Here is a 61,794-nt window from a genome sequence, read left to right on the forward strand (position 1 = left end):
GATCATTCACCTGATTCCCATTTGTTAGGATGAGGCATGACCACAATAGCATAATATTCATTTAATGTTCTTATTAAAGTTTTGGAATGTTGAATATGAAGAAAATAGATTGCATTATTTGCATAATTTACATTTTCGCTTGCCAAAAGACTTCCTGAAGGCGTGGGAGGCATCTTTGCGTAGCTTTAAAATAAGAAGTTCATTGAAACGATTTTGATATTCTTATTTTGCTGAAATGAAATGCATTGAGCTCATAGAAATATTAATAAATTCACTAAAATTAATTCGTTTAGAAGTAGTCAAATGGATTTTTGATTTAAAAAAGATTGGAGCATAGTACACTGAAAAAAAAGTTGGCATAAAATTAAAGATTTTTCCTTATTTGTAGGAAACGAGGAAAAGAAACAAAACTTTGAAATAAAGATGTTATCTTTTAATATAATTTTCTTTTTACTAGCGGACATGACCATCCGTTGACCATCTGTCCAATTTAATTTTTTTGGAAATTCTTTTTATATATATATATAAAGACGCTCCTATTTATAAGGCGTCTTCAATTATGTTACGCTGTCCCCAAAGTCAATTTCCTAACATTCAACGATATTTTGGCCTTCATTCTAGATTTTTGTATTTAATAACAAGACGCAAAATTAATGATTTATTAACCTACCACTTTAAATAAAACAACCTTAATATGAAGGAAAATATTTTTCACCAAAGGGAATGTATTCTTAAAAAGTTGGAAAATTTACCATCTTTAAATTTAGTTTGCTAATCTTTGGATTGAAAAGTCTGCTTAAGACATACAATATCTCCATTGGTTTAGGGGATATACGAATTTTAATTTTTATACCCTCCACCATAGGATGGGGGTATACAATTTCGTCATTCCGTTTGTAACACTTCGAAATATGCGTCTAAGACCCCATAAAGTATATATATATATGATTGTTATGACATATAAAATCGATCCAGCTATGTCTGTCCGTCTGTCGAAAGCACGCTAAGTTTCAAAGGAGTAAAGCTACCCGCTTGAAATTTTGCACAAATACTTCCTGTTGGTGTAGGTCGGTTGGGATGGTTTTATATAGCTGCCATATAAACCGATCTTGGGTCTTGACTTCTTGAGCATTTACAGGACGCAATTCTTCTCCGATTTGGCTGAGATTTTGCACGTGATGTTTTGTTGACTTCCATCAACGGTGCCAAATATGGTTTAAATCGGTCTATAACCTGATACAGCTGCCATATAAACCGATCTTAGATCTTGACTTTTTGTTGAAAGTGGGTCCAGATTGGCTTCGTACAAGTATTTTGCAATTTACGAAGGCATTTGTAGTTCGATTTTCATTTTAATGCATGATTTGGATTTGTGAAATTTACATCGACTTTTTACTTGCGAAGACGACCGATTGTAGATGCTTTTTAAGTGAACTTTTAACAAGATATATCAAACTAAGCAGATGCTATATGTACTTCAAAATAGGCAATTTTGTTATTAAAAAATTGGAAAAACCTTCAGCTCTAACCATTTCAGTTTTCAAAGAGATACCTCCATCCGTTATGTTTTTTAAAAGTTTTTTTTAGATTTTCTCCCACTGTGCAACGCCAGGGTTAGTCAAGTGTGAAGCAGAGTGGAGACAATGCCACGAAAATGGAGTGGGAAAAGTGTACTGTGTGTTGAGCCTAAGTGACCGAGCCTGTAAAAAAACATCGTCGCCTAGTCATTTTGCCCGGTATCCACCAGACATAAGAGCCGGTGACAGTGACCATGCGTTTGACCACCATTTACGACTCCAATGCTTACGCCGTGAGTGAAACACGTCTCGGTGCCATCCGCCAAGGAGCACAACCCGGGGATTTAGTTTCGTGCTCACGCCCTGAGTGAATCACGGTGATCAGTCTCAATGATCAACATAGCCACCACCTCGCCCTTGTCCCCCTGACATAGGGGACGTTGATCCCAGACACGCTTCCGTGCCATCTGCCTAAAGGCGCCATCCCTTGATAAAGTGTCGTACTCAAGCAGTGAGTGAATCACGTCTCTTCAATTAAAAAAGGCAGCGCTTCGCCCTTGTCCAACTGACATATAATCCGCTGAGTTTGAAAATCCGTGGCAGCGCCATCTACCTACGACAGCACCCCGGTGATTTACCGCCTTTCTCACCCCTTGAATGAATTTCGTCTCTGTGATTAACATAGCCAGCCCTTCGCCCTTGTCTCTCAGACATAGGAGCCACTGCGCCCGAGAATCCGCGACCGCGCCACCTGCCTACGACCGCATCCCAGTAATTTAGTGCCTTGCGCACGTCGAGAGTTAATCGACATTTTCATTAAAGTAACTTAAAATGCTTGTATCTCCCATATATTTTGTTGTTTCATATTTTATTCCAATCTAGACTATATCGATCAAGGATGTCGAAGGTACGAAACAAATAATTTTTCAAAATTTTGTCAACCACGGATTAGAAATACATCTTTTATGGACTTAAAATCATACATCGAGAAATCTGACAACTGTTAGTTTAATATAAATTTGGTCCTATTCGGAGTACGAGAGTAGTTAGATCTAATAAAAATCACTGTTACGAATAATTTATATGGTCTGTCTTAAAGAAGGATACAAATTTCAGCGAAGACGAACAATAAATGCGCCTTTTGTGAGCCCAAGACCTTAAATCGAGAGATCGGTGTATAGAGCAAATTGAAGAAGGATAAAGAGCGGCCTAACACATCTCACTGTTTAAAATTTCAGCAAAATCGGCTAATAAATTTGACTTTTATTGGCCCAAGACCTTAAATCAGCTGATCGGTCTCTAGGGGGCTATATCAAGATATAGCCCATCTTCGAACTTAACCTGCTTATAGACAAACAAAGAACCTATGCAAAGTTTCATCTCAATATTTTCATTTTTAAAGAGTGAAGCGTGATTTCAACAGACAGACGGACGGACATGGCTAGATCGTCTTAGATTTTTAAGGCGATCTAGAATTTATATACTTTATAGGGTTGGAAATGGATATTTCCATGTATTGCAAACGAAATGATAAAGTGAATATACACCCATCCTTCGGTGGTGGGTATAAAAAAGTGTCATCTTTTGAATTCAAGACAGGGTCCTCATAGGAGGCCAACGTAGCGCAGAGGTTAGCATATCCACCTATGACGCTGAACGCCTGGGTTCGAATCCTGGCGAGACCATGAGAAAAAATTTTCAGCGGTGGTTTTCTCCTCCTAATGCTGGCAACATTTGTGAGGTACAATGCCATATAAAACTTCTCTCCAAAGAGGTGTCGCACTGCGGCACGCCGTTCGGACTCGGCTTTAAAAAGGAGGCCCCTTATCATTGAGCTTAAAACTTGAATCGGACTGCACTCATTGATGTGTGAGAAGTTTACCCCTGTTCCTTAATGGAATGTTCTTAGGCAAAATTTGCATTTGCATTTGTTCTTCCACTTACCAAAAAAATTTTCATTAAAGTAACATAAAATGCTTGAATCTCCTATTATAACCACCGCCATAGGTATATACTAATTTAGTCATTCCGTTTGTAACACCTCAAAATATTCATCTAAGACCCCATAAAGTAAATACATTGTTGATTTTCTCGACGCCCGGAGTCGATCTAGTCATGTCCGTCAGTCTGTCGAATCACGATAGCGGTAGCACAAATACTCAATACTGATGTAGGTTGACCATATCGGTTAAGATTTAGATGTAGCTCCCATATAAACCAATCTCCCGATTTGACTTCTTGAGCCTCCTAAAGCCGCATTTTTTCCGATTTGGCTGAAATGTTGCAAATAGTGTTCTGGTATGACTTTCAACAGCTGTGCCGAGTACGGTCCAAATCGGTCTTTACAAGTCGCAATTTTCGTCCGATTTGGCTGAAATTTTGGGTGTGGTGTTGTGTTATCACTTTTAATAACTGTGCTTAGTAAGGCCCAAATCGGGCTATAACCTGATGTAGCTCCCATATAAAGCGTTCTCCCGATTTAACTTCTTAAGCCCTTGCAAGCCGCAATTATTGTCCGATTTGACTGACATTTTGTATGGGCTGTTCTGTTATGACTTCCAACAACTCCACCTATACGATCAAAACCAGTCAATAACCTAATATAGCTCCCATATAAACCGATCTCCCGATTTGACTTCTTGAGTCCATGCAAGTCGCAATTTTTGTCAAATTTTGCAAATAGTGTTCTGTTGTGACTCCCAACAACTATACCAAGTCGGTCTAAACTTGTCAAGAACATGCTCCCATATAAATTGATCTCCCGATTTGCCTTCTTGAGTCTTTACAGGCCGCGATTTTTACCCGCTTTGGCTGAAATTTTCCATAGTTTCCAGTGTTCTGTTATGACTTTTAACAACTTTGTCGGTCTTTAACCAGATATTTCTCCCACATTTTAGCAGAATCCATGGTGGTGGGTTCCCAAGATTCGGCCCGGCTGAACTTAACACTATTTTACTTGTTTTAATTTTTTCTCGGTTCTACACTTTTAACCGTTTGTTTTAAAATCACGTGCTAACATTAAACGTAATGCATTCTAAATTGAGTGCTTATTGCGATAACAAGCAATTAATTAAAATTCACCAATTCATGCTTTAAATTTGTTTGCCCGTAAATTGCAAATATTATACACTATAATTTATGTGTTGCTGCAAATTGGTCACGTAATAATATCGAAAAAACTGCATAAATCGTTTTCATGGTTTTAAAGTGGTCAGAACATTGAATGGTGTAATGAACTTATGTTTTAAGCCATAACTAAACGTGATATGAGTTGCTTTTGTAAGATTCGTCACTGCAAACAATTGGCCAATTGTGGACTAAAGTTTAAAAATTCGTTTTTTCGGCAAATCTGAAACTTATGAAAAGCCTTAATAAAAATTTCATTAAAATAACTTAAAATGCTTGTATATCCTTAAAATCACTTCAAAAGTAAAGCAAGAGCAGTTAAAAATTGCATGTGTAGTGTATTCAAATTGGAGGTAAATAATGATGAGTTTTCCGACATAGTAAAAACCATCTTCAAATGATATAACGTCTGTGACCGATTATGTGCAGCGTTTTTTTTCTTAATTTACTAATTTTAATTGGTTATGACAGAAGTTTTGTCCTACTAGGCGCTAGTAGAATAGCGTCCCAAAAGCCTCAATCTTCTGCGCCCCTTTTATAACATCTGACACCAAGTCTCAAGGTGTCTTTCACCACTTAATCTTTTGAACGGGCTCTTGGCCGTCCCGGTTTGCGTGTACCATGGTGATCACCTTCAAAAGACTTCTTCGCTGGAGCTTCTCCATTCATTCTAAAACATAACTTAGCCAATGCAACCGTTGTATTTTGAAACATTTAACTATGCTAACGTCGCCATACAGCTCATACAGTTCGAGAGTCATACGACGTCGATACTCTTCATCAATGCAAACTGGTCCATACAATTTACGAAGAATCTTTCTCTCAAACTCCAACCAATGCATCGTCTGCTTTACAAGTAACCATGCTTCAGAACCATATGACAACACGGGTAGTATCAGTGTCGGTCGAGTGGTGGCCTTGTTTCTAAATTGTTTACTCAATCCAAAGTAGAATCTGATTGCCAGTATTATTTATTTCCAAACTGGTGTCATTTGTTTCGGTTACGGCAGTGTCTAGGTAGATAAAATTGCTGACTATCTCAAAGTTGTACTTCCCAACTTTTTCCATATCCTTTATCTGCTCGGTTGTGCGAGGCGTATTGGGAGTTGATACCATCCATTTTGTTTTATCACCATTTACTGCCATTTTCACTGATTGCCTTTCAATTCTTTCAAAGGCTGCAGTTACTACTTTACTTCCGGTAACCATGATATCGATGTCGTCTGCATAAGCGAGTAGCATGTATTGTCTTGAGAGTGGTGTGTTCTATTCACATCCACATCTCGTATAATTGTCTCCAGCAGGATATTAAAGAGATCTGAAACCTCGTTTGGTATTGAATTGTTTGGAGAGATTCTTTCATATTCTTACTGAGGAAAGTGTTTCAGCAAGTGTCATCTTGCAGAGACTTATTATTGTAATATTGAAGGGATGCCAAACTCAGACAAGGCTTGAAATACCCTTAAACGAATAGGGCTATCGAAAGCGGCGTTGTAGTCAACAAAGAGATGGTAGGTGTGATTTGTCTTTCTCGGGTCTTTTGCAGAATGTGGTGCAGTGTGAATATCTGGTCTATAGTGGATTTACCAGGTTCAAAGCCGCATTGGCAGGACCCAATTTTCCCATTGACTTTAGGTTTTAATCTTTAACACAGTACCCTCAAGAGTATATTGTATATAAAAACAACATTTTCATTAAAGTAACTTAAAATGCTTGTATCTCCCATATATATTTTGTATTTTCATATGATCTTAAACTTGTCCTTTTTATTTGGAAGATCGGTGTATCAAAAGATCAATCAGACTATATCGATCAAGGTTGTTGAAGGGTACGAAGCATCTAATTTACCCACGAGAGTATCTTGTATGCCATGGGGAGAAGATTTATTTCTCGTTAGTTGGCACATTATAAGTATGCTGAGGTTCCAATCATCGGGTTTGCGTTCTTCTAGCCAGCTCGCACAGACAAACTGATGCATACGCCTAATCAGCGTGTCGCCTCCGGTCTAAAATAGTTCAGCGGGCAACCCGTCGGCTCCTGCTGCTTTGTTGTTCTTCAGTCGGGTCACAGCTACTTGGACCTCATTCTGACCAGGAGGTAAACATTCTATACCATCATTAGGGATTGGTTCTGCGGTATCCTCATCGCTCCCAACACCGGACACTAGCAGCTGGATAAAATGTTATTTCCATATCCTTAGCACACTATCTGTATCAGTTATCAGATGTCCTTCTTTGTCTCTGCAGGAGGATGTGCCTGTGCCATCGGATTGATTTTTGATTCTTTGTAGAATTTCCCGACTTCATTCTGACTCCTGTATATCTCAATTCGCTCACACTCACATCTTTCCATTTCCTTTGTATTTCTATGAAGTATACGACCTCCTCTATTCTCTTCTCCCGATACCTCTCCTTCATCTGGCGTATTGCTACTGATTACAGGGTTGCTCTGTATGCCACATTCATGGCTTCGGTAGCATCTGGATACTCTTAGTCGTACCATGGGTATCTTGGGGGAGGCTCCCGGTACCCAAATACGTTTGCCACTGCGCCATTATATCATCGGAATAAGGAATGCTTTCATCAAGCAGTTGAGTCAGTCAAGTAGAGTAAGCCATTGTGTTTGCAGCATTTCAATGTCCAGCTTGCGTGAAGAATTAGATCGTACTTTTCTCTTCATGCTTAAACGAGTGCAAACCTTTGCTGCAACAACGTAATTATACGAAACTATATTTGCTCCACTGATCGATCATACATCAAACACGCTGGATGAATGCCTTCCATCTATCACAACGTGATCAATTTGGTTTCACGTGTTTTGACCGGGTGAAAGCCATTTGGCTTTGTGAATTTTTTTGAAATGTGATGCTGCTGGCTACCATATTTTTTGCCGCGGCGAAATCTATTAGCCTCAACCCACTATTCAATTTTGTAAAATAAAATATTGGTCTTTTTGGCAGCTATATCCAAATATATACAGATTTGACCATATTAAGGTCGGATATCAGAACAACTCACTGTTTAAAATTTCAGCGAAATCGGGTAAAAAATAAGCTTTTATGGGCTTCAGTCCCTTTATCGGCAGATCGGTTTATATGACAGCTATATCTAAATATGGTCTGATTTGGCCCGTTCAAGAACTTAACCAGCATGCATCGAAAAGACGTATCTGTTCCAAATATCAGCTCAATATCTCAATTATAGAAGGCTGTAGAGTCATTACAACAGACAGATGGACCGACACACGGACATCGTTAATTCGTCTTAGAACTTTACGACGATCCGAAATATATATACTTTGTAGGGTCGATATTTCGATGTGTTGTATAAAAATATGATTATGATTGTGAAAATATAAATTAAAAAGTTTTTAAAGTGGTCAACTATGAAAAATATTTTTTGCTATCCTCCTTCACTGTGTTTAAAGTCAAGACTCAAAATGCTGAAGAAAGTCGTAGTCAATAATTACAGTGTTCTGCGAATTTCCTATTAGAACCGTCTTTTGGATCGTGACATAGTGAAAGGCCGATTATTGTAGAATAAATTTACAAGGCTCTATAGAATTTTTTTCATGTTCTTGTCAGAATTCAAAAAGAGTTATATAGCGTGATAGTTTGACATGTGGCACTATGACAAGATACAACCAGTAGATGCAGATGTTGTATGTCTACAATTCCTTAAAAGTATAAAGTGTATTTAAATTTCTTTCAAATCAGGACTGCGGGGTCTATTCAACCTCGAGACAAAGTCAGGGAATTAAGCCAACCTCTAGACAAAGTCAGGGGATTGGGTGGTATCGAGGTATTCGTTTTCAATACCTCGATTCCGAAGCTCTGTTTCATATGTTAAGTAATTTATTTACCGAGGTTGACTCAAGAAGATGTGTAAATTTTTCATAAACTATTCATGCAAATGCTTGATTAATAGGCTTGTTACTTTTTTAATTGAGCCCCACAAAATCCAAGAAGCATTAGGTTCTAATTTGGTACTGTATAGTATAAGGAATAGAAATTTATTTATTCTTTGTCCATACACTAACAAAAGATGCATTTCGCAAAAATTTTTTATATTAGTTTTCTTCTCCTCGTCAGCTATTCTTATGGTCTTATGGTTTGCCATAAAAAGAATTTTTCAATGGTTTCCTTAACTGAACAAGCCCCAAGCATAATTCATTGTGGTTGGTCACAGTGTGGCATACCAATTAGTTAGATAAGAAACTTCTTGAAACCCATTTGAATTTACTGCCAGTTATTTTTCCATATTCGGATGGCTTAAGTGTGATATACAGGCAGTGGATGCTTCAACTTCCCCTTTTGTGGAGATTTTTTAACGCCCGTTTTTAGAAGATCTCAAGGTCTGATCTGTTTCGAATAATCCATTCTTTATTCATTTCTGCCCAAAAGTCTAGAGAATATTGAATGAGAGCAACCACAGTCTGCATTATGGTTCCGGATTTTGAATCGTCGTCATCTTATTGAGCGCCAATGCATTTTTAGTCACGTAGCAGTTTCATTTTTTTTATTTCTAATTATAATGCCTTCTAGTTTTTCTCAGCTATATTTGCCAAGAAGTTGAATTTATGTTTTCATGTTGAATTTCAGCCAGATTTTGGGGTAATAAATTTTGAAATTAGCATTTAATTCACATATAAGAACATAAAAATGAACATCACATTTCGCATAAAATGAAGTGTTGGCAGATTATTTGTTAATCTAATTTAATTATGTTGATGTATTCACACAGGCACTTCAAACGTGTTAACTATTATTTCATCTTTAAGCCATTGAAAAAAAGAATTATAATAAAAAAAAACGAATAGAAATTAAAATTCTAGGAATATATTAAGCCTGGCTTAAGATCACAACGTGAGTATGAAACTGACCAAGACAATTTTGATATTCTAGTAATATGGAAAGTTTTTTTTAGAATTGCAAAAAATGTGAACTTCGGTGTTCATTCAAACAATTTAAAAATTGATCCTCCAAATGCTATTAAGTGAATGATGATTTTTCTATTTATTAAACAATTTTATTTAAACAATTTAATTGTTTATTTGTTAAAAAATTAGAGATATTAATCCGCACAGCGAACTTTATCATAGATACTTCTGTAACAATTAGAAATATTTCATCATTAAGATTTCTTCCGAGTTATACATTGCTAGCATAAATTGCTTGTTTTCAACATATTTGAAAAGCGGTATTCAAAAGGTTTTGAAAGACATTATACATGAATACTTCAACAAAATGTACACATTTGAAACACTATAGTTTCCAAATCATAACATATTTAGTTGAATCTTAACAGCAAATTTTCTTAAATAAATTAAAATGCTTGTAATTCCTTAACCTTATGAAAACAAAGAAACTGAGCACATTCGTGACCATCTATAAATCTAGACTATGACAGAAACAATATAGAAGCATTTTTGTTCTAATAGAACGAATCTCCTTCTTTTTTAGAAAAAGTTTTTTACATCAACTTTGTCTTTCCCTATTTCCTCATCATGCTAATTTGGCCACAAACACTCCATTACGGAACAAGGTGCAAACATCTCACATATCAATGAGTGTTGTCCCATTAAAGCTTATGCTCAATGGTAAGGGAACTCTTTTTATACCCACCACCCTAGGATAGGGGGTATATTCATTTAGTCATTCCGAAATATCAATTTCCGACCCTTCAAAGCATATATATTTCGGATCCTTGTAAGATTCTAAGACGATATAACGATGTACGTGTGTCCGTCCGGGCACAGATATGTCTTTTTTGATGCACGCTGGTTAAGTTCTTGAACGGGCCAAATCGGACCATATTTGGTTATAGCTGCTATCTAGACCGATCTGACGATAAAGGGTCTAATGCTCATAAATTCTTTATATTTTATCCGATTTTGCTGAAATTTGACCCAAATATGGTTCAGATCGGACTATATTTAGATATATCTGCTATATAGACCGATCTTCCGATAAGGGGTGTGAAGCCCATAAAAGCCCGATTTCGCTGATATGTGTGTTATTTTAATCCTCCCGACACCTGACCTAAATATGGTTTAGATCGGACTATATTAAGATATAGCTTTCATAAAGACCCATCTGCTGATAAGGGGTCTAAAGCCCATAAAAGCTTTATGATGTATCCAATTACGCTAAAATTTGAAACCGTGAATTGTTTTAGGCCTCCCAACATTCGACCCAAATATGGTTCAGATCCGACAATATTTAGATATAGCTGTCATATAGCCCGGTCTCCCGTTTAAGGGTCTGAAGCACATCAAATATTTATTTTTTAACTGATTTCGCTTAAATTTAAAACAAAGTTTAGTTTTAGGCCTCCAAACATCCGACCCAAATATGGTTCAGGTCTGACAATATTTAGATATAGCTGACATATAGACCGATCTCCCGATAAAGGGTGTGAGGCCCATGAAAGCATTATTTATTACCCGATTTCGCTGAAATGTGAGTTATATGAAGCCTCCCAACACCTGACCTAAATATGGTTTAGATCGGACTATATTTCGGTATAGCTGACATATAGACCGATCTCCCGAAAGGTCTGAAGCCCATAAAGCTTCATGTTGTATCCAATTACGCTGAAATTTGAAACAGTGAGTAGTTTTAGGCCTCCCAACATTCGACCCAAATATGGTTCAGATCTCCCGATTAAGGGTCTGAAGCCCATCAAAGCTTTATTTTTTAACCGATTTCGCTGAAATTTGAAACGATGTGTAGTTTTAGGGCACCTAACATCAGACCCAAATATGGTTCAGATCGGCATATATCGGCACATAGGGTCTAATGGTCATAAATGCTTTATTTTTTATCCGATTTTGCTGAAATTTGACCCAAATATGGTTCAGATCGGACTATATTTATTTATAGCTGTCATATAGACGAATCTGCCGGTATAGGGTCCGAAGCCCATAAAAGCTTTATTTATTACCAAATTTCGCTGACATTTGAAACAGTGAGTTGTTTTAAGCCTACCGCCGCCTACATCCGCCGCAAATATGGGTCAGATCAGACTATATAGATATAGCTGTCATATAGACCGATCTTTCAATTTAGGGTCTTAATCCCATAAAGGCAGATTAATTGTATGAAAATGTTACTTGCATATAAGTTCTCGGGTCCTGAATAAAATAAGATCGAGACAGGCCACTATAAAGATATAACTGCGTATATAGTAGTGGAGTTATAATAAAATAGGATGATTATTATATCCTAGTTAAATTTGGTCCACATCGGTCCAGATTTGATTAAGGGTGCCATATAGAAAAAACTCTCGATTATCCCATCTCCTCTATTATCCGTTTTCGTTGAAATTTGACGCATTGGCATGTACATGTTTCAAATCGGTTTATATTTGGCTATAGCTGCCAAAAAGACCAATATTATGTTCTACAAATTAGACCACTCAAAGTCCGTGCCGAATTTGGGTGCATGCAAATGCAAATTTTGCCCATGAACATTTTACAGGGGCAAACTTCTCACATATCAATGAGTGCAGTCCGATTCAAGTTTAAGCTCAATGATAAGGGGCCTCCTTTTTATATCCGAGTCCGGACGGCGTGCCGCGACACCTCTTTGGAGAGAAGTTTTACATGGCATAGTACCTCACAAATGTTGCCAGCATTAGGAGGGGAAAACCACGGTTGACATTTCTTTTCTGATGGTCTCGCCAGGATTCGAACCCAGGCGTTCAGCGTCATAGGCGGACATGCTAACTTCTGCGCTACGGTGGCCTCCAATTAGGTGGAATTTGGGTGCATAAGTTATCCAATATTCATCGGATTGTGACGGAATGGGCTTTACATATATACCCAAACTTAATTGTTGATGCTTTCAAACCCGGCGCTCAGTGACATAGGCAAACATGGTAACCTCTGCGGGTCTTTTCACCACAGGTGGTGTTTTTGTGAAAATTTCTACATCTAAGTAAAAATTTATGTGGCCAAATACAGATTTGGCTGGTTTTAAACTGTAAATTCACTAAAATAACTTAAAACGCTTGTATTTCCTTAAGGCGGAGTTACATACTATGCGCGCGCATTAAAAACGCATTTAAAATGCAACTATGCAAGTAGTTTTTGACTTTGATTCCTAAAAACACTACTTCACGTATGGCAACACAGAATGACGCTCGAGTTCAAGACAGGATCCCAGAAGAAACGGCTCCCTCCCAGATCCCAGAAGAAACGGCTCCCCAGAAAGGAGAGCATACGTCTCTGCAGACCCGGACAGGAACAGAGCAAGTGCTCATCCTCATCGAGGCAACTCCTACAGAAGTCATTGTGCGGTATCTCCATGCGCGCCGCCATGAGGCCTATGGCACAATGAGGCCTTATGACCCCTGTCAAAGTACTCATCGACTTCTTATCGAACGCCAGCAGCTCGCTTGTCCTCCTCCGGTCGATAGCGCCTTCACAGTCCGGCAACCATCTAACGTGTCCCACCTCGCCACCGACGCCGCCCTGGCCGTCCCCTCTACTATGTTTATTAGCTTGGCAAATGGCACGTAAACAAGACCGATGCCTGGTCCGGCCGGCGCAGACGTAACCGCCCTGGCGCACTCGTCCGCCCTCTCATTTCCTGTAATCCCCTAATGCCAGGAACCCATATCTCGACCTCACCATCCTCGACTCCAAGGCCTCGAGCGCCGCCATACTGTCCACATAAATTCTGAGTTTCGAAGGCTATCACAACAATAATAGCACTAATCGGATGAAAGGAAGCTATATCTTAATCTGTACCAATTTTATTGAAATTTGGCTGACATATTGAGACATAAATTAGAGCATCTCCTACCAAAGTTGGTAATGGTCGGACCAATATTGTAGATACTGCAACCATAGAAGTGCATATCGGATGAAAGATATATAGGGGAGCTGTATCTAAATCTGAACCAGTTTTTTCCAATTTTAATATTTTTCATTCCTAGACCATAAAAACATTTTAGGAAATTTTCATCGAGATTGGACGCTTTCTTCAATTGATCTTCATTTTCGATGCCAAATACACTGTATCGGCAGAACATGCCAAGCGCAGCGTTAACTGACTAAAGGCTTATTGGTAACAATGCAAAGCGTCTAAAACTACCATGCAACGACCACTGTCGCAGCGGCAGGGACGAGGAAGACACGAACAGGCCAAGACACAGATGTCAAAACGCCAAGCAGGAGTACGAAATTGTACCTACGTTGTTTGAGCCTATTCATTACCTTGGTAAAACCCATTCCAATTTATTCTGGTCGACGATATTTGGTTGGTTCATATGCAACTCCACATCAAGCATTACATACATCATACAAACGGCCTCTTGAGCACCCACAGGTCATTATTCTTCTATAAAGAATTTATATGAGCTTCTGTTCACACCTCTATTTGCTGTGTTTTATTAAAGTCCTAACCAATGCAGTTAGACGTTCTGCAAAGTTGTGCTAGTAAGTTATCGATATCATGCGATAACAGATAATAACAAAAGATTAATCGTGATTTGCACTAACAAAACACAGCTTTTAAACTCTTTCAATTTTACACGCAAAAAAGACCGTTCATAGAACTTCACAAGAGCGATCCATGGTGAATGTTATAACAACATTCGACCCAGCCAAACATAATACTTTGGACTTTGGAATAAAAGAACGTTTACACGCTTTCTTGCAGAAAGGAAAAATTAACTCAAGGAAACGTTGAATAGCAAAGTTTACCGTATGGCGGCAAGCAGTCTAACAACTCAAACTATATCAAGTATATCCACTTTAAACTCATTCTAATTCAGTTTGAATTCGTTTGAGTGAAGGTGTTGCTACTAATCAATGGCAATTAATTATCTGGGGTAAATCTCTTGTGGTATTATAATAATTAATCGCATCAATTTGTGTAAGAATACAGAAATGAACGGACCAAGCACCATATATTGAAGCTGTTGAAAAGCTTCTTTTAATAGGCCCACACGGAAATGGATATTAAAGAACATTGTCAATGAAAACATAACGCTTGCTTAAATGATTAATGCCCATAGATAGATAGCAACAATATAACTATAAATGAATGAATGAATGGCGGTTGGAAGGGGTCAACGCTAATAAATGGCCAAAATAAAACAAAAAAAGAAATAAATGAATACTATTATGTAGTATAAATTTTAAAAATAGTTAAGTCATAATACCGGTAAAAAAAACTAATACAATGTATAATATTTATAGCTTTAGATTATTTATTGCCAAAGTTATTTCATGATTAAGATGCAGTTTAAGTTAAACAACATAAGTATTGGCTGAGTGGTTTGGTGATGAAGATTGTAACCGTACCACATCATGAGCAATGACTGTTGATTCATATTTTTATCATAGGATTCATATAAAGTGTTCCAATTCTATCTAAATCTAATTAGCCCTTCTTATACCAGCCTAGAGATCAGTCTTTTGGTCACTTTATCCCAATATGGTCCTATTTAGTTTGTATTTCTCACAGATATAGTGGTTACTAATACAATAGCAAATCAGATTACCTGATGAAGAGGTATGACTGAAATCTTCCAATTCGGTTAGGCAACCAAATTAAAGACTTATACGTAGAGTAATAGTCGTAATACACAAGAGCAAAACATACATACTTTTATGGCAAAGTCCATGTGTACAAATCATAGATCCACTACAGTTCATCAACATGCGTTCTCAACACTCTTTTTAATATTACTTGAGTCGTCTGACATTTCGAGCTCTAAAAATCTTCATTGCGCCACGCTTCCAATAGAAAACTTATGCATGCATTTTTGTTTGTTTCTCAACAAAGGCGATTCATTTGAAACCATGCTCCGAATTGTTCGGCAGCACTTGAAGTTACAGATTGCTACAGTTTTGGACCGTATTAAAGCAATTCTCAACTCTCGACCTACATATATCAAGACTTAAAAGACTTTCCCGAGCAGGCATAGAGCTGGCAAAATATCGATGGCCCTATCGATGTTTAGTTTTTTGACTGAATATCGATTGATATTTTTCCGATGGATACTATTGCTAAAGTTAAAATTCTTGTAAAACTAAACAAAAATAAGCAATCCGGCACTGAATGTATCCTTTAAGATACATTGCGCTTATAGAGGGCGCAATTTTCATCTGACTTGGCTAGCATTTTGTATAATGATTTCTCTCATGACTTCCAACTGCTTTGATATTGCTTCTATATAAATGGATCTCCTGATTTTTACATCTCATTTTCGTTTGAAATGATATGTGATGGGAAATTAACGACAGTATCGATACTATCGATATTTATTATTAAAACTATCGAAAATATCGAATGTTGCGATTATCGATAGTTTGCCAGCTCTTAGCTTAAAGTCCTTCATGACCAAAGAATATACATATAATTGAAGAGATTCGACTACGAATTTAAAAATGGGCGATACCATGACCAAGGTAATTGAAGTCATTCTACCTCCCAGCGTCTGGCGTTTGGGTCTCATCCATGTCTCGACAGCAATATTCGAGTTGCGGATATCATCTGGTAATTTAATGCGTGTAATAGTAAACTGTGCCACTTATCTCTCCTGTACCGCAATTCTGTAATTTGTAACAAATATCGTTTAGGTAAATTTGTCGATAAAAAATTGTTTGCACTAACGATTATGTTATTTTCTAAATCCCAGTTAACCGAAATCGTTATCTATTTCTTCTCTTTGCCAACTTTACTTAAAAAAAAAAGAAAAGCACAAAGAATAGGATAAAATAATATATAATTCTTCCCATAGCCTGAAAAGGAAACATTAAAATTGTTATGAGAGGTTTTAATGTCAAGGTGGACTATATCAACAATAATCTAAATCAATGATGGGAATGCAAGGACTTGGCGAAACCAGGAATGAAAGAAACCGACTCTTTATTGTAGGCACAAAATTCTTCCATAAAAAATCCACAAATATACTTGGAAATCACCAGATGGAAACACCCGTAATCAAATCGACCACGTACTTATCAGCAAACTATTTGTGGGTTCGCTAATATCCATCAGTGAAAACTAGACGAGAATCCAACATCAAAAGTGACCACATGCTCTTAGTGGCCACTCTATAACAATATAAGGCCAACGGCAATAAAAAAGGATGAGGACGGATCGAAATTAACAACACACGAACCGCAATTAGAGCGATGCCGCGGTTTCTTCAGCCTTAAAGGACCAGCATCCGACTGTGCGGCGAAAGCCAAGCAAAGATATATCTACGATCCCACCAACCTGCGAAGAAATTGAGGCCGTTCTGGTCTCACTCAAAAACGGTAAATCAGCCGGCCCTGACAATATACTAGTCGAACTGTTGCGGTATGGGGAACACCCCATAGCTCAAGCGATCACACCAATAATCAGAGAGGCCTGGGATACAAACACTGTACCCTAAGGATCGTTGTCTCAATCCCAAAGAAGGATGACCTTATCCTGTGTAAAAACTGGAGGGGGATTACATTGCTAAACGCAATAAATAAAGTGATGGCAAGTCTTCTTCTGCAGTGTATTTCGCCTGCACTTGACAGCATTTTGAGGAAGGACAAGACAGGTTTTCCTCCAAGACGTTCTGTTGCTGACCAGATTAACTCCCTTCGCGTAATCATTGGACAGTCTGCAGAACTTAATACACACCTATATCTTTTATCCACCGACTTCGATCGTGAGTGTGACACAATTTCGAGAATTTCAATATGGAGCACGCTGTTAAATAAGGGCATGCCTAAAAAGATCGTAACACTGATTAGGGAGATGTATAGGAATCCTGAAGTATCAGTCCGCTTCAATGGAAAAGAGAGCCGAACTATCGGGATCGATAAAGGAATGAAGCATCTTCAGTTTGGTCTATAATTTAACCATGAATCGTCTTACAAACAAACAACTCTTGCAAATTATTGAATTATTATCAAAATTTGCGCTCTGTTAAGAAAGTTCATTGCGCCAAAACTCATTTTTGGCTAAATAGCTACGTAAATAAGCAGAATTGTCGAACACCAGCAAGAAGCATTGCAAGTGCTACCAATGCATCCAGAAAAAATCACAGTTTGGTTCGGATTATTGGCTGGTGGCATCATTAGACCATAGTTCTTCTAAGATAATGCGAATCGTAACGTAACTGTGAATGGTGAGCGCTATCGTGAGATGATATCCAACTTTTTTGCCCAAAATGCAAGAGCTTGACTGTCATGACATGTGGTTTTAACAAGACGGTGCCACATGCCGCACAGTACGCGTAACAATGGACTTATTGAGAGGCGAGTTCGATGAACATTTTATTTCACGTTCGGGATCGATCAATTGGCCGCCTAGATCGTGCGATTTAACGCCTTTAGACTGTTTTTTGTGGGACAATATTAAAGTTCTTGTTTATACAGACAAGACCTCTTCAATTGACGCATTGAAAGAAAACATTGCAGCATTTATTCGTGAACTACCGGCCGGAATGTTGGAAAAATTGTGCCAAAATTGTTCAGCGGTTGGACCATTTGCATGAAATAATCTTCAAACATTAAACTATATGGATAGTAAATACTATCGATTCAAATAAAAATTGCATGCATTTTTCTAAGTTTTATGTGTTTTTTTAACTTTCCTATAGCTCTTAAATAATCACCCTTTATGTATATAGTTTGAAATTCATTTTATTTTAACTTAAAAAAATCACAAATTTTAAAAAATGTAACCAAAGCGTTATCAATACCCTTTTTTCCGTATATTGTTGAAATGAAGGAGTGATCAAAATCGGCTTTGTAATGTTAAGTCATTTAACATCCAACATCCAACATCAACCATTATCCCTAATTCATATTTGCTACAGCTATTTAAGTTCTCCCAAAACGCAGTTAAAATGAATTATGCGATTTAAAATTACAATCAAAAATTTTTGAACGCTACAACATTAACATAAAGAATATATCAAAAATAGTGAAAATTATCAGAGTTCAAACGAAGCAGACTTCATTGCAGTATGATCAGAATGATTGAATATATACCGACGCCAATTAGAGCTGGTAAAATATACATGACACTTTCGATATTTTATTTTGTGTCTGAATATCAATTGATATTTTTCCAATCGATACGATCGCCAAAGTTCAATTTTTTGCGACAATGAATGTATCCTTTAAGATACATTGCGCCTATAGAGGGCGTAATTTTCATCCGGTTAGGCTACAATTTTTTAGAATGATTTCTCTAATGACTTCCAACGAACTTTATTGAATTTGGTTTTATTCGGTCTATGCTAATCGATCTGCTGATTTATATTTCCCATTTTCGTTTGAAATATAGGTGATGGGTAATTAACGACACAGATGTTTTACTTTAGTAGATGTACTGAGCGATTCTTTAAAAAGCGCTAAGTGCAAAGATAAGAAATAAACGAAAAAATTTAGAGAAAAAAAAATTGAATTGAACATTTAAAGTGATTTTGCAAGTTTTCAATCGATTGTGGACATTATTTTTACAAAACACTTTTAAACCCTATTTACACTTCTCATTTAATCCGGATTTAAGGCTCTCGTCAGCTGTTTTGATAAAGGGTAAACAGATGATCGAGCCATTAAAACCGGATTTTGAAGAGCAGTTTAAACAAGGTTTTAACTTTGTTGTTAGCTTCTTTTTGTTAATTTACTTGTGTTTTTACAGTTTTTTTGCTCCCACATTTCTTTCTTTTTCTTCTCTCTTGAGGAGAAAGAAACAAAATAAAACGTCAGATTTTAATTCGTTGCATTTAGAAGTCATTTTTTATGGAGATGAAAAGTTTATCTATAAGAATCTATTGTCTGTGATAAACGATAGCATCAATACTATCGATATTTATTATTTGAAACATAGAAAATATCGAATGATGCGATTGTCGATAATTTGCCAGCTCTAACACTAAAGAAAGGCAAATAGAGGATATTATAAGCGAGAACTCTATCCGTTATTAAGAGGAAATTCTTTTAAACACAAAGGTGCATCGGAAAATTTGGGTTAAAGTGTTTACTCAAAAGATAACTAAATAGAAAATATGGCAAAAGTAGGATTAAATTTTGTGGCAAGAAAGCCTAAAGACTAAAAAGATTATTGTAATTTGTGAAAAACATAATAACAATCATGCTCAATGAATGTTTGTCTTGCAAATATGGCCCATACATAAATTCAAATACTCTCCCCTTGGCAAATCCGGGTTGTTGAGAAAACCCCCTAACATTTTTTATTGGGTCCACCTCATCAATCTTATTATGTTCGCTCTCAATATTAGAATTTCTAATTGGGTTTTTTCCATCCAAATCATTTGGAACATGTTATTGTTTCGGAGAAAAAGCAATAAACGGATTTACACAACAAATAGAAGGGTAGTAAAAAAAAAACACCGCTGTTAACTGCCCAAAGCCAGAAATGGGAATTTGGAGTCTAGACTATAATCAAAATCCATCTTTTGCTTTGTCACCTCAAAGCGAGATCGAAAATAGTATTCTCAAACAGCGTCGAACGCTGTGAATGTACATCCAAACATTCACTTATCGGAAACCACAATAAAAGTTGTAAAGAATTTTTAATTTTTTCCAAATAGAAAACTTCTTGACGCAGCCAACACAGCCCAATTGGGCGGCCAGTGACCGAAACGCCACCACGTACCAGCTGGTAGCGAAAAGAAAAGACTCCAATTGTCATGCAGATCACGTTTTTTTTTGCGAAAAGAAAAAAAAAACACTAAATTCGGTAGCTTTGGGGCAATAAGACAAAAATCTAAATTGGTTCAGTCAGTCGTCGCTAATGCGTAGAAAAACCGCAAAGACTTCCAGTCTTCGATTCGTCATTATTTCCAAAAAGTCTTAAAAATATCGAATGGAAAAAAACCAAATCCACCACACACAAAGAGAAGCTAGGGCGCTTGTTTGAAGTGAAACACGACCTCTGGCAAAACAACTTTGTCTTGTTTTGTTTTGTTTTCCCTTTTTGCAAAATTCCAACCAAAACTATCCAAAATAAAAGCAACAAAAATGCAAATGAAACGAAAAATTAGAGCATCTCTCAAATGTGCGAACGCGATGGAATCCAAATGAAAGTGTACGCCTGAGAACTTTCGCGAAAAAATCTCAACAATTTGGCCGGCAATGCAACTCCGGAAATACTCGTGAGTGTGTGCAGCTCGGCTGCTATCGTGGGACTCAATCAATTGGTGTACGAGTACATATCTCTATTGTGTGGTATCTCCTTCACATTGTTTGTTTGCCAACAAATTAGAATTCACTGCTGTAAAGAGTTGCCAGACCTTTTGTAATGTTTGGGATGACGATAAAAAAAAACGACAACAAAATTAAGTAATAATCTTAAATAATAATAATATTTATAATAATAATAAAATTCAAATTATATTATATAAGAAGTAGCAAAATCTATATTTTTTAGCTGACTAACGTTAAATTGGTCATTAGAGGGCTATTTGACAAAATCATTATATATGAATAAGTAAATAGGTATAAAAGAGGTAAAAAAATGCTTTGAGTTCAGCAAAGCCAAATCTTATATACTATAAGCGTCAACATTAAGTATGCAAAAGCTTTTTATACCCACCACCGAAGAATGGGGGTATATTCATTTTGTCAGTCCGTTTGTAACACATCGAAATATCCATTTCCGACCCTATAAAGTATATATATTCTTGATCAGGGTAAAAATCTAAGACGATCTAGACATGTCTGTCGATCTGTCTGTATAAATCACGCAACAGTCTTTAAAAATAGGGATATTGAGCTGAAACTTTGCACAGATTCTTTTTTCTCCATAGGCATGTTAAGTTCGAAGAAGGGCTATATCGGATTATATCTTGATAAAGCACAAATATAGACCGATCCGCCGATTTAGGGTCTTAGTCCCATAAAAGCCACATTTATTATCCGATTTTGCTGAAATTTGGGACAGTGAGTTGTGTTAGGTCCCTCGACATCTTTCTGCAATTTGGCCTCGATCGGTCTTGATTTGGATATAGCTGCCATGTAGATCGATCCCCCGATTTTAGGTCTTGGGCCCATAAAAGACGCACTTACTGTCCGATTTTGTTTAAATTTGGGACATTGAGTTGTGGTAGGCTATACGACATCCTTCTTCAAATTTGAACCAGATCGGTCCCGATTTGGATATAGCTGCCATACAGACATATCTTTCGATTTAAGGGTTTGGGCCCATAAAAGACGCATTTATTGTCCGATTGCGTAAGGAGGCCCTTCGACATCCTTACTCAATTTGGCCCAGATCAGCTGTCATGTAGACCGATTTCTCGATTTAAGGTTTTGGGCCTATGAAAGACGCATATATATTCCGATATCGCCGATATTTCGGACAGTCAGTTGTGTTAGGCCATTCGACATCCCTCTTCAATTTGACCCAGATATGTTTAGATTTGGATATAGCTACCATATAGACAGATTTTTCGATTTAAACTTGACATTTCGCTGAAACTTGACACAGTGGCTTATGTTAGGCTTTTCGACATCCGTGTCGTATATGATTCAGATATAGCTACCAAAGAGAGCAATATTTTGTTCAACAAAATTGAACAATGACATGTACTTATAAAACCACTCAACGTCCGTGCCGAATTTGATCTAATTCGAACCCGATTCGATATAGCTGCTATGGGGCTTAAATTATGCATTTTTCACCGGATTATGACAAAAGGTGACACGGCAATACATTCATTCTGGGTACTATAGATGCGCAGAATAGACAGAGGAAGATCCCGCTTTAACTGATACCCGAGATAAGGACTTGCTTTCCCGGAAAAAGGATTGGGAAACGGATGCTGTGTTTAAAGAAGATGAGACCTCGTTCCTCACTATTGGCTCCAAAATGGTGTAAGCGACGGGATTGGTGGCCTACTGCGAGTCATTCGATATCGACAAGTCGCAGAGATAGCCGAACAAACGTACGATCTTTAAGGCAAAGGTCTGCGTCATTATGGCAGCCGCAATTGTGATTTTGGTTAGGGATTTAACGTCTTCAAAACACAGGACTTCGTAATGTGGAAGTTTGGAAGACACAAAATAGTGGCTAAGATCGTTGCTTCTCCGGTGTTGCACATACATATGGACGTGCTCTTTTCGTTCTTCTTTATTAGGTCTTATCCGGGGACTTGCACTGTTTCTTTATCTTTACACCTACACTTATTTCCGCTATAGGGTATCAATTTGTGAAGACCTCACACCACTGGTAGTTTCCTCCAGCCACTTAGTATTTTTTTCATTCTGAAGTACTGTAGAGGCCTGAATTGGCTGTCTGGATTATACTTTAACCGGTGAGAGTTTCTTCTTCCTTTTGTCTTTTGTTAGTTCCTTTTTTCTATCCTTTTTGCTATCTTGTTTCGTTCTCTAGTGTATGTTTATCTGTTATTCTCCAACTTCTTCTTTTTTCTTCTAGAGCACCACGCTGGTAGTTTGAGCTTCGATCTGTGTGGTGTTGATTGTTATCACTCGAAGCTTATCTGGGAGCTACCGGGCGCGTCCACTTATTGGTCCTTATCAGTAGCTGCAATTGTAGTCGCGGAAATTCTGCGGTATCGAGCGGAGAATCTCAGTGAGAGGCTGGGCGGCACCGGATGTTCGCAGTCCTATGAACCGAAACGATCTTACTCGCCTATAGGAACAGTTCGAGGATCGCAACCTGTACTTGAAAATATAGCTACAGCAACAGCAAAGGACCTAAGGTCTCCGAGTTAAGCGACTAATTACCGAGGACACTTGTCGCGTGCCCTCCAACCTAACCTAACCTATCCTCAGTTAGCAAACTTCTATCTATTGTGGAGCTTATTTAAAACAAACAGTATTTGCGTGCACACATAAAAATAATTTTAAAAAACAACAATTTTAGTCGAAAAAAACAACTACGAAAGTTGTTAATTTTCCTGCAACAATTTATTTTGAATTATAACGACCCAAAGTACAAACATATAACAACAACAATATATATGGCCATAAGGCCATATCGACTGAAATATATTGGGTTGCCCAAAAAGTAATTGCGGATTTTTTAAAAGAAAGTAAATGCATTTTTAATAAAACTTAGAATGACAGAAGAAAGAATGCAATTACAGAGTCACAAGCTGTGAAAAAATTTGTCAACGCCGACTATATGAAAAATCCGCAATTACTTTTTGGGCAACCCAATACATATGTGAGCTATATCTAAATTTGAACCGATTTTAATGAAATTATATACATGTACTGGGATGTTAATTAGAACGTATCGTGCTAAATTTTGCAAAGATCGGACCAAAATTTTGGCTACTACACCCTTAAAGTGCCATATCGGATGAAAGATATATGGGAGCTATATCTAAATCTGACCCAATTTTTCGCACACGTATGAGAACGTCAAATGAAACACCTCATGCTAAATTTTGTAAAGATTGGACCATAATTGTGGTTTCTACTGCTCTAAAAGGCCATATCGGATGAAAGATATATATGAGAGCTATATCTAAATCTAGCCTGATTTTGGCGAAAATTTGCACACATATGAGGGAGTAAAAAAAAACACCTCACGCTAAATTTTGTCAAGATTTGACCAAAATTGTGGCTTCTACAGCCATAAAAGGCCATATCGCTTGAAATATATATATGGGAGTTATTTCTACATCTGAACCGATTTTGCTCAAAATCAAAAGCGTTCGTCCCTGGGCCAAAATAAGGCATGTGGAAAGTTTTGTGACAATCGGTCAATAACTGCGACCTGTTCCTTGATCACAAGAACACACGGAGAGACAGACGAACATATCTTAATCGAATCAGGTAGAGATTCTAAGCCGATAGGTATACTTATCAATGGGTCTAGCTCTTCTCCTTGTTAGCGTTACAAACAAATACACAAAGTTATAATACCCTGCACCACAGTGGTGTTGTAGGGTATAAAAAGTTGTAAACAATTCTATTTCTAAAAAATAAAAATCCCCATAAATCCTACACTTATTTGTAGTTGCACAAAACTTGCTTCCCATCTGGCAACGTTCATTAAAGAGCGCGTAAGCCCGGTTAAAAAAAAATTAACGGAAAGAAAGAGAAGCAACGAAGTCGTCTTTATGTCTGTTGGCACAACACAAACAGACAAACAAACACTTGTTGCTATAGATACGATCGACCTGACTGATGATGGTCGGGTTGGTAAGGCGATCGCCAGTCGAGGGGTAATAACAACGACAACGAAACGACAAGTAGCTGCCGCATTGAGTTAAGCTGCTCCGAGTTGGGCTGCTGCTGGGTTGTTGGGTTGAGTGATTAGCTGTGAGGGCGGGTGGTGGCGTTTGAGGTGACGATGTTGGGAGAAGTTGAAACATTTTTCAAAACAAAATCCACAGCCAAATACCGTGGACGTCTGTCTCAGTGTTTACTTTTTTTTTTTTGTTGTTTCAAATGTGTTGGAATGAAATTTTGCTTTGATTTTATAAAAGACAAGGTTTGAGCCATAAACGAAAACAGTTGTATCTCAAACTTTGAAGAGTAACAAGTGAAAATAAAAAATAAAAATAATAATAAAGAAATAGAAAAGCAACAACAACAACAAGACTAGAGAAAAACTAACAGTAATAAGAAAATTTGAGAAATAGTAAAAAAATTAAAAGCTATAAAAAAAAATTGAAAGAACAATTAAACGACTCAGGGAAAGAAAGAATTTCTTAACTTTTAATGTAAATACTTTTTGAGTACGAAAATAAATTTTGATTTCTTTTAATTACTTAAAGGCCCTTTGGCATTTCAATGTTGACTTTACTTCTGAGAATTTCATGGTTGGCCTGACTTTGAAAATTGCCGATCGCTTAAAAAAATCCATAACCGTGAAAATTGCAAGTTTAAACGCATTGCTGAAATCCATAACGTGACTTTGATTGCAATAAGAATATTTTCAAATCGCAGCGTGATTCGTTTACAATTTTTAGTTGATTTTTTTTTTTGGCTGGCTGGCTGCATGCGTAAGAGACCTGGCAATCGCTGGCTGGCTTACTGACATTGCATAACTTGAGGGCAGGGGGATTTTGCGCATGCCCACCTGGCCTCATCTCGCCAGGGCGCGAAGGCCGCGAAGTTAAAATCACCACTAACCACACGACTGAGTTATTATTATTACTGTTGTCGGTTTTCCTGCTCTAAAGTCAAAGTCAACGTCAGTATTATGGCCACTGCATGAGCCGATCGACTACAAAGCTACTGGAGAAGCCAAAAATTATGACAAGTTTAAAATTTATGTTATAACAATTTTCAAGTTTAATGACCGGCTGCTGTTGAGAGAGGAAAACAAACAAACACAAAAAACATCAACAACAACATATGGAAAAACCTAGCTGTATTTAAAAATTAAATACAATTAAAATAAAACACAAAAAAAAAACATTAAAATAATAACCGAAAACATTCCACATTGTCAACCTACAATCAAAAAGTGAGTGTTTATCCTAATTATAAAATTCCAGGGAATTTAAAAAGCATCATCAATCCCAAAGAGACTAAATACAGCAGTGTACATAATCCCCTCCGCACACCCAATTCAACAAACCCCCGCATCACAAGTGCCTCAGACTTTAAGCTTTAGATTTTGTGTGATTTTTTGTGTGTTTTAATTTTTCATCTTCAATTCAATTAAAACGTGTATTTTATAATCCCTGCATTGAATATTTTCAAACACCAAATAATATAAAAAAGATTGTGAATAAGCCCAAAAAAAAGTAAAATAAAATATAATTTGGTGTCAAATTTTATGATACTTTAATACAAGTGAAAACCTCAAAAAAAAATCCAAAATATTCCACAATGAAACCGAATCCGGCTTCAGATCACGTTTACTTTAACGATGGCTTTAAGTGTTCTTCGATCAGCATCAACACCAATCTCAATGAAATGAATGGCGATGCAAATGGTGCTGGCAGCGGCAATGGATCACAGGGATCCAATGAATTTATATGTAAGTACAATTATTTAAAGTATAAAATAATACTCCATTGTAGCTCAGAGGTTTGCATGTCCGTCGGCAACAACATGAGAAAAAATTTTTAAAAAACAGAGCCAAACTTTGAATACCCACCACCTCGGGTATTTATGTAAACCATATTTTGTCATAATGCGATGAAAAATGCACTATTTATGCACCCAAGGCAAAAATTGCAAATTTTGCCCATGAACATTCCACTAAGAAACAGGGGCAAACTTCTCACATATCAATGAGTGCAGTCCGATTCTAGTTTTAAGCCCAATGACAAGGGACCTCCTTTTTATAGCCGAGTCCGAACGGCGTGCCGCAGTGCGACACCTCTTTGGAGAAAAGTTTTACATGGCATAGTAGCTAAAAAATGTTGCCAGCATTAGGAGCGGAAAACCACCGCTGAAAATTTTTCGGATGGTCTCGCCAGGATTCGAACCCAAGCGTTCAGCATCTTAGGCTAACCTCTGCGCTACGGTGGCCGCCTAGCCACCCAAGGCAGCTATATCCAAATATGGTCCGATTTGGAGCAAATTCGGCATGGGCATTGAGTGGTCTAATAAATACAAGTAACCGTTCACTTTTTGGCAGCTTTATCCAAATATAGACCGATCGGAACCATATAGGACACGTATGTCGAAAAGCCTAACATAAGTCACTGTGTCGAATTTCAGCAAAATCGAAAAAATAAATGCGCGTTTTATAGGGACAAGCCTTAAATCGAGATATTGGTCTATATGACAGCTATATCCAAACCTGGACCGATCGGGGCCATCTTCAAGAAGGATATCGAAAGGTCTAACACAATTCACTCTCCTAAATTTCCAATCGAACAAAAACTGCGCTTTTATGAGAGAGATCGGACTATATGGCAGCTATATCCAAATCTGAACCGATCTGGTCCAAATTTAAGAAGAAAACCGAGTGGCTCAACACATCTCACTGTCTTAAATTTCAGCGAAATCGGATCATAATTGTGGCTTTTATGGGCCTAATAGCTTAAATTGAGAGATCGGTCTATATGGCAGCTATATGCAAATCTGGACCGATCTGGGCGAAATTGAAAAAGGATGCCGAGTGGCCCAACACAACTCACTGTCTTAAATTTCAGCGAAATCGGATAATAAATGTGGCTTTTATGGGCCTAAGACTTTAAATCGAGGGATCGGTCTATATGGGGGCTATATCATGATATATCCCATCTTCGAACTTAACCTGCCTTTTAACCAAAAAAAGATTCCGTGCAAAGTTTCAGCTCAATATCTCTATGTTTAAATCCTGTAGCGTGATTTTAACAGACGGACAGACAGACAGATGGACAGATAAACGGACAGACAGAGGGACAGACAGACGGACGGACAAACAGACAGAAGGACAGACATGGCTAGATCGTTTTAGATTTTTACGACGATCCCGTATATATACTTTATAGGGACATAAATGGATATTTCGATGTGTTGCAAATGACATCTTCTTGCCCATCTTCGAACTTAACCTGCCTTTTGACAAAAAAAAAGATTTCGTGCAAAGTTTCAGCTCAAATATCCCTATTTTTAAATCCTGTAGCGTGATTTCAACAGACGGATTGACAGATGGACAGACAAACGGACAGACAGACGGACAGACAGACGGACAGACAGACGGACAGACAGACGGACAGCAGACGGACAGACAGACGGACAGACAGACGGACGGACAGACATGGCTAGATCGTCTTAGATTTTTACGACGATCCCGTATATATACTTTATAGGGACATAAATGGATATTTCGATGTGTTGCAAATGACATCTTCTTGCCCATCTTCGAACTTAACCTGCCTTTTGACAAAAAAAAAGATTTCGTGCAAAGTTTCAGCTCAAATATCTCTATTTTTAAATCCTGTAGCGTGATTTCAACAGACGGATTGACAGATGGACAGACAAACGGACAGACAGACGGACAGACAGACGGACAGACAGACGGACAGACAGACGGACAGCAGACGGACAGACAGACGGACAGACAGACGGACGGACAGACATGGCTAGATCGTCTTAGATTTTTACGACGATCCCGTATATATACTTTATAGGGACATAAATGGATATTTCGATGTGTTGCAAATGACATCTTCTTGCCCATCTTCGAATTTAACCTGCCTTTTGACAAAAAAAAAAAAAGATTTCGTGCAAAGTTTCAGCTCAAATATCTCTATTTTTAAATCCTGTAGCGTGATTTCAACAGACGGATTGACAGATGGACAGACAAACGGACAGACAGACAGACAGACGGACAGACAGACGGACAGACGGACAGACAGACGGACAGACAGTCAGACGGACGGACAGAGCTAGATCGTCTTAGATTTGTATGACTATCCCGAATATATATACTTTATAGGGTCATTAATGGATATTTCGATGTGTTGCAAATGACAAGACAAAATGAATATACCCCCGTCCTTCGGTGGCGGGCACAAAAATGTCAGCAGTGGTTTCCGCTCCTAGTGCTGGCAACACTTGTGAGAAATTTGCCGTTCGTAATTCAACCGGCTGATTGATTTGACTTAATTTAGTTATAGAGTGAATGATTTCAATGTTCTATGACCTCTTGAAACTTTTCTGTGCCTTTATTAGCAGTATTAATCCAAATAATTGTAAGACTTTAAGATGGTTTAAAGAAACCGATCGCGTGGGTTCATACCCCTGCATGAAGATCAGAGAGATTTTCAGCGGTGTTTATTCCCTTTCTAATGTTGCCTACATTTATGAGGTGTCCTGCCATATTTAAACTTTTCTTCTGATGTCGCTATGCCTCACGCCGTTCGGACTCTGTATAAAAAAGGAGGCCCCTTATCATTAAGCTTAAACTTTAATCGTACTGTACTCATTAATATGGGAGAAGTTTCCGCTGTGCCTTAGTGGAATGTTTATGGGAAATTTAAGCCATTCTAGGCATGTCCGTCTGCCCGTCCATCTGTCTGTCCGTCTGTTGAAAGCACGTAACTTTCGAAGAAATAAAGCTAGGCGCCTACAATTAAAATACTTCTTATTAATGTAGGTCAGTTGAGACGGGCCAAATTGGTTCACGTTTAGATATAGCTCCCATACAAACCAACCACCCGTTTATACTACTTCAGTCTTTAGTGAGCGCAATTCTTATCCGATTCGGCAAAAGATTTGCACGATAACTATTCCTATGACTTCCTATAGATAAATAGATGTGCTAAGTATGGTTTGAAACTGTCCAAACCCTGATATAGCTCCCATATAAACCGATTTCCTGAATATACGTCTTTATCCTCTAGAGGGCTACGAAAATCCTATTTGGGTAACCAGATAAGAGTTCAATTTAGATAAAATTTTACACGGTGACTTCTTAAGACCTCCAGCGAATTTACCAAGTATAGTTCCAATCGGTCTAAAACCTTATATCACTGAGAAACCGATCTTCCGAATGAACTTCTTGGGCGTCTATATGGCGAAGTTTTGCACGAAGACTTTTCCTTTGACTTCCAGCAAATGTACCAAGTATAGTTCCAATCGGTCTAAAACCGAATATACTTCTTGAGCGTCTATATGGCGCCATTCTCATCCGATTTGACTGAATTTTTGCACGATGACTTTCCCATGATTTCCAACAAATGTGCCAAGTTTAGTTCGACGTGGCCTAAAACATGATATAGCTCACTAAGTTACCAATCTCCCGAATATAATTCTTGAGCATCCATATCGCGCAATTCTTATCCGATTTGGCTGAAATTTTGCACGATGACGCTTCCTATAACTTCCAGCAAATATACCAAGTACATTTTTAATCGGTTTATAACCTGATATAGCGAATATACTTCTTGATCGTCTTTATGGCGCCATTCTTATCCCATTCGGCGGAAATTTTGCAAATTGACTTTTACTATGACTTCCAACAAATTCACTCAGTTTGGTTCTTATCAGTTCAAAACTTCATATAGCTCCCATATAAACCGATCTTCCGAATATACATCTTGAGGCTCTAGACAACGCAATTCTTATCCAAGCTTATAAAAATCCCATGGAGATTTCTTGTTATTTTTTAGTTTCTGCCTCTAAAGAAAAACTGTCCAAATAACTTGGCAAATGCTATCTATGGTGGAGGGCATATAAGATTCGGCCTAGCCGAACCTAAAACGCTTTTACTTGTTTTTCTTTTAAATCTTTCCCTGAATACTCCAGAGAGCTGGGCTAGACTTTTTTCCATACCATAGGTTTTAGTGTTTTTGAACACTAGGAAATATTTTATTGCATTTGTAAAGAATGCTGTGTGCTTTATCCTAATAATATGTGTGGTGAATATATATTTAAAAAATATAAAGAAAAAACTATGTCGGACTTTTCCAAAATTACGTATCAGCAGTGTACTTTAAAATAGAATTACACTACGATGACAAGCTATGAGATTAAATATTGTGCGTCAGAAATGGTATTTGATCTATGTTCCAAAATGGGGACCTCTGACGCTGCACCAACCATTTAAAATAATTTATTTATTAAATTCATGGAACAAGGGTGCGTATGATTATTAATTTATAATTATACCCACATTCGCAATACGTCATACGCAGCCTGGGCCACTCAAGTTCAAGTGTTCAAAAAACATACTAGGCAAATAATTATTAGCGCATCAAAACGCCATCATGGCTGACACGGGCTACTTTTTTATACCCACCACCGAAGGATGGGGGTATATTCATTTTGTCATTCCGTTTGCAACACATCGAAATATCCATTTCCGATCCTATAAAGCATATATATTCTTGATCGTCGTAAAAATCTAAGACGACATAGCCGTCTGTTGAAATCACGCTACAGTCTTTGAAAATAGAGAGATTGAGCTGAAACTTTGCACATATTCTTTTTTCTTTCCACAGGCAGGTTAAGTTCTAAGATAAGTGATACTGGACTATACCTTGATATAGCCCCCTATAGACCGATCTCTCGATTTAAGGTCTTAGGACCATAAAACTACATTTATTATCCAATTTTGCTATAATTAGAGACAGTGAGTTGTATTAGTTTAATCGGTAACCTTCTTAAATTTGGCCCAGATCGGTGTAGATTTGGATATAGCTGCCATAGAGTCCGATCTCTCAACTTAAGGTCTTGGGCTCATAAAAGGCGCATTTATTGTGCGATTTCGCTAAAATTTAGGACAGTCAGTTGTGTTTGGCCTCACGATATCCTTCTTAAAGACGGCCCAGATCGGTCCAGATTTGGATATAGCTGCCATATAGACCGATCTCCCGATTTATCAAAACAATAACCGGGAAGGTTTTCACTAAAAAGGGCTAGGATTTGAATTGGAGTGAAGGAATGTGTGGCCTAAAGCACACTCAGCTTCACATATGTCTGGCCGACAGCGACATTTACATGATCAGACCAACATAGTGTCCTGTTATACGCAACACCTAAGTTCCTTGAGCTAGAAACAATATCAATATTCTGAGTATTTATTACTATATCTGGGTTTTGTATGGAGAAGTGCTTATTTTTATAAATTATAAGCCATTTTTACTTTTGGGGATTTAAAAAAAGCCCATTTGCAGTAGCCCACCTATACACTAGGAATCGGATCTTTATTGAGTTTCGTTATGCATTTATTAAACTTATGCCCGGAACCACATATATATTTGGACATCGTCTGCATTCATCATAACTTCGCGGTGAATTAATTCAAGTGGAAGACCATTTGCGTATAACGAAACCAGTAACGGTCCGATTATCGAATCTTGTGGAACTCCTTGGGGCAAGGGCCTAGATCTCGTGTCGCCTACGGTTTTTTTTTTTTTCTTTTTTTTTCGAAAATACGAGTGTTGTCTCGATTCGATTCAAAATCTGTTATACCTCCCATATGAACCGATCTCCCGATTATGCTTCTTGAGCCCCTAGTTGTCCGAATCGGCCAAAATTTGCATAATGACTTATCCTATGATTGGAGGTCATACGTGCCAAGTGTAGACTGAATTGGTCTAATCTCTGATATAGCTCCAATATAAACTGATCTCTCTTTTGCACTTCTTGGGGCTGCAGTGGGCGCAGATCTTCTTTGATACGGCTGAAATTTTGCACAAATACTTTTTCTATGAGCTTCAACATACGTGGCAAATATGATCTGAATCGGTCCATAAACTGATAAAGCTCCCATATAAATCGATCTCCCGATTTTACTTCTTGAGCCTCTATAAGATACAATTCTTATACGATTAGGGTGAAATTTTGCAAATGACATCTACTATGGTCTCCAATATCCAAGCCAAGTGCGGCCCCAAACCGATCCGTAACCTGATATGGCTCCAATAACATAGCAATTCTTATCCATTATCTTTTGTTTGCCTATAGAGAGATATCGGACAAAGAACTTGACAAATGCGATCCATGGTGGTTTCGGCTCGACTGAATTTAGAACTTGTTTTCTCTTCATTTCTTTTTCTCTGATCAATTTTATTAAATGATTTTTTTTTACTTAATGTCAACAAGTTATGGCACGCTTTTTGCTTTCTTTCAGTATTCCAAATATAGTGAATAGGCATATTGCATACTTTGTTATGATTGTATCTAAGCAAAGCAGTTATTTATATATAGACAGTGTTTGTTTAAGAAAACTTTGCTCCCAATGGAATGCCTCTTTAAACAATGCAAAATTAATATCATCGAAGAAAAACAAACAATGAATGTACCCATTATATATCACCTGTATTTGTTATTAAATTTTTTAAATATTTTTAACTTATCAACCAAATTCCTTTATGTTTTTTTCAACACAAAATGTTGACATATTTATGCATGGTGATACATTTGAATATTGCACAGTGGAAAATTTTTTACAAAAACAAAAAAAAAAACAAATACTGTTTGAAAGCTTGATTTTTTTAAACTATGTGTCCTTCTTGGGAACAGCTGTGGCAAAATATTTATAACAAGATAATGTAGGTTATATACAAAAGGGTTGCCCACGATAACCTTGTGTTTCAAATGGTTTACAAAAAAGCCATAAATCAATTAAACATTTGACACATTGGTAGCGTATTTAAAGAAGTTTAAATGGATGACCTAACATGCAAAAATGCAAACTTCTCACATATCAATGAGTGCTGTCCAATTCAAGTTTAAGGCCTATACATGCACATTACTTTAAAATGAATTGAATGATTAATAAATGTTGGCACTCGTTACATTTTGTATTTTACGTTGTTGGTATCTATTCTTTCCATCTCTGCCCCTTCGTCAGATGAAAACTGTAGACCCATTGATACAGGCCCGCCGTTGACAAACTGACCACATTAGTTTATAAAAGTAAATAAGCAAATAGATGTTATCTAATCCTCTACAAGTGTTCATAAATTAACAGCAGTTTTGTGAAGGAAAGTTGCGTAGGCATTCACATTATGTCAACGTGTAGTGTACAGTTTTTTATACCCTCCACCATAGGATGGGGGAATACTAATTTCGTCATTCTGTTTACAACACCTCGAAATATGCGTCTAAGACCCCATAAAGTAAATATATTCTTGTTCTAGCCATGCCCGTCCGTCCGCCTGTCCTTCCGTCTGTCTGTCCGTCCATCTGTCCGTCTGTCCGTCCGTCTGTCTATCGAAAGCACGCTAACTTTCGAAGGAGCAAGACTAGCTGCTTGAAATGTAGCACAAATACTTTTTATTAGTGTAGGTCGGTTGGGATTTTAAATGGGCCAAATCGGTCCACGTTTTGATATAGCTGCCATATAAACCGATCTTGGATCTTGACTTCTTGAGTCTTGAGTGTTTCGGTACAATTTCCAACAACTGTGCGAAGCATGGTGGAAATTAGTCCATAAGCTAATATAGCTGCCATATAAACCGATCTGGGGCTTGACTTCTTGATCCTCTAGAGGGAGCAATTCCTATCCAATTTGTCTGAAAATTGGCATGAGGTGTTTTGTTATGACTTTCAACAACTGTGCTGAGTATGGCGCAAATCTAAACATAACCTGGTATGGCTGCCATATAAACCGTTCTGGGGTCTTGACTTCTTGAGCTTCTAGAGGGCGCAATTGTCGTCCGATTTGACTGAAATTATGCACGCGGTGTTTTAATATTACTTCCAACAACTGTGTTAAGCATGGTCTAAATCGGTTCATAACCTGATATATGTAAATGCTATATAAACCGATCTTGGATCATGAATTTTTGAGCCGCTGGAGGGCGCAATTCTCATCCGATTTGGCTGAACTTTTGCATGAGGTGTTTTGTTATGATTCCCAATAACTGCGCTTAGTATGACGCAAATTGGTAAATAACCTGGTATAGCTGTCATCATGATCTGGGATATTGATTTCTTGAACCTCTAAAGGACGCAATTCTCACCCGATGTGGCACAAATTTTGTACATCGTCTTCCCTCATAAGCTTCAACATACGTGGGTAATATGGTCTGAATCGATCCATAGCTTGATTCAGCTTCCATATAAACCGATCACCCGTTTTAGCTTCTTGAGCCCCTACAAGTCGCAATTCTTATCCGAATGAACAGAAATATTACACAATGACTTCTACAATGTTCAGCATTCAATTCGTTTATGGTCCGAATTAGACTATAACTTATTTTTAATTACATAATGTTTTTGTGGGCTTTCGAGAATGAAACCTGTGTTCCATGCATGCCACGATTCTGCGTTTACAAACGCCTTACCAAATAAAGATTTAAGAGCCATTTATGATTAAAACTGGTATACATACACATTTTGTAGGAATTCACACACAATATCAACACTGCATGTTGACAATATTTACAACAACGCCTGTATATGATATTGACACCATTGGTGCATGAACTTGCATTGCTTTTTTCTATGAGTGTTTAGCATCTTAAGGAATACTTATATCTGGCTGAAATGTTGCCAAACACTTCGATGTAGACGCCTTGGATTGTAAATGAGTCATAATGGACCACCTTTTGATGCAAATTTGCCCATGAATATTCCATTTTAGGAACAGGGGCAAACTTCCCATATATCAGTGAGTGCTATCCGATTCGAGTTACGCTCAATGATAAGAGGCCTCCTTTATGCGACAGCTCTTTGGGGAGAAGTTTTTACATGGCATAGTACCTCAAAAATGTCGCCAGCATTAGGAGGGGATAACCACAGCTGACAATTTTGTTTCTGATGTTCTCGCCAGGATTCGAACCCAGGCGTTCAGCGTCATAGACGGACATCCTAACCTCTGCGCTACGAAAGCCTCCAATGGACCTTTTAATGCCACTTCCATATGTAAGGTAATTCAGCCCTTATTGAAGACAAATTTTCTATGATTTAGCTGATGTAATGTTCAATTTATTGCTGCTCCACTGTATGGCATTTGCTAATTGAAATATAGTTTAAAAAATCCCCATTTAAAATGCAGAAAGGCAGGCGTTCCATTAAATCTACTTTTAGAGTATCTTCAAAAATTTCGCCCAAAAAAAATAAAACATAATGAAATTTTATATCGACTGAGATGATCCAAAGTGGCATCATTCATAAATTATACGATTGTTTCAGTAAATTGTCCAAAGTGTTGAAATTTATTTAAAAACTATGCAATATTTGTTTTGCTAACAAGACGTTGATTTGGTTTAAGGTATTTAAACCAACGAAATAAAAAAGAAACTTGTCTTTTAAATCATTCCAAAGTAGGTGTATAAGCAGCAAAAATCTATGGCAGTTTCGAATCGTCGAATGCATTAGTTTGCTTGGAAGAAGCTCCCGTTTAGAGGGAAAAAAAAGCAAAATGCCTTATAGTAAGCAGGTTTTATATCTAACCCATGAAGAGCGTTCCCATTTACACTAAAGCCTAATACTGACTTCATTCGCACGAAAATTGTCTATTAATTGATTGCGAAATAAGCCGCACTCTATTAGATGAAATAACACAAACAAAAATCATACAACGACACACAACAATAGCAACTATATTGAAACAGTTGTTAGTGATCCAGTTCGCGATCAGTTGATTACATTTGCAATTAATTGCAGCGCAATTTATATTGACGCAGCGACAAGTCGCTACTACAATATTTTGTATTTTGTACGGAGTGGAGTGTGTTTGCACTTTTTTCGTCACCCTTTTTTATAATGCTTATTGACAGTTGTTTGGGCAAAAAGTCGAAGTCAGTACCAGGGATGGAAAAGTCAGTATTAGTACTTTTTTCAGTACTTTTCTGATTCGTGGAGTATTGTAGTACCAAGATAATATATTCATTCACTGGTAGTGGCAGTTGCCCAACACAAAAATATTGAGTGCACTATCTCTCAAAATCAGTGATTAGTGCAACTCTGATTTTGAGCATGTTACTAGTTCGCGCTATTTTTCGTTGTTTCTGTGTGTTATAATTCTTAACTACAATATAATACACACGCACACCATCAAAACTCGTTGACGCGAGAAAAAATTGTACTCTGCTGTTCACGGTACATTAACTGGTAATTATGTCATGCGTAGTAAAGATCCCATATATTATTAGCGGAATTTCCATTTAAATTCATCCTCAATAGGATACCGATGGATCCATAAGAAGGTCGAAAACAGTTAAGTACGGTTTATGTTAAGTTACGGTTTAAGTTCGGTTTAAAATTCCTGTCAAAATTTCGAAGGGAAACATTGTGATGTCTTAAAAAATTTGTACGTGAAATAATTTGGTTTTTAACAAAGCAAGCTTGATTTCTCCACTCGAATAACATCTGACAATTTCGTATTGAAATTATAAAATTTAGTAGTAATTTAATAAAATCGTTTTACAAACTTATTTGCTGACCGCAATGTATATTTGCAAATTTTGCCCATGAACATTCCACTAAGGAACAGGGGCTAACTTCTCACATATCAATGAGTGCAGTCCGATTCAAGTTTAAGCTCAATGATAAGGGGCCTCCTTTTTATAGCCGAGTCCGAACGGCGTGCCGCAGTGCGACACCTCTTTGGAGAGAAGTTTTACATGGCATAGTACCTCACAAATGTTGCCAGTATTAGGAGGGGAAAACCACCGCTTAAAATTTTCTCTGATGGTCTCGCCAGGATTCGAACCCAGGCATTCAGCGTCGTAGACTCTGCGCTTGCATTTTTTATGCGAGGCTCAAAAAAAGGATATCATAAAAGTTTACGATTTTGATATTCTCTAGTCAATTTTAGCGAAGGCTCAATCGTAGGAACTACACAAAAAAATTTTAACCTTAACACCAGTTAATATGAATGAAATGTAAGGTTAATTTGCTTATTTAGAGTTCAAAAACTGTTTAGTAACTTGTAAATTCACTTTTCTTACTTTTGGCAACATTTTACTTCTCATAAGTAAAATATGAACGCATAGAATTCATTGAAATAAGATAAATCCTTGAAAATTTATTTGGAAATTGGAAGTCCGAAGTGCGAAGCTGTCTCGAGGTGCGAAGCTGTCCCGAGGAAAATTGATTTAAAATGTTTCATTACTTCATCCGCGATTTTATGGAAAAAATTTAAAATAAATTTTAAGCTAAAAATTAATCTGAAGACATAATAATTTTTAGTTAAGAATTTACTAATATTAATTTCAAAAACAAACTTAAATGCTGAAGATTTGGAAATCGTAAAAAATTTATTTAAAAAATAAATAAAAAACATACTTTCTTTTAGTTCATACCATAATAATTAAAGAAATATATCGCCAACAACATAGTATCGTTAATATCCCATCACCAATATTCCAAACGAAAACGTGTAGTAAAAATCAGAAGAACGATCAATCGGATGAAAATTGCGCCCTCTATAGGCCGAAAGTATCTTATAGTATAGGCCCAAAGTATACATTCGCTGTCGGATCGCTTTATTTTGTTAAATTTATCAAAAAATTGAACTTTGCCAATAGTATCGGCAGGAAAAATATCAACTAATATTCAGACAAAAAATAAAATATCGATAGTGTCAGCTCTAATATCGCAGCTCTATATCGCATGCTGCAATTATATCACAAAAATAAATATTTATCTTTCACTGAATGGTTTATATTTATTTCTGTGTTTCCTATAAGGGACAATAAAACATTTGCATTATAATGAAGAGTAGTTTACACAAATGTTAAAGATGCTTACTTGATGCTGTATTTGTGGTCAAGTAATTATTTTTTATTTTAGATAGGAATGGTGAAATACACTAAGTATTTCATCGGCAGGAAAAATATCAACCAATATTCAGACAAAAAATAAAATATCGATAGTGTCAGCTCTAATATCGCAGCTCTATATCGCATGCTGCAATTATATCACAAAAATAAATATTTATCTTTCACTGAATGGTTTATATTTATTTCTGTGTTTCCTATAAGGGACAATAAAACATTTGCATTATAATGAAGAGTAGTTTACACAAATGTTAAAGATGCTTACTTGATGCTGTATTTGTGGTCAAGTAATTATTTTTTATTTTAGATAGGAATGGTGAAATACACTAAGTAAATTTTCTTTGATTATACAACAGTTTTCTATTTGTAGGGAAAGCACACACTTGTATGAACCGCAAACGCCTTGTTTATTTTTATACCCTCCATTATAGCCAATGATGGCGAACTCAATTTTAAGATTCTCAATTTCCAAATTTTTAAGGAACATTTTCCTGGGTAAAGGTGTTTTTACTTGATATTAAAATTTTGTTCTTTCTTAAATGATAATTTTATAAATCTTTATTTTCCCAGTAAGGGAAAGAGTGAAAACGAAAAACATTTGGAGAGTTTTTGCAAATGGGAGGTTGGAAATTTATGATGGAGATTTTAACCCCAACAGAAATTTCTTACTCACCTGAGCATTTTGTTTTGGCAAATTGTTACTGAAAAAGTACGCAGACACACCTAACGTTACGCAACAATCAGTAAACAAAAACAGCTGACTATGTGTTACCATCTGAATAAATTTATCGGGTCAAGATTTATCGACAGGATACGCAATAAGAATATATTCAGAAAAATAAATTCCATTGGTTTATTACGAGCTGACATGGGGCGGATTAATATCCGCTCCCTCTTTTCAACCTAAGCTAATCTAATACGAGCTCTGTTGTCTCAGCTTCCATGTGAGTCAGGGCTTAAATCTTTTTTCTCTTTTAATTCTAAGTCAGCCATTTCATAGGTATGTAAGCACATTGAGATATCGATTTCCGACCCTATAACCATCAATGATTTCTTGAGATGGCAAAGTTGATCTAGCCAGGTCCGTACGTCTTTCAATCAAAATCTGTCTACAAATAGATAAAGCCGATACCCTGATTTGACTGTCTGAGACCCTTCATGCCTTAATATCTAGAATGTAAATTACACATACACCTAAGCCTATTACTGGCTTAGGTCTAAATTTGTATTTTTATTCCCTTGAACAAATTCCTGTAACCTATAAACACAACTAAAGACCTTGCGTAAGAACCCTAGCTTTTGTTTCGCGATACGATTGTCTTCGAGTTTTTTTTGTTTTTTTTTTTGAGTGAATACATTTCTTTCAGAATTGTTGTTTGATTCGGTCTATATTTTCAGGTATTTTTCTTAAGTCTACTGTTCGCAGTAACACATTTGTCACGGACACATTGACATAATCCCTGTGTGCAAATGAATGTGTCGAACATATGTCACGGAAACACCAATTAAAATATTTTTATAAATTTACAAAAACTGTTGTTCTCAGTTAAATATTAACAATGGCAACGCAGACAAGTACAATCATTATGACAATTGTCAAGTCACTCACAATCGTATGGGAGTCTGAAACCTTAGATGGAGCAAATGTGTTTCTATCACCAACACCAGCTCCAGCCGCCTTTATTTATTGATTGTCATTACTGTTATTATTGTTGGTGGCGTCATATATCGATATCGATTTTTTATGTATTATTTCGATCTTTAAATTCTCTCTTAAATAATCTAAAAATTCCATTCTACATAAAATGAAGCAGGCAGGTATCCACTTAAAAGCGAAATTTATTAAACTCTACGCCATGAGCTGTACTTAATTGACTGCTGCGAACCATGGTATGCATCTATTAATCACTTGCGAATTCATTCCGGCACTTGCTTCCCAATTTTAAGTGGTCACTTTACCATTTTTTCGGTAGTCAAAAACAGATATATTTTTGTGTTTTGTCATTTTAAGCATTTGTTATTACTCAAAACTAAGCGTTTTTTTTCTACGAAAAAGTAACGCCGACGCCGCCGCAAAAATTCCGCAACAAAACAATTTGCAATTTCATGCTCAGCTTAAGCTCAGGCTCATCACACCAAATTATGAAGGTGGTGGTGGAGGTGGTCGAGTGCCTGTCTACCTAAATGAGCAACGCCGATCAAGTAATTATCCGACGTGCGTTGTATAAAATCCGTTATTTGAGAATATATACATACAAGCATTTGTTTCTCTCGCATTGAGTGTGTTTGGAGTTTTTGTTGTATATATTATTTGTTGTTGTTGTTGTTTTTGTGGAATTTGCAATTAGAGTAATAAAAAAAATTCGATTTGATTTTGTTTGTGTTTGTTTGCTATGAAATTGAAATCCATCTTAAAAGTTGTTACGAATCATTCAATGAATCGTAGATTCGTGGCAAAGCTGCTTTCATAAGGGGGGAAAATAATAATAGGGTGAAAAATTCACAAACGAGACTTTCTTGTGTAAAGGGGTTGACCATTTTATTGGCACGTGGATGATATTTGCCTGTATTCAGCAACACTATTGCCATAACTCAATTAAGAGCGTGTTAAATTCGGCCGGGTCGAATCTTATATTCATATACCCTTCACCATGGATAGCATTAATCAAGTTTTTTGAACGAATTGATCATAGGTAGACCGGTGGTTAATATTTATTAGTCAAATCGGTTTATGTGGGAGCATTGTTCTATAAAACACGGCATCTAAAATTTCATTGAAATCGAATAATAAATGCGTCACCAGTGGATCAAGAAGTCATGTCGCAAAATCAGTTTACATAAAATCAAAAAAATAATCCATTAGCCATAAACAAAATTTTCGACAAGTAAACATCTTTAGTAAAAATCCCAAAAAAGTCCCTACATACTAAATTTTGTGAAGATAGTTTAAAAACTAACACATCGTTTAAAAAACTACATTATTCCAAATCAGGTAAAAATATATATTGGAGCTATATCCATCTGAACAGATTTTTTTACAGTTTCGGTAGGCTTCGCCCCTTGGCCAAAAACGGCTTGTGCAATTTTAGGAATATTGCCAGATCAGTTTACACAAACGCAAAAAAATAATTCTTAGCCATAAACAAAATTTTCAACAAGTAAACTTCTTTTGTAAAAAAACATCAGAGTATCGTTTAGGACAAAAGTGCAAGATCTTTTATGATAAATTTATACAGACGGACATAGCTAAAACTTATCTGAAATTAGTTAAGAGTTGACCCTCATTTTTATTAATGGGTCTATGTATGTCTCTTCATACAAAAGCGCTAACGTAACTGTGAATGGTGAGCGTAACCGTGAGATGATATCCAACTTTTTTTTTGCCCAAAATGCAAGAGTTTGACTTGCATGGCATATGGTTTCAACAAGACGGTGCCACATGCCACACAGCACACGTTACAATGAACTTATTTAGAGGCGAGTTCGGTGAACATTTTATTTCACGTTCGGGACCGGTCAATTGGCCGCCTAGATCGTGCGATTAGACTACTTTTTGTTGACCTATGTTAAATCTCATGTCCATACAGACAAGCCCGCTTTAATTGACGCATTGGAAGACAACATTAAAACATTTGTGCGTGAGATAGTGGTTATCAGCCAAAAATTATTGAAATTTGGGTAACATTATAGATCGATGTTTGTCGCCATCTCGTATTCTACACAACTATTTTTTAACGGCGATATAAATGTCTTGGCTGCAACCGAAAATTTCGCTAGTGGTGCCAAGGTATATTCATTTACAGGTAGCGGCATTTGCCCAACAACAAAATATTGAGTACACTATCTGTCAAAATCAGTGATAAGTGCAAATCTGATTTTGTGTATGATAGTAGTTCGCGCCATTTTTTGTTGTTTATGTATGTTATGGTTCTTAGCTATAATACACACACAACCAAAACTCGTTGACAGATAGTGAACTTCGCGAAAAAAAATTGTACTCAGCTGTTTACGTTACACTACCTGGTAATTATGTCTTGTGTGGTCCATAGTCAGTTTTATTGCAAAATCAAAACCTTTTAGGCCATTTATACGGCACATCATGATCGTACTCATCGGGTGTACATGTTGATAACGGCTTTTGCCAAAAACGGTATATTGATGTTTCCTTTTCTGATTTTATTTTATTTTCCATACCTTTCTGCTCTTGTTATAACTTTATTTTGGGCAGAATGTGTTTCTCGATATCTGACAAGTAATGATTACACATTTTTGTTTTAAAGGTAATCGATATAGGACAATCACCGAAAAAATCAAATGATTTTGATTGTTCAGCCATGATTGATGGTTCTTTGTATATGTAACGCATACACTCTTATTTTTAGCAATACTATTACAATGACCACACATCATGATGTGCCATGTAAGACAAAAATAAAAAAAACTTACTCACTGACCTCACCTTATAAGTGCACCTTATACGTGCATTACTGGAGCTGGCAAAACATCGATGGCACTAGCGATATTTAATTTCTTGTCTGAATATCGATTGTTATTTTTCCGATGGATACTATGGCAAAAGTTAATTTTTTTGCAAAAATAAACAATCCGACATTCAATGTATCCTTTAAGATACATTGCGCCTATAGAGGGCGCAATTTGCATCCGATGACGCTAACGATTTCTCTCATGACTTCCAACTGACTTTATTAAGCTTGGTTTTATTTGGTTTGTGCATTGATATTTCTTCTATTGTACATAAATTGGTCTCCTGATTTTTTATTTCTCAATTTTGTTTGAAATATAGATGATGGGAAAATAACGATAGTATCGATACTATCGATATATGTTATTAAAACTATCGAATGTAAACAGCATGACGCAAACAGATTGCCATTGATAGCAGAATTCTGTTTGCGGAATGTTCTTAGATAACTCTAATTTATCTATATTCACAAGCACCACAAACTAGTCCAGCTGCAAGCTTCAAATTCTTTATCAATATATAATGTATATACGAATGGTTTCAAGGGTTGCCAATATAGTTTTTTTCGACATTTTCCTCATTACAAGCAGAGTGCTAATTCTTCGTATATTTGTCTACAACGTTTCGCAGCATACCGCGAGAAAAACTGAACAGAATACCCTGCTTTAGTTGTTATATGCATATTTAGTATTCCAATTGGGCTTTCATCAAAATTCTATACAAGTTTAGTCACTGGTATGCATCACAATCACGTGAAAAAGACAAAAGACCAGTTTGTGTTATTATTTTCGAATGCTGGTAGTCAAATATATTCAAATTTTTAAATTCGTTATTTAATTTGATGTTTATGTTACGTTTTGTCACGTGAGATTGTCAGAAGACAATCAGCATAACAGAAGCTGAGGTGTGATGTTATGTGATACGAAACAGGAATGCAAACCATTTCACTGTTTTGCTTGGATTGTCGGTGGTTCGTGCAAAAATGTATGGAGTTTTGTTTTAGTTAAACTAAGATTTTGGCAGTGTCGGTTTGTTTATTTTTTTTACGTAGTTTCCGTAAAGAAACGCAAAGTCTAAGCATTTTTGAGTGAGAGGTTTTGGAGTACTTATAGGTGATACTAATAGATAAAGAAGTAAGCAGCATTTTGTAAACAACCACATTTGTTTTTGCAAATAATTCAACAAAAAAATTAAATAATAAAGGGTGTATCGCTGTGATTTCTTTCATGGTTGACTAATTTTGTTTTGATTTTCCCAAACAATTGCCATTTTATTCGTGTTTGATGAAATCGTGGAAGCTAACGATTGGATCATCCAACATGTCAGTCAGCCTCAAAATGATTGTAATTGTCGCTTTGGTATATCTCCCACATTTTCCACTAAGGTATCTGAGACGACGTTGAGTTTAAGTTGTTCTCCAATAGTAAAATGTTTTCTAAGGCCCTAATCATTTGCTTATCAACGTTCCAAACACATTACAAAATTATTAGACACTATTAAATTTTCGTAGCTCGTTGCACGAGTTGGGCATTGTTATTGGGAAATAATAGTCTGAATAGTATAACGAATATTTGAATAACATCATTTACGGCGAGAGAGTAGACTTGAGAGCATAAAAATTTTACCCATAAAATATGATATTCACGTGTTCATGCTGTGGCGGTTCTAATTGCTGAAATATGTTAAGTTGTTAAATATAATATATTTAATAGTATAACACTTTTGCTTAATAACGTTTATAGACTGATGATATTTTTTTTCTTTCTCTGCATTGTTTTCAATTGTTTAGGAAACATAGCTCATAAAATGAGAGGCAAAAGTAAATGATATTACATTCCACATTTGTTTAATAATAGAACAATAAATAAATATCTATTTTTCACAACAGAACAGCTGTTAGGCATAGCCACTTGGTTATAAATATTAATGGCAAGACCCTCAACCGCAATACTATAAAAAATCTAAAATTATTTGAAAGAAGCGGGGAATAACCCAAAGGTTGCAAGTAATAATGAAATTGGAAAAGAGAGAATGAAATCCTTTATTTTAAAATATCTAATAAAAATCATGTTTTAACTGTATATGTTAAGAATGTTTAATTTGAGATTACGTTGAGAAAAAAATATGTTTTTTTAATTACGGTAAATAGTTTATGATATTTGGATATTTTATGATATTTGGATAGTTTGGTACAGGTGTCTTCGGCGATATTACTAAAAACCCTCCAACGACTCATGAAGTTGTTTTTAATCCTTTATTGAAGATGTTTGAGTCCCAACTTCAATAAAGAACTAAATTTTTTTTTTATAAAGGGTTTTACCAGATATTTGACTGAGATATTCGCAACAAAATTTTACAGTACAGCTCATAAGAAATGTTACCAAAATTTCTTTGTACTTTTCCATTCAAAATGTGCAGGAGAGTAGGTATAGCCTTTATCCTCACTTGCTTTTTATTTGAATTGAACAGCTGGTTTGCATAAAACAGCTGTTTAATGCTGCAAATTTCTGCTGGAAAAAAAACCTACAGTAAAAAAGTTTTCAATTACCAAATTCTCAAAAATTTAGCTTGCTCTCACGCACTCCCCCGCTCTCATCTGCTGGCAAATAAAGTACACGAACGACTTCCAGTAAAAAATTGTGCAAATTTGCACAAATTTTAGGGTACACGAACGCATTTACCGTTTTGACCGTTCAGGACTCCTACCAATAATCAAAGTGCATTTCCCAATATTTGACGTCCTTGTCCCGGAGCACCTCGGCCACAGGGCCTTGGTAACCCTGCAGCCCTCAGCGCCAGCCCATACTAAATCTGTGCATTCGCCGTCGCACTCAAAGAGTCCATCCGCAATCCAAACCTGGTCTCGCTTTGTTCCACGCCACTCCTTGATGGCCCGGAATAAGACAGAAGTCCCCAAACGTCCGAGAAGCCCCTGCATCTCGCCATAAATAAAACCTGCAGATCGTCGTCGAAAACAGATCCGCCTGGCACATAGTCCGTCGCGTCGCCATTGCCATGTAGTGGTTCCACGCCAGCGGCCTTTCGTAGAACAAACGAATGCCCAAAATCTGAAGAGCACCACGTCTCTGACTCCCTCAACTCCGAAATCAGTATCGTTGCCATTCCCATATATCTTCTCCAACACACTCGTCTTCTCAAGGGCCCGGTGTCACACCAGGCAGAATCAGCCAAACCACCTCTGTGTACATCCAGCGGACCGTCCTCGGCCTAAGTCTCCAACTCTTACCTATCGAGTTGCGACATGAGTAAAGCGCATTCAACCACACCCCAAAGCTTTCAAAATAGCCCGTTGTGTTTTTCCAGCCCATTATAACACAATCACAATATTAAGGCGGGGTTGCATACCATGCGCCCTCATGTGCTTGCGCACATACATACGCCTAATCATCACAGCATGCGTTCTTTGGTTTGAGTTACATACAACTTGCTTTTTGATGCACACAAATTTTTAAAAATTACTAAATTTATGGTATTTCCAAATTGCGTTTCAATTAAAATTGTCAATAAAAATGTTTAAATGAGTTTAATAGGAAATTTCGCCGAGCTAATAGACGGCCAATAGACAAGTTTTGAACAGTAAACAAATTCAAATCATATATTTGGAGGCGTCAAGACATTTAAAAGTTATAATTACCTTTGTCCGCTTGCGTACCTTTGTTGAAAAACTTCAACAAAATATCTTAATTTACTTAAACATATTTACGTCAAATTATTTGCACCAACACAATCCTACCATCATATTAGGCTAGGAATAATTCAAGGTGGATTTAAAAAGGAGTTCTCACGCGAACAGCTGTTTATAGCCGACCGGGATTGACGGTATTAAAATCACAGATTTTTGTTGTTATCTTCTTTCTCTCATAATCTCTGCTTATGTGCGCACACAAATTTCTTTCTGTTTGTTGGCAAAACGTCGATCAGTTTGATGGCAAAATGACAAAATGGCGGATTGCACCTTATGATTTGTAGTTGTTGTACAAATGAGACCACCTTTAATTGTTTCGCCATGGCAATAATTGTGCCATATTGCTACTTTTGAGTCATTAGCATTTTCAAAAGCATTTTGAGTCAAAGGGCATTCTAATTTTTCACACATTTTTCATTTACTATTTTTTTATATGGATTTTGACATTTGTTCACGTGAAAAGCCAAATAGAGTACAAACCCTGACGTAGATAAAATGTGTTTCTAAATTGGAATATAGATATAATGGCTTCGCATTTTCTGTCATTAAGCTTTAAGTAAGGGCCCTGCAGGTGCAATGAAAACCTCCTCTATCATACCCCTGCTTACATGTTTTTTAATCCCTTTGTTTAGATACGATCCAAACATGTAACACCTTATTTAAAATCTCATAGTAACACCTTACAGAAGAGGGTTGTTTTTAAATCTTTTCAAGAGGCTTTCTACCTGTTTGGATGCACAAGTGTTATGTCTATGAGCCGATAAGAGAAGTGGAAGACAAGAAAACGAGGGAATTTTACAGATTTCTTATACCTGTTTTAGAACTGGCTATAAAATACTCTCCTCCAGTACATTGCTTTTCATCTGTATTTTAGTCTAATTTTAATACTCTGCCGAAGAGGTTGTAATAAGAGATTGATTTTTAACTGCATCTAATCTCCGTCATTTTTAAATATGCATCTCATTTTCGAAAATAATGGTACATTTTATGAACTCATCTTATTGCATAAATTCTTAAAACTTTTCCATTTTCTTGTATTTGCAGTGACAGACGATGGCAAAAAGATTATACCTCCCATGAAGCCCATGTCCTGTGCAAAATCCTGGCTGCAGGAAAGATCGCGTAAAACATTCAAAAAGAAAATTCTACACAAACGCCTGCCCATTCTAAGGTGGCTGCCAAAATACAATGGCACAGATGCGGTGGGAGACTTGGTGGCGGGCATTACAGTGGGTTTAACTGTGATACCACAAGCTTTGGCCTATTCCGGTATTGCAGGCCTACCAGCAGCGGTATGTATTATTTTTTTCATAGAATGTAAATGTGCAAATATATATCATATATAATTGGATATGATATATACTGAACTTGATCGCACTTAGTGATTATAAAATAAAATTGAAAAATAAACAATTTTTCAAACAATTTATTTTTTTTTTAAATCCGTATATGTCTACATTTGACTTTAAAAAAGTTTCCTCCTTTTCTTCAATTTAATATTTGTTATTCATTTTTCTTCAATTTCAGTACGGTCTTTATGGTTCCTTTTTGGGTTGTTTTGTCTACATATTCCTGGGCAGTTGCAAAGATGTCCCCGTCGGCCCATCTGCCATTGTTGCCCTGCTCACATTTCAAGTAGCCCAAGGATCATGGCAAAAATCAGTGCTGTTATGTCTGCTTTGTGGAATGGTTGAAATGCTAATGGGTCTATTCGGTTTGGGATTTTTAATAGACTTCGTATCGGGTCCAGTCTCATCGGGATTTACATCAGCCGTGTCCCTCATTATCTTGACATCACAAGTTAAGAATATTTTGGGTATATCAGCTAAGGGAACCACATTTGTAGAGATATGGACGCAAATCATACACAATATAAAAGATATTAGAGCTCCGGATACAATATTGGGCATTACATGCATTGTGGTGCTACTGATTATGAGGGTAAGTAAAAAGATCGCAACAAAGAAATTCAAAACTATTTTGTAGGGAATCATATGTATATATGTTAACTCATCTATATCGAACAAAAAAGTTCAAATTTGTCTTCTTGAGTACATATTGTCCGCGAAATCGTGTATTTAAGTTAGGATATAATGACTTAAAAAAAATCTTTCAGAATCTTAAGGAATATTTGAGGTATCTCTTTGGGTGTTGAAAAATGGACATTGTAGTTTACAAAATGGAAAAATATAGTCCATTTTGTAAACTATGAATCGGTTTTCTCAAAATGTATGGAACAAAAAATCCCTTAATCGACGACAGGTCAAGGCTTCAACCTTGAACATTGATTAATATTAACTATAACTGCAGAAAATGATAATGGGGTAGTTTAGATAGACTGTTTTTATAGCGCCTCTCTAGATATTCGCCAAAGCCATTATGGAGCCAGTTGCGAATATTTGTCTTAGTTTAAAGACCATCTCGTTTCTTCCCAACACTCTCCCATATATCCAGCCAATCCAAAATGTTGTATATATTAGGGCTCTATAGATTTTACCATCCGATCCATTCATGAAAAAACTTAAAATGTTTGTATCTCTTAAAATTATATAAATTTCGTTTCGATAAAGTGAAAATGTAATGCCCACTAACTTCGCACCAATCAATTGTTGTTGTTTGAGCTTTGTTTTTGTCCGAAGAATAGAGTCCGTCAGATTTTGCAATAATTTAATCTGCATTTTCGCTGTGAATGAAGCCAGTACTAGGCTTTAAAGACTGGCTCTTTAATACTCATCATTCAAATCACTTAGGTGCACTTATTGGAAATCTTTGGCAACAAATAAATAAATAACATAAAATTTCAAGGCTCCATGAAAAAAAAAAAAAACAACATAAACTTGTCTTTGTAAATTCTCCCATGTGAGACAATGTTTTGCCTAAAGAATATATTCTAGAGTCTTCAAAGCAGACCCTTTAGATTCTCTATTGGATCTTTATTTCGGTCGATCTTTGGATCTTTATTACGGTCGAACCATTCTATTGTTTATTAATTGTAGCGCCGAGGTATTGTCAGTTTGGCATTGTTGTAATCGTTTTTCTTGCTTACAATCATAAATATTAGTTTTTAAACAGTTCGCTATATGTCGTGAGCTTGCTTACGAGATTTTGGCGCCCAGATATGCTTATAGCCAGCTTATGTTGTTTTGATACATTCTATTTATATATCCCACCTCGAAGTTGGTTTATCGACTCTTGAAAGTTTTTTTTTTTCGGATTATATATTGAATAAAAAGGGAGACAATTGCTGTTTTATTTTAGTGTATAGCGGATGCCCTATAAATTTGTTGTTGTTGTCGTATCAGTGTGTTGTCAACTGAGGCGGCAGCACTTGGCCAATGAAGCACTTCATCGGGTTAATCCGGTACGTAGATCCGGCTGCCATTGGTATTGATTTGTCGACTGAAATTGAAAAAAAAAATCATATTCAATTAAAAAATTATTGAATCAATTAATTTTTTAATTGAAAATAATTTTATTTTCATTTAAAATTTTAAATGGAATTTTTTTGGGATTTTGTTTTCTGTTTACAGATCTACAGATTCTGTGTTCATATGGGCTCGTTATGTAGATTAAGTGGCTGTTACACGCCTACTAAATAATGACTTTAAGCCAACATCTCATCAGACCTATTTCATATAGCCCTTATTCCATATGGGCAATCCTATATTGTATTCAATGTAACATCTTAATATGGCTCAAGATTATTACTGCTGTCCGCTTCTACAAGATTCGGCGATATATATATATATATATATATACAGCGGTCAAAAAAAGTATTCATCATTCAATGTTTTTTTTTTAATAAGTCTACAAAAGACAATTGGAATAAAAACATATTAAACTAATGATGCAGTAGTGCTTGTGTGATATATATGTACACAATTTCATTGTTTTTAAAGAAAAAAATAGTATTTATTGGAACAAAAAGGGCCATTTTACAGCTGAACACAAAAAATTAAACAAAAAAAGTATTCATCATTGCAAAAAAACAAAAAAATTAATAACATAATTTAAAAAAATTAATACTTTGTTATTCGACCACCGCGTCTTATAACTTCTTTTAAACGGTTTGACATCGATTGGACTAATTTAGCGGTTATATTTTGGTCTATATTAGTCCATTCCTCCATTATCACCTGTTGCATTTGACTCTTGCTCGAAAAATTGCGCGTTCTCAATTTGCGTTCGAGATGTTCCCAAAGATGTTCAATTGGGTTCAAGTCGGGACTTTGAGGAGGAGTTTTAATGACTTTGGGGCAGTTATACAGCATCCACATCTTGGTATTTAAAGCAGAATGTTTGGGGTCATTATCTTGATAATATTGAAAGTTATTACCAAGCCCAAGTTTTACAGCACTATCTTTTAAATTCCTCTTTAAAATGTCAATGTAATACTTATGATCCATTACTCCATTAATAATTTCAAGATTTCCCGCTCCTGAAGCCGCCATACACCCCCAAACCATTAAACCACCTCCACTATGTTTTACAGTAGCAACTGTGTTTCGTTCTTCAAGCTCTGTATTTGGTTTTCTGTACACTACGACCTTTCCATCGCACCCAAAAAGATTAAACTTGCTCTCGTCTGCAAAAATGACTGTTTTCCAAAATGATTCGGGCTGTTTTACATACATTTTTGCGAAGTTTAGCCTTTTCACTCGGTTTATTTTATTTATAAAGGGCTTCTTGCGTGCAGTTCTTCCTCTGTAACTATGCCTTTTGAGTGTATTTCGAATTGTTTGTGTAGTAACTTCCTTCCCTAAATATTCCATAGTGTTTTTACGAAGAATGGTCGCAGTTGTCTTCGGAGTTTTCTGAACTTGCCGCACTAGCCAACGCACATCTCCAACTGAAAGTGCTTTTGGTCGACCAGATCTTGGTTTATTGTCAACAGTTTTCGTTTCTGTCCACTTTCTGATGATGGATTGTATAGTAGATCGTGGTCTATTTAATATTTCACTGATAGTTTTTTGAGTTAAACCATTCCTGTGGTGTTTTATTATCAAAACTTTTACCTCATCAGAAACCTCATTTTGCTTACGACCCATTTTGACAAAAACTATATTTTCAATGAAATTAAATATTTGCTGTCAAGGGCAAAGCCTCCTTTACTAAATAAAACAGAAAAGGGGGATTCCCAAATAATATTTGAATTTGACTTTGATGATAGCACATCAATGATGAATACTTTTTTTGTTCTGTTTTTGGTGTTATTATATAAAATTGCATTTTTTGCGCTAATTAAATTTATTTTTTGAATTTATTTTAAAACATATTACGAAAAATAAACTATTGCATAAAACTGCATTATTTGTTTACTTTAAATTTTCTTCAATTACCCAAAATAAGTGAATTTATTATCAATTTTGCTAATGATGAATACTTTTTTTGACCGCTGTATATATATATATATATATATATATATATATAGGTTTTTTCATATCGGTTTTAACCGTAAGCTTTCCATTTTGGATTGAAATTTTTGTATGGGTGTCTTCTGGCATATTTCTCCACAGCATTGTCCCAAAGAGCTATGGTTATGTTGGACTAGTATTTCTTAGTTTTGTATCGTTTCTGAGATTAAGCTGAGGTCTTCAAGCAGCTCATCATTTTCGCTACTAGCATAATTACCTCTGATAAAAGTTAGAACTTCAATTGTATTAAATTTTAGTTGATATATTTTTTTTTTTACTTTTTTATTTAATACATTTATGTATATTGACAACTTATTGTTCTATCATTTCTTTTATACAGCTCTTACCCTCCTGCAAGGTTGGACCCAAAGAACCTAATTTACGTACCAAAACTCAGAATATAATCAACAAATTGATTTGGATTATTGGCACATCACGTAATGCCATTTTGGTCATTGTATGCTGTGTTATGGGTGTGCTTCTGCATTCCTACAATGATGGAACTCCATTTAAAGTCATCGGTTATATACCTCAAGGTTTACCCTCATTCGCTTTGCCTCCCATACATTTGAATGTAAATCAAACAATAACGGGCAAAGAAGAATCCTTTTTGGATATGGTAAGAGGTATGGGATCCGGTCTGATAGTGATACCACTGATATCGCTCATGGAGAATATAGCTATTTGTAAAGCATTTGGTGAGTAGGGAACTGATATCAACTGATTTCATTTTGTAATTAATATTTTTATTATGCTTCAGCCAATGGCAAACCTGTGGATGCCTCTCAGGAGCTAATAGCTATTGGAGCTGCCAATATTGCCAATTCCTTTGTCCAGGGTTTCCCAGGAACTGGAGCCTTAAGTCGTGGTGCTGTTAATAATGCCAGTGGTGTTAGAACTCCTTTGAGCAATATCTACTCAGGAGCTTTGGTCATTTTATCCTTGATCTTTTTCACTCCCTATTTCTATTATATACCCAATGCCACTTTGGCTGCCATAATTATAGCCGCAGTAGTCTTTATGGTGGAGGTTAAGGTGGTCAAACCCATGTGGAGGGCAAAAAGTGAGTATAGAATGAACCATTAAAAGATTTTTTTAATCCTGTTTCATTGTTTTCTCTATCTCTTCCTTTACAGAAAGTGATCTTGTTCCTGGCTTGGTAACCTTTGTTGCTTGTTTAGTATTACCCCTGGAAATGGGAATTCTCATTGGAGTGGGCCTTAATGTCATCTTCATACTCTACAGTGCTGCCCGCCCCAAATTATCTGTGGACGTTTTAACCAGTCCTGGAGGCACCGAATATCTCATGATTACCCCCGATCGTTGTATTATATTCCCCTCCGTGGACTATGTCCGCAATTTGGTTAATAAGCAATCGCTGCGCAACAGCATACCAGTGGTCATAGATGCTTCTCATATTTATGGAGCTGATTTTACTGCGGCGACTGTCATCGAATCTCTTTTGAGGGATTTTGCTTCACGTCACCAATTGATTTTCTTCTATAACTTAAAGCCCAGTATTTGCAATCTCTTTGAAAGTTTATCGCCCACAGAATTTGTGGTCTACTATCAGGAGCAGCAATTGGATGAGCTGTTAAAGGAGAGGGACTATAGGCAGAGTAAAACAGATGGAACGGCAGCTGCGACGGCGATAGCGTTGACAGTTTAAAGTGATAATAGTTTTTAGGCATAATTAAGTGTTAAACACTTGGAACAGAGTGTGGACAAGGTCTCAAGGAAAGGAGTTACACATTGAACTCATGCAAGGTATAAGGGCCAAAAAGACCACTTATAGTAGTGAGTTGTAAGCCAGAACCCCTCCTCGCTTTTTTAGCAGCTCAATGTCTTTGTAGCTTCCTTTTCCTCTTTTGAGTGCTACTTATGTATCCTTTCTGGTTAATGGCTCCCCATAACCGCATGACAGAATTTATTTTAAGTATTCTTTTAATGACGATTTCTTGGAGAAACCTTTCTTTTTTTGTGCATAACATAGTCTTGTTTTAGTGATAACTCAGGTTAAATCCTCTTCCCATACATTTTAAGTTTGAAAACAAAACAAAAACGACGATTTTGTTTATTATCCTTTCTCCACCCTTAACCCAAGGGGAGGACAAAAACTCCATTCAAGAAGCTATTTTAGTGATATACAAAAATATTTTCCTTTGACAAAGAATTGTGAATACCTAGTTTTTTGTTTATTTTTGTTTTTATTTAAAAAAAAATGATGAAAAGATAGTATTAATATTTGTATAAAGTATATTTTTATAATTATTATTATATAGTTAGTATTATTAGTTGTAAGCTTGCAAAAAAATACCAACAACATTAGTGGCTAGTTCTTGTTTTATGTATGTAGTTTAAGTTAAAAAGAACACAAAACAAATAAAACCATAAAAGTTAAGAAAAAGATGACAATAAAATGTTAAAATATCAAATTAATTGAGTTTGTATTTCTTTTTTATTTGGCAAAGAATATTCAAGATAAAGCACGGATGAATAAATTTTTATGAGAAGAGCATCTCATTTACCTATCGCACAAGGATCCCAAAGGCAAAGGTGGTCTCAAAGCTGACCACTTTTAAGCATACATCAGCAGTCTGCAATCAGACTCACATACATATACAATTTTGGCAATTGTGATATGGTTGCCCAAAAAGTAATTGCGGATTTTTCATATAGTCGGCGTTGACAAATTTTTTCACTTGTGACTCTGTAATTGCATTCTTTCTTCTGTCAGTTATCAGCTGTTACTTTTAGCTTGCTTTAGAAAAAAAGTGTAAAACAAGTATATTTGATTAATGTTCATTCTAAGTATTATTTAAAATGCATTTACTTTCTTTTAAAAAATCCGCAATTACTTTTTGGGCAACCCAATATAAGAACGATGTCTTCTAGCCTTCTAGATTTGCAAATGATCACATTCGCTTCTTGAGTTGCGTAATAATAATCTAAAAAAACTAAATTTCCAACATTCTCACACAAAAATTCAACTTTAGTAGTTGGCTTCTCAAATTCTGTCATCCAAGACTCTTTCGTTTATTTCAGTTAACTTAAAATGCACGTGTCTCCGTAAACTTCGTATCGCTTTCTTCTTAAATCATTCAGACTATGACCTAATGACTTACGAATGTTAACATCGGCTAATTCAGTCTAAAGACTGACAGGCAAACAAATATAACAGCATATCCCTTGGGGAGTTTAGCGTTTCGCAATTTCCAGGTTTTAAGTTCGAAGGGCTTGCAAAGTCCAAACCGGTTTAAGTAAATGAAAGGGAGAACGTACATCTTTCTACAGGTAGGGCAGTCATTATTTGATGCCGAAGCCGGTGCAATGGCGAACGATGCTTTTAAAACGTATATCATAAAATTCCACACGAACATTGTCTGTTGCTCTACATGTAACAGGGTGATTTCTACAAACGGTTTGCAGTCTAGATTGTTCCGGCACTATGATAGGACACTTCTCATTCAAAGATGGTCTGTCGAAAACTCCGACGTATATGACATACAAAAGATAAATTATATATAGATAAAGAAGTTGAACTTCACACATAGACTGGTTGATGGCGCTTATGAATACAGATAAGTGAAAATTATCCAAGAACATGCCACAAGCATAATTCTGCTCTCAATGGCAAGCAGTTTGCGTCATTAGCACTTTCTAAATATGCATTATTTCCTTCCCCGTGAAGGAAACTATAAGGAGGCCACCGTAGCGCAGAGGTTAGCATGTCCGCCTATGACGTTGAACGCCTGGATTCGAATCCTGGCGAGACCATCAGAAAAATTTTCAGCGGTGGTTTTCCCCTCCTAATGCTGGCAACATTTGTGAGGTACTATGCCATGTAGAACTTCTCTCCAAAAAGGTGTCGCACTGCACTCATTGATATGTGAGAGTTTGCCCCCGATACTTAGTGGAATTTTCATGGGCAAAATTTCCAATTTGGAGGAAACTATAGCGTAATCCACGTATATAGGGTCATGACATAATTACCAGGTAGTGTACCGTAAACAGCTGAGTACAATTTTTTTCTTGCGAAGTGCACTATCTGTCAACGAATATTGGTTGCGTGTGTGTGTGTGTATTATAGTTAAGAACCATGGCATACACAATCAACGAAAAATGGCGCGAACTATGTATCTAGTTCGAAATCAAATCAGAGTTGCACTAATTACCGATGTTGACATATAGTGTTCTCAATATTTTGTTGTTGGGCAACTGCCGCTACCAGTAAATAAATATATCTTGTATAGGGTTTCGTTAGTCTTCCAATATGTGTACCTTTCTTTCTTTTATTTTTAATGTAAAATTATTTTTTTTAATTCTATAGGCAGAGCTGCTTGCCTTGAAGAAATATAAAATATTAACCGACACCTATAAGCTTGACATTTGCTGTCAAATTTTGAGAGCACAAAAAGTTCTCTGTTAGGGTTGGTATTTCATTCTGCTTTCAGAATAGCGGCGTACATTTTTAATTTGACAGCAGTTAAATGTATTTGTTTCCATACCAAAATACGTTTTTTATCTACACTTTTTGTTTTCTCTACTTCATTTAGTTTTTTTTCGCAAATATATGTATAAGGAAAATAAACCATTGTAACCAATTAAACATACACAAATGATGCGAGCAATGGTTTAAGTGTTGCCACTTTAATTTTTTTACCATTTTCCTCACTATAAACAGAGGACTACTTTTCCGCCTATTTGTAGCCAACGTTTTTTCATATGGAGTTTCACAGCATTCCACTTGAAAAGCGTAATAGAATACTCAGCTTTGTTGCCATCCGCTTTGATGACATACGTTTCCAACGTATAATACAAACGTCATAAACCTACCCAAAAAAAACTAGCTTTTGACAGAATTGAAAAACAATTAGAAAATCGTGCAATTAGTTCCAACTTTTGCGACGTTATGAATTGACAACACTGGTGCATTGGTTAGAACGTGTTCCTATAACACAAAACGTCTGACTTCCAATCCTGGCTAGAACATCAATAAACTTTTTTGATTTGTAAATAACTTAACGTGGTCAAACTGATACGGAAGACAGAGCGCTGATTATAAATCGATTTTAAATAAAAACTTTTTGAAAAATTTATATAGGCGCTATAGCAACAAAAACAAATCTAAAACAATGATATGTTGTCGAAACTAAACAAGAAGCATGGTGAAATTTCGAGGTTTATGGTGTTTACTACTGCTGAAAATCAAACATACAATAGTCTATGAAAAGTATTCATAACATTTATGCAAAACTTTCATAGCATATATGAGCATTTTCATAACATTTAAGAAAAAATTTCATTTAATTTATAATAATATTTATTATATTATTTATAAAATGTTTTTATTACATTTATAAAAAATAACAATAAAACCAAAAGCTTTGATAATTTATATAAAGTTTATTGAGATAAATTTTGTACATAAATCTAGGCAATCTGTTGATGTTGCAGTCACACTTGCGTGTGGAAGAGGGTATCGATTCTTGACTAGCCTCTGGGAAGGCTGGATCATTCCAATTCATAAAACCGACGCTGTACGCGAACACAAGTGTTCCACAGTTGAAAAAAAATATTGCTTCACGGCTACGTTTTTGTGTAAATTTTGATGGCCTACCAATGGCTTCACTTTGCAAAATATGTACTGATTTCTTACGCACCAATCCCTCGTACAGGCGATAGTCAGTTCGGGATGCTCCTAAAATGTAAAGATCTGTTGTTAGATTATGGAATTCTAATGAAATATCGCGTATCCTCAGATTTATTTCATGTTGGAAAAATTTTTTAGCACAAAAAAACTATATTATCGGCAGTACTTACTTTTTACACTTTTCACTTCACTGCAAAGTTAAAAACACCCAATAGCTTCAAGACGTACGTAGAATGAATGACGCAGAGATCTAACTGTGCATGTTGTTATGTTGTGCATTGTTGTCAGGTAAAACATGCATGTAGGTATGTGTGTGTGTTTCATCATTCTTTCTTTCGCACACAACAAAAGAATGTGAGCAAAAATGAACAATAGTGACAAAATGCTGAACCTTTCGAAGTATACGTTAAGTATAGTTTATTTGAACTTGACTTGGAGAATTCCCTCATCAAATTTTCGTACTTTGTACTTAGAGGGTAGGTGTAGGTAGGGTAGGACCATAGCATATTATGCAGAAAGCTTAAACAAGCACTGCAACCAAGCTAATATCGAACTACCTACGGGATCGTGTCCAGTCTGTCGTGGTAGAAAATCTCGTTTCCCCGCCATTGCATATAAAGCAGACTGACACATTTAAATATCAAAATCTATGCAGACGATGTACAAAAGTATCTGAGTTTCTCAAAGACTGAACTATGCCATGGAATAGAGAAGCTAAACACTGATTTAAGAAATATTCAAACCACTGCCAGGTGTGCGAATACCTTGTGCAAATTGGAAATAACGCTATCAAATAGGTATATAAAGCAAAAAATCTTGGTGTAATTACCAATCAAACAATAACATGGAAGAACCATATCAAAACAGCGACAGGCAAAAATTTCAGAATGTTAAGAACACTCTATAAAACGCATTTATAAAAACCACAGAACATCAGATCTCTTTAAGCGAAATCATATCTTGTCCCTATACTCCTATATGGTTGTGATTTGTTTATCTAATATAACTCGAGAAGCAGAAATCAGTTGGAAATGGCACATAAGATACATATGTCTATAGTCTAAAGAGATATGCAAGTTCAATGTTTACAAAAAAGTTACATGGTATCGCATTTGATTTACTCTTTATAATAACACTTTTAATAATTCATAAGTTAGTCTACAACAGAACTCCTGAAAATCTTTATGCCAAACTTAAAATTGGTAGATCTAGCAGACGAATTTTAATAGTAACCATTCCTCATATTCAATTTAGTGGCAACGCAAATTCTTTTAAAAAAGCTTCGTATGAATAATAATTTTGTAACCTTGTATTTATGTTAAGGGTTGTCCACGATCTGCTGATCTCATAGTTAACCCGGAAAGATTAACTATGACCACCACATGAGTTTGTCCTCTGAGCTCCGTTTTGTGTGGTGTTCAACTTTGTTGTAGCAGTGTGGTGTACACTGTGCCGGCAGCCCTAGTCGGGAGGTTCATCGTCATTACGAGAAGCTCAACTGAGAATTACCGAGCGTCGACAGCTTGCGGATAGTGGAATGCTCCGTTAATGCAATTGCAGTCCCGGACAATCAACGACGGGCGGTACTGACTGTTGCTTAAATATTGACTGCCTATGATACTCGATTTGACAAGGCGTTTATTGGCGCCTTTAAATAACCAATGGCCATAACGAAGCTTGATAAAACACTCGTCTAGACCTACTGGTTGCAATAGGTCAAAAAATTTAATAAAATCACAAAGGATGAAAGGATAATAACAATATTTGTTACAGAAAAACAAACTTAAGCCCAACTCGCCCACAAAGTAATTGTTGCTATTTTTTTCTAAAGTGTGTGAATGTTTTTCAAATGATTTCCAAAAACCACAGCAACACACTTCACTGCATTAAAAATATCCTTTTATTTCGTACTCCTTAAAAAACACATACACACTAGATTGTAAAAGTAATTTACCACTAAAACAAAGTATCTTCTGAACGTATATATTCTCCAATATCCGATTGATGGAAACAAACTGTTGTTATGGGATCGGCTGTTTTGCATTCTGTCGTCGATCGCGCTAAAACACCAAAACCCAATGGCAAGTCGTTCATGTTATAAACCATGACTCCTTGATACTGACCGGCATTTTCAGTGATACGACCCAAGCCAGATTTCGGTATGTGGTTGCCATATAAAAATTGTTGTTCAAATGAAGATTTTACCCACACTTTGTATTGCGCATAGGGGGCCAAATAGTAAAGGGCGGTAATATGGAATTTAAGCTTGTTCGTCTTGGAGAATTTGCCAAAGCAGGTACCGACACAAATCAATTTCTTGTGACCAAAACATTCGGACAGCTTCAATATCTTTTCGGAAACATAATACACACGATCTAAATGCTCCCGAAAGCAGTAAGTTCCATCAGGGCGGTCTATCAGTTGTTTGACATTAGTTCCAATGCTGAAAAGGTAAAGATAAAAAATGGCTTTAATATATATAACCAAGATTTGGAAATCTTACTATTTTGATAGCTTCTCGAATAAAATCTTTGCTCGTTCATCACTTAAGCGCTTCATTTTGTTATTATTATTTTATTATATATATATATGTGGAATTTAATTAATTTTTTAGGAAAATTTACGTTTGTCTATCTGTACAAAATTTTTGTTTACTTTTTTGACAGCAACCTCCACGTGCAGAAAAATATTTGTAATCGAGAAAGTTAAATCGATTTTTTAATACGATTATCGATTTAAAACAGACTAATATCGATTGTTAACTTATCACTTTGTTCGCACACACACACCCATGCATAAAGTCATCCTAACGTGAACCCGAGTACACATTGAAATACTGTATGCACCATATTTATTTTTAAAACAAAGCTGTTAAACCGCATTATCAGTCGCACTTAGATATGTGTTGGGTAATAACGTGTCATTGTCAGAATTATACCGTTATTTATACATTTAAAGGAGTTGGAAACTTGCGTGTGTTGCTTTTTGCACCATATTAATTTTTAGCAAAATACTGTAGAACAGCATTATAATTATCAGTAAAGCTGATATTACACGGCATGTAGTTGTCTTCTAACATGTCACTTTTTGTATTCACATGTATTTTAAAATGTTTGTCAAAATTGTCAATTTATCGATGATTCACAATTTTAGCGATCGCACCTGTATGTTATTTTCTATATATTTTTTATTTAACAGAAACATGGGAGCATATATAATTTTTTTTATGAATAAAAATTGTTAAAGTTGTGGGAAAGATTTTTGTTTGAATTCTGTTTGTTGTTATCTTCTTTCACGCATATTATCTGCTCATGTACGCACACGTATACACACACGCACACAAATTTCTTTAAGTGTATTTTTCAAAACGGCGATCAGCTTGATGGCAAGATGGCGCATTGCACCTTATGATTTGTGGTTGTTGTACAAATGAGACCACTTTAAATTGTTTCGCCATGGAGCTTGAGGAGGGACTGATCGTCGCGGGAACATGGTGGCCATTGGTTATTTAAAGGCGCCAATAAATCGCTTTGTCATATCGAGAATCACAGGTACTCAGTACTTATGCAAGACCTCTTACTTAGAATTTCAGCTTAATATCGCTTATCATTCGCGACTGCCGTTGCAGCTACTCCGTATGGAGCAGTCCACTATTTGAATATAGTTTTTTTTTATATACATGCATAAGTGCTGAGCGATGTATGTAACTCCATCTCGAAGGCTAAAACAGAATGAGCGCGTTGTGCTTTGTTTTTGAGCGTCGCGTTTAAAAATGCAACTCTGCAAACAAATGCCACAAAATAAACTCCAAAAAGT

The 61,794-nt window shown here is 36.3% G+C and overlaps 2 protein-coding genes and 1 long non-coding RNA gene across 8 annotated transcripts; 1 reads left to right on the forward strand and 2 right to left on the reverse strand.

Moving 5' to 3' along the window:
- The first annotated feature begins 25,103 nt into the window (after window positions 1–25,103).
- LOC106081861 (sodium-independent sulfate anion transporter) lies at window positions 25,104–54,764 on the forward strand. 6 transcript variants are annotated; one of them, XM_013244101.2, is made up of 7 exons: window positions 25,104–26,064; window positions 26,325–26,583; window positions 47,956–48,203; window positions 48,439–48,852; window positions 52,666–53,023; window positions 53,086–53,388; window positions 53,462–54,764. In XM_013244101.2, the coding sequence occupies exons 2-7, from the start codon at window positions 26,433–26,435 to the stop codon at window positions 53,992–53,994; spliced, it is 2,007 nt and encodes a 668-aa protein (XP_013099555.2). In that variant the 5' UTR covers window positions 25,104–26,064; window positions 26,325–26,432; the 3' UTR covers window positions 53,995–54,764. The 6 variants fall into 6 exon arrangements, with proteins under 6 accessions (XP_013099555.2, XP_059218636.1, XP_013099557.2 ...); XM_059362653.1 differs by having other exon boundaries at window positions 25,104–25,597; window positions 25,889–26,583; XM_013244103.2 differs by having other exon boundaries at window positions 25,104–25,315; window positions 25,889–26,583.
- A 2,947-nt stretch (window positions 54,765–57,711) lies between these two features.
- On the reverse strand, window positions 57,712–58,205 carry LOC106081837 (uncharacterized). Its single transcript, XR_001220415.2, has 2 exons — window positions 58,149–58,205; window positions 57,712–58,026 (listed from the first exon to the last, which is right to left on the reverse strand). It is a non-coding gene; the product is annotated as an uncharacterized LOC106081837 (long non-coding RNA).
- A 1,655-nt stretch (window positions 58,206–59,860) lies between these two features.
- LOC106081836 (60S ribosome subunit biogenesis protein NIP7 homolog) lies at window positions 59,861–60,596 on the reverse strand. Its single transcript, XM_013244051.2, has 2 exons — window positions 60,482–60,596; window positions 59,861–60,421 (listed from the first exon to the last, which is right to left on the reverse strand). Exons 1-2 carry the CDS (start codon window positions 60,535–60,537, stop codon window positions 59,935–59,937), a joined length of 543 nt encoding a protein of 180 aa, XP_013099505.1. The 5' UTR covers window positions 60,538–60,596; the 3' UTR covers window positions 59,861–59,934.
- Between the last annotated feature and the right edge of the window lie 1,198 nt (window positions 60,597–61,794).

The sequence above is a fragment of the Stomoxys calcitrans genome, chromosome 2, assembly GCF_963082655.1.
Source record: "Stomoxys calcitrans chromosome 2, idStoCalc2.1, whole genome shotgun sequence".
In the NCBI taxonomy this organism is placed as follows: Eukaryota; Metazoa; Arthropoda; class Insecta; order Diptera; family Muscidae; genus Stomoxys; species Stomoxys calcitrans.

What these genes read in the sequence shown, in the direction of transcription:
- LOC106081861 (XM_013244101.2), top strand. Translation starts at nt 26,433, where the DNA reads ATGAAACCGAATCCGGCTTCAGATCACGTTTACTTTAACGATGGCTTT. An exon ending in GGGATCCAATGAATTTATAT is followed by an intron (nt 26,584 to 47,955) that starts GTAAGTACAATT and finishes TTGTATTTGCAG; the next exon opens with TGACAGACGATGGCAAAAAG. An exon ending in AGCTATTTGTAAAGCATTTG is followed by an intron (nt 53,024 to 53,085) that starts GTGAGTAGGGAA and finishes ATTATGCTTCAG; the next exon opens with CCAATGGCAAACCTGTGGAT.
- LOC106081836 (XM_013244051.2), bottom strand. Translation starts at nt 60,537, where the DNA reads ATGAAGCGCTTAAGTGATGAACGAGCAAAGATTTTATTCGAGAAGCTA. An exon ending in TTCGAGAAGCTATCAAAATA is followed by an intron (nt 60,422 to 60,481) that starts GTAAGATTTCCA and finishes TTACCTTTTCAG; the next exon opens with CATTGGAACTAATGTCAAAC.